The sequence below is a fragment of the Amia ocellicauda genome, chromosome 6, assembly GCF_036373705.1.
Source record: "Amia ocellicauda isolate fAmiCal2 chromosome 6, fAmiCal2.hap1, whole genome shotgun sequence".
NCBI classification, from domain to species: Eukaryota; Metazoa; Chordata; class Actinopteri; order Amiiformes; family Amiidae; genus Amia; species Amia ocellicauda.
The window spans coordinates 32356995-32429083 of NC_089855.1; the positions used below are offsets into that span (position 1 = coordinate 32356995).

The 72089-nt window shown below is 37.7% G+C and overlaps 2 protein-coding genes across 2 annotated transcripts; both read left to right on the top strand.

Annotated features, from left to right (window-relative positions):
• The first annotated feature begins 21699 nt into the window (after positions 1 to 21699).
• On the top strand, positions 21700 to 24056 carry olig2 (oligodendrocyte lineage transcription factor 2). Its single transcript, XM_066706956.1, has 2 exons — positions 21700 to 21787; positions 22077 to 24056. The coding sequence occupies exon 2, from the start codon at positions 22105 to 22107 to the stop codon at positions 22903 to 22905; it is 801 nt and encodes a 266-aa protein (XP_066563053.1). The 5' UTR covers positions 21700 to 21787; positions 22077 to 22104; the 3' UTR covers positions 22906 to 24056.
• Positions 24057 to 40931: 16875 nt separating this feature from the next.
• Positions 40932 to 43863, top strand: olig1 (oligodendrocyte transcription factor 1). The gene has a single exon (XM_066706957.1). The coding sequence runs from the start codon at positions 41340 to 41342 to the stop codon at positions 41964 to 41966; it is 627 nt and encodes a 208-aa protein (XP_066563054.1). The 5' UTR covers positions 40932 to 41339; the 3' UTR covers positions 41967 to 43863.
• The last annotated feature ends 28226 nt before the right edge of the window (positions 43864 to 72089 follow it).

The following is a 72089-nucleotide window of genomic DNA, read 5'->3' on the forward strand; positions in this document are numbered from 1 at the left end:
TTTTCTTTTTTTTTTTAGCTTTTAAGTAATTAAAATGTCTCCACTGTTTTGCTGTAGGAATGTGTTGTTGGGCCCCATATCCATTTCTATCACATCTATAAAATGTTATTTGCTCTCTCAGCACTGGCACAAGTAGCTGATGGCAGTTTCCCCCCTCTCTCTCTCTCTCTCTCTCAAGGCAACGGCCACAATGCTCTGAGCCAAAGAAAGCAGATGGGCGAGACATAGAGAGAGGCAAGGAAGGGGGCACAAAACATCTTCAGGTGTAAAATCAGGCTTCACCTAGGTGAGTTAGGAAGTCGAGTTTAGATGTTTTGCTACCATTCTTTGTTTGTATTGTCACATGCTTTAGGAGATATTGGTGGGTTCTTTTTCTGTTTCTCTTTTTCTGTGCTTTGTTTATGGCAGGCCTTTTTACCTACCCTGGCCGAGAACAGAGAAGCTTTCAGATGCAATGGAGATTGGAGAGTAAAGACTAAGGTAAAATGAAGCAAATTCATAGTATAAACGTGGGGGAAAAAGAATCAATAGTTATAAACATTATAAATAGTTATAGTCCCCCACGTTATAAAGGCTATGCAGAACTATCCAGTTATTTATAACTTTGTCCTTCTTGCAAATTGCACATTACAAACCTGTAGCCAACTGTGGTGTGATTTATTGTCAGAAGCCTGTTTCAACTACATTACTAGAAATACCATAGGATTCAAGTTGGTCACTTGTGCTTTGTGGGTAAGGCAAATCAATTTGAATTTGGGCAAGGCCCTTGTGGGAATACATTCATATGTAAAATGGCCATATAAATGTGCAGGGAAAGTGATGACTTGTCTTTTCCTTTAGGTTAGAACAGAAAACGTGATGGTACACCTGCAAAGATGTTTCGCTTGAATAGAAGGGAAAAATCATGCAGCACCAGAGATAGACATAGACAGATGGAGTGAGAGGTACTTTTTTCTGTCAAAGTAAAAACCTATAGAACACTCCAACATGAGTGGTTGCGAAAGGTACCCTCAGGGGAATTTGCTGTACTTCAGCTCCTAAAAGACACAATCCAAGTATTAACCAGCGAAAAGACAGGAACTGAAGACAACTGCTGTGTTTTATTACAAGGTTCGAAAACAGCCCCTTTAGCCTCACAATAGATAACACTTGCTGCCTTTGTTTGACAATGGCACTTCCCTGACAGACAACATTCTTGTACATGTGTCTTAGGGATGGGGGGTCCTTGAAAGGTGCTCATCAGGCCGGAGATATCTTTCTCCTCCATCTCTGAAACACAGGCCGCGTCCTCTCGCACAAAGAGGCGCGGCTATTAACGTGGCAACCGGCTGAGAAATGGTGATGTGATTGCTTTGCAGTCAGCAGGCAGTAAATTATAGCCATTTAGATTTAAGACACCCAAACCTTTTTTTTTTTCTGGGTGGTGGGCGGTTTGGGTTCAGGGAGAAGGACACCTAGGTGGCCAACCATGACCCCTGCTGACCCCTAATGTCCAGTCTCTTTCTCGGGCTTCAGGGGCTCATCGTGTCAGAGGAAACGCAAGGCCTCCCTGGTAATTAGGGGGGGAGCACAGAGGTTTCCCCCGCCGCAGTAAATAACCCTAGTCTCGCCTGGAAACAAGAGCTGTTCACCTCCAGGGTTTTTTGTTTTTTTTCCCTGTTTCTTTTAATGGTACCCTCTTGTTTTGTCTGCCAGTCACCATCCATCAATCTTCCATATAACCTCCGTGTTAGGGGAAACTCCAGGCAACTCCCTCTCGCCCCACCCCACCCCAGCGCCTGCCCTCCCTCTGCGCAAAAGACTTGCATTTTCTTTCTTTCTACTACCCCTTTCACACCCCCCTTCCCTCTGTCCGTTCTCTTCCTCCTCCTCCCCCGTTTCTTTTCCCCCCTGAAAAGAAAAGCTGAAGAAAATGAGAGTATGTGCAGGATACAGAGGTAAGAAATTCTGGGTGGTATAGAGCTCTCCTCACACAATGCCGGCACTGTTCCTGCAGCCCCACAGCCTCTTGTTTTACAACAGGGGAGGGGAGACGATGAATAGGCTGATGATGTGAAACACTCTTCCCTGATTCACGCTTACAAATGCTTCTTCTGTCCCTCCAGCTCGGACAATAAAGGAGAACAGGGAAGGAGCGGGGATAAAACAAAATGAGTTAATCTGAAGGGTGGAAAAAAAAGAAGTTGCCTTGTTCAATCCCCCTGCAAATCCATGCCCCCCACCCCCCCCCCACCCCCCTACTCCTCCTCCCCTCCATCACCAACACAACCGCTGCCACCCTACTGTTCTGCTTCCCAGAGATCAAGATGCCCTGTAAAATAACTTGAGTCGGTATCACTTTAATTAAATTAGGGTATTGTTTTCTTTTTCTTTAGATGGTTAAATGCAGCAAGCATATCAACATACAAAGGACTTACTTAAACAGATATCACCACCTAATTGACAAATGTTTTCTTGATTTATTCCGAGATATATAGTTGACAATATTAAAACCTTTTCAGTGATTCACTTAGTTGAATTAATATTGTTAATTAAACTCTACACATTTATCATGTATATCATGAGTTTGCTGAACACCGCTTCAGCCTACAGAAATCTGATCTATAAAGATCCCAGATGCCCACACTGGGTTATGACAAAGACATCCACAGATTTCAGCTCTTGGAAAGCTAGCATCAGTTGATTAAAATAGGGTTTCTGTTGTGTACTCAACATTGGGCAATATAAATAAATAAATAAATATGCAGTAGTAGTAGTAGTAGTAGTAGTAGTAGTAGTAGTAGTAGTAGTAGTTAAGATGTATGTTATGACATACACTATTATGAGTATTTTAATCTATGTTCAATTATTCATCTATGTTATGTTATTTAAAATAAAGTCACAGGATAAAGATTTTGTAGTGTGAACTGGAATTGCATTCCAAACTATAATAATAATAATAATAATAATAATAATAATAATAATAATTATTATTATTATTATTATTATTATTGTTTGTAATGCAATTCCAGTAATTATTATTATTATTATTATTATTATTATTATTATTATTATTATTAGTAGTAGTAGTAGTATTATTAGTATTATTATAATAATTACTGGAATTGCATTACAAACAATAATAATAATAATAATAATAATTATTATTATTATTATTATTATTATTATTATTATTATTATTATTATATAATTGGATTACAATACACAATATAGAGTGACATGCTAAATATGATCCTGGTAACTTTTAAACCTTGTGGATACATTATTGTTGCATTCCAAACTAGCATGTTGGGTCGAATGGCCTCCTCTCGTTTGTAAACTTTCTTATGTTCTTATGTTCTTATTAACTCATGTCTGAGGGCCACAGGCATAGTGGTGGTGGGACTAATCTAATGGGGGCACATACTGGTTTGGACTAAACTACTATGAAGAGACATGACATTAATCCCCAGCTACAGTGAAATGCCATCATAAAATGTGACACCTGATTTGGTCAAAATAAATTGTTGAAATCAATAGAATCAGTTGAAAATGCAGATTATATAATTTAATGTAAATGGTACCAACCCATCTAAGTGACAAGAAAAGCACTCTTTGAAAAAGAATCACAATTATCACAGGAACCTTATGTAACTTTGCTATTAATTAATTTTGAACCTGAATAGGGTTTGGAACTAAATCATTATGGAAATAGGGAGATCTCTCCTGTTGTAAAAATGCAAAATGCCTCTGCATGTTTTTCTCTTCCAGATTTGTGTGAGCTAATTGGCAGCCTAAGTGATCCCATAACATCTGTCATTACTTGTTCTTTTTCATAATATGATTTGGATATATTACTGGGTCTTGTCAGTCTTGTGCGTGTGTGAAGTGAAATTAAATAGGTAGCTGTGCTGTGCTTTGTGCATGTTGTAATAGAAGGAAACATTTGGTAAGATGGCATTGTGGGCTCAATTGAGGCACAAAAGTAACATTTGCAGCTGTAAATTAAAAAACATTTTAATTGTGACTTTTTTGTGTGACAAGAGTCCTACACTAACTGAAATTGAGTGAATAGGCAGTAAAGTAACTATGACTTCAATAATTGGAAAATGGGCAAATTCATCTTCATTTATCAGTGTACTATGGAAGTTTACGAATCTATGTTCTTTAATTTACTTCAACAGACCAATGATGTGAAACCATTTTCAATGAGGGTAGATGATGCTAGAGGACTTGAGAAAATACTTGTTTCTTGGAGAGCATCAGCTGGTATAAGTCACATATGGCAATAGTCACTTCTGAGTGATGGTAGCCTTCAAGTATAAATCTCAACGGTCAGTAGAGAAATGGAAAAGAAACAATGGCAGCCACAACCAATAAAAGTGTAGAAGAATGAAGGTGCCAAGCATCTCTGAGCCAGCAGTGTCAGGCTAAAGTGAGTGGCAGTATTGCTGTGAGTAGTGTGACAAAGCTGCTCCACTCCAAAGCCTGTGAAGAGGGTATTATAGCCAGAGAAAATATTTGTGTTGGGAAGATGACACTCTCCAATCCTTAAACAGCTCTCATCTGTCAGTGATCACTGCAGCCAAACACACTCCTGCCCATTGTGTCCCACAGAAAGTAGCAGTGGATGAGGCAAGGCGGGACTGGGGGGGATTGGGGGGGGTGGGGGGGAGTGCGACAGAGAGGGCTCTTTTGGTAAGCCAAGAGTTAAACAATTGCATTGTGTTCACCTACTTCAGAAACGGAGCGGGGAAGGTGACGGTGGGGGCAGTCGACATTGCAAATCACTTTAAAACAAAAGCGACCTGCTGCGGAGGGCTGATAAATTGGGCTTCATCCTCCTTTCCCGGCCCCCTCATTAGGTAAGTCATCACCCAGAAAGGGAGAAGTGAGAGTGAAGGAATTTCAAACACACACACACACATCGCTCCTGTCCCCCAATTACTTTCAAGCTCAAACAAATCAAGCTGTGCAATGAATGCTGATTGTTATATATTATTTGACACTCTGTGAGCTGTGAGCTTCTGCACTGTTTTTTGGGGGGGCATTGCCTGGATAAACCTGGGGGAAGTAAAAGCATTTTCCTCACAACTGGGACCTGTGTTTCCTCTGTGGGAAGTAGTTAGTAGTGTTAATTGTCTGTTCACTTCTTTATTCATTCATATACTTTGCTTCATCATTTGAAGATCTTGGTATGAAACTGTTCAGTAAAGCCAGGTGTGAAATTCCATAGAGGGTTTGCATAATGAACTTCAGTTATACAGTGACAACTCCCCTAAGTTTTTGCATTGCCTTGATCAGACTTGTTACTGACTTGCTATTCAGATAAAGTAACAGACTGACTGACAGATCTAGACCCGCCGAAAGTCTACTTTTTCAAATAATTATTCATATAATTTTGTATCACCATAAACTATTTTGAATGTGAATTGATCTTTTATCTAGTTATCTAAACCATGTCTGGTGAACTTGCATTTAGTATGTTAATTTCCCTTTCAGGTAGACACATTCACTGTTCCTGCAAATAATTGAATCTATTATAAATAAAGACAATGGCTATGGCTTTCACAAAACATAAATACTGCTGCTGTCTGAGTATTGGAATTGGTGATGATATCGGAAGCAGGGAAAATATTGGTTTCCCCACGTTCTGTAGACCTAGATGCCTTTCTCATACAGTAGTAAAAAATGTCCAAGGATTCGTACAGATATCTATGGTTCTGTGGAAGCTGTTGGAAAATGCCAAAATGACAGAATCATCAGTTAAGGCCAGCCACTGTGGATGGTGTGTTGCTGTGTCTTTACATTTCCAAATTGTATAAAGGTGTTTAAAAGCAACAAGACTTAAATGTGATATGTTAATAAAAAATGTGGTGTGTTATCATGTTTCAGGATATAAGTAAAATTATACAGGGTACATTAAATCAATACATTATTTGATTGTATGAATGTTTTTGTTTTCTTATTTATTTACCAATATGTGTCAAGATAGGAAGTCAGTAAACTAGTATTTAATAGTTTTGGACTTTAATACAATTATTGTTAGAGTATTCTTTATGTACTTTTTGCAATATCATATTTTTTTTAATTTCTTGACATAGTTTAGCCTAGAAAAAGGAGTGGGAGATTTACTATCTTCAATCAGAGGCTAGTCAAATACTAACCTTTTCTGTCAGAGCAGTTGCCGAGGACCAAATTACAAATTCAGTTTCATTTTTCCCCTATTTACCAGTAATCATACGGTTAGTAGGAGAACAAGGCTTTGGCATTGGTCAAAATAAAATAAATAAATGAATTGATGAATAATTTAATAAATACCTCTCTCCTTTTGGGTCTCCTAGGATTACTGGCATTGTTCAGATGTCCGCATGACCTTTCGGGATCAGAGAACAGGTTGTTGAAACATTTGTAACATTTGGCAAAGACAATCTCGCCAGCCATTGAAAAGATAAAAATCCAATCTCCCCCCTTCTCAATTTACACACACACACACACACACACACACACACACACACACCCATCCTATAACCTGCACTCCCCCTTCCCACCTCCCCAACCCTCCACCAAATCTCCTTTATCTTTTACCAACCAGATGGGTTCCAGGAATAATAGATAAACCGCAATGGGTCCCCATTCAATTTGTCTTGCCTGCTCTGAAGGGGCTTGTAAGCCTTCCCTTTGCAGTTGTGTTATAGTAGCTAGGGGAGCTATTCTGTGTCAGGACATAATTACCTCCTAATAGCTGTTGTAGGGATAAAGCCCTGGATCTTTTTTTTTTTGTCAGCAAAAAGGGAGAAGTCTATTTCTTGGGGGTATTGAAGGGCTAATCTGACACTGAATAGTCAACATTACATGTGGTAAAACAGCCACTATATTTACCTGCTGTTGTGCATGAGTACAATCTCTCCTACGTTTTTCCCCTTTATCTTTATCTCAGACAAACATTTTTTTAAGTCATTGCGCAAGCTTGTTAGCTTTTGAAATATACAATGTTACTTACACTTTGAGAGGGAGTCAAAAAGAAAATAGCCCATTTTTATTTTTTTATTTTTAAGGAAGATTAGTCGGATTAATGATGGCTCACATATGCTCCAGCTCACTATTGGTATTCAAGACACCACAGACCCCTACTGCCACCCAGGCTGATAAAACTCAGAGCACTGGAGGGAGAAAGGGAGAAGGGGAGAAAGAGAGAGAGAGAGAGAGAGAGAGAGAGAGAGAGATAACATTTCCACAAACTAAGGGGCACAATTAATATCCATGCCTCTGCAAGATATACCTATGTCAGCAAAGAACTGTGGTCTGTGGTTTCTGTAGATATCTGTAAATGCTCTGTGTATTCCTGCATTATCCTCTGGCATGTAACACAAGTTAACACTGCTCCCCCTACATCTTTTGGCAAAACTTGTGTAACCTTGTCCTGCCATTAAAGGTATTTTCAGAGAGAGTTAAGACAGACAGAGACAGAGACCGATAGTTTGAAGAGTTGAAAGAAAACCAGAACGTTCATTCACAATTCCTGACATTCCAGTTAAGTGTATGGGAGGCCAAAGTTCCAGTAGACAAGGTCTTGACTGAAGTTCATCAGAAAACAAACTAATCATACTGGGTAACCATTGATCACAGCATGCTGGAGTAGTTTGTCAGCAGTCACGAATGACAATTAGACTCAGTATGCCGCATAAAACACAATATTTCACAAAATGATCAAGTTAAGTTTACAAAAAGGGATAAAGGGTTGGCATGCAAACCAGCTGATTATATATTTTAACCACAGATTTTGCCTACATATTCTGGTATGGACCTTTCAAATGCATTTGAAAAAATCCCAAAATAAAGAAAAAAATATGGCATATAAACTATAGCAGAAACACTACTTGAGTCTCAGAGGATTCCAGCAGTCGAGTCTACAGTACCTACCTACAGTAATCTCTCACTACACCTCAGCAGAAAAGCTAAACATACAAATAAAAACCCAGAAATGCTAAAATCTGTATGGAAATGAATTAAGCATTCCACACAATATTTAAAGTCATTCTTTCTGTCATTAACAGACAGATATGGACGTTTAGTTATCCCTGCCTTATGTTTGTATGAATTTAATAATTACTCAAAACACACATCTTAAAATGACTAAATCTAAAACATCATGAGAAATATCAAAATATATATCAATATATTTTTCGATGTAAACATATTATATTAGGTGCTTCTTTGTTAAGAGACACAATGTTTTGACAAAAGTCACTGCAATATTGAATTCAAGTCCGTCATTTTCTCAGGATGGCTGTCCTCGCTTGTTTTTCCTTTTTTTGTAGGAATAATTAGCTTTTGAAGTTTTCAGCGGATCAACACAGATGGCTTCCTCGAGATTTGCTGTAAAGAGCAGAGGCTGAAATCCACAGGGGATAAAATGCTGTATTTTATTTTGTGGTGGGAACAGCAAACTGAATTACACAGACCTAAGCTGATTGAAGATGGAATCTTAATTAAATTATTTTTCTTTTTAGTTACTCATTTATTTATTTATTTATAAATTGTGTATTTTTTAGAAATGTTCACAGATAGTATTGCTTTTAATGCAGAGTGAATTACAGAATGAAGTCAACAAATGAGAATTGTCTAACAAACTGTAAAACAACTGTTCCCCTCTTAACCAGCTTTCCCCTGGACTACCGAGCGATTGACAGATGTTGCTTCTGTTTAGATGATTGACTGTGCCAACTTGCTCTACCAGTGGAAATATTTTCTATAACCAAATGTGGGTTTGCAGGGGGAGTGAATTAGTGTTGTGTTACACTGAAGAATTCTGGTGGCGCAGTAGGTGCAACATTGATATTCTTCCCCCTAGCGTTTTATCTTTTTAAATTATGGGACATGTTTTCAAAAGGATTCTGCAGAAGGTGGTATTTGTATTCCCCTACAGTTCTGCCTATCTGGTGTAGTGGCCTTGATCTCTGGTTGACTGAGGGCAGTCAGACTAACAGACAAGGCACTGACCCTGTCTATCAATCCGACTTGAGTGTCTTATTTCACTGCACATCTTGCTGTATGTTTTTGGTGGTACTTAACTTGCCCCTACCATTTGCATGATAATTCAGAGGATTGTGTATTTGTGTAATCTGGGACCTGCTCACAGCTCAGCTCAGCCACTGTACCGCTGAGATTGAAAAATAATTATTTTGCTTTGAACTTTGATTGCTTCTGTAATTTGCTGCAACAGTTTACCATTATCATTTGGTTTACATTTACATAGTTTCTGTTCACGGTTTGCTATGACCAATATAGCAATGCCACATCTCCTGTAAATGCTGGTACCTCATCTAGACCAGAAGTGTCTCCCCTTTATCTTTCTGGCTTCAATCTCAAAGAGAGATTAAGACAGTGATCTAAACTGGAGCCATACATTGCTCAGTTTTCATTTGGTTATAAAAGGCTTTCTCTAATGGCTGCCTGATAAATAACCCCTTAAGAAGATCACTCTTTTAATCAAAGGTTCACTTAATAAAATGATGGGAAATACATCAACTGTGTTCTTGATCTCAGGATGAAATGGGATTGCATTGGTGTAACCTATGGGGCAGGGGGGAAGACATTAGATATTGTACAAAAAAGATAATATAAGAATATAGCCTTGGTATGCTATGACCATTAACTTGTACTTGAACAATTAATTAATATGAAGTACCACACTCAGGGGATTGTCACATTTTAAACCTTTTAAATTATTGAAATGTTTATTAACTGACAGATATCACTTGATGGAGGCAATGCCTCAAAAAAGCAGTGAATTGAATTGATTTCCCAATATCAGTAATTTCGCTTTTAATTAAATCATTGTGGACCTTAAAATGAAAGGGGATGTGATGCATCTTTTTGTCAATTGTATCAGATATCTGTTTTGGTTGTTTTTAAGGAATAAGAGGTGATGATCCCCTAAATGCATGCCTTCTTATCAATGACGGCACACACCCCGGAATATAGTCCGAGTTTGGCCCCTTACCTATCTACTCACAATGTCCCTGTTCTATGTTTGTCATAGAATTTGGAACATTCCTACAGTACCTTGTCAAGCTATCTCTGGTTACCTGTCCAGACTGAAATAGTGGTTCGAATCTGCATGTTGCCAGTCAAACCACCATATAGTGGCTTGGGTTATATTTTCATATAATCAAATTTTGATGTTGGCCCATTGGTCATTCCTGCGGTGGCAAGGGGCCTTAAGTGCACTAAAGGATGTCAGGAAGGCCTCAAGCATCTCCTCTTTTAAATTGTAAACTAAAAAGATTATTGTCTTGTTCATACTGTAACACACTGCATTTCTCTACAAAGTAGGGACTGTTTGCTTTTTCTTGAAAAGCATTTTCCTTGGTTGGTGTGACAAGTGACTTAAGGATTTAATGCAAAACTGTTGTAGCTGTCCCATTGAAATACACTACATATTTATCTGCATTCATCACCTTAATACAACAAGAATATTGCCTGTTTATTTTTCAATCCAAATGTGCAGTTTGTGATTCAAATTATCATATATGTGATACATTTTAATATTATATAAGGCAAATTGACTTGTTATTTCACTCAGGTGCAGCAGGTTCAAAGAATAGACTTCATGTTACTTTGCCTCTGTAAAATCTATTTTATATAAAATTAAGGTATATAAAGTATACACACATAGTCTGGGCAGCAGTGAAGTGAACTGCACAGTGCAATTCTGAAATCGTCCGGTTAAAATGCATTTCTTAAAAGCATACATATTACAGAATACATTATGAACACAGACCATGTTATTGAAACTTAGCCAATTGTTAACCCTTGGACCAGATCCATTCTGGTTGTTACCATGATACAAGTTAAAACAAGTAACTGCAGTTTTTAGAACAACTTGGACTGGGTACCAGAGGACTTCAAAACCTGCTCTACATTTTCCCAGCATGCTGTACAAAGGTTATCCACCCGAAAAGAATTCAATGACATACAGTGAACAGGGTTGTTTTGAAGCGCAGTTTAAGAGCATTGAACTATTATGCATTAGGGTTTTATGCTTACTATTTGTAGCCGCCCCCCACCCTAGCTACCAATTGAATGTATGCTTATGTTAAATTGGAGGCGGACAACCTCTATTCTTAGATTTCCATGTACAGTGAGGGAAAAAAGTATTTGATCCCCTGCTGATTTTGTACGTTTGCCTACTGACAAATAAATGACCAGTCTATAATTTTAATGGTAGGTGTATTTTAACATTGAGAGACAGAATAACAACAAAAAATCCAGAAAAACGCATTTAAAAAAAGTTATAAATTGATTTGCATGTTAATGAGGGAAATAAGTATTTGATCCCCTATCAATCAGCAAGATTTCTGGCTCCTAGGTGTCTTTTATACAGGTAACGAGCTGAGATTAGGAGCACTCTCTTAAAGGCAGTGCTCCTAATCTCAGCTCGTTACCTGTATAAAAGACACCTGTCCACAGAAGCAATCAATCAATAAAATTCCAAACTCTCCACCATGGCCAAGACCAAAGAGCTGTCCAAGGATGTCAGGGACAAGATTGTAGACCTACACAAGGCTGGAAAGGGCTACAAGCAGCTTGGTGAGAAGGTGACAACAGTTGGTGCGATTATTCGCAAATGGAAGAAACACAAAATAACTGTCAGTCTCCCTCGGTCTGGGGCTCCATGCAAGATCTCACCTCGTGGAGTTTCAATGATCATGAGAACGGTGAGGAATCAGCCCAGAACTACACAACAGGATCTTGTTAATGATCTTGTTAAGGCAGCTGGGACCACAGTCACCAAGAAAACAATTGGTAACACACTACGCCATGAAGGACTGAAATCCTGCAGCGCCCGTAAGGTCCCCCTGCTCAAGAAAGCACATGTACAGGCCCGTCTGAAGTTTTCCAATGAACATCTGAATGATTCAGAGGAGAACTGGGTGAAAGTATTGTGGTCAGATGAGACCAAAATCGAGCTCTTTGGCATCAACTCGCCGTGTTTGGAGGAGGAGGAATGACCCCAAGAACACCATCCCCACCGTCAAACATGGAGGTGGAAACATTATGCTTTGGGGGTGTTTTTCTGCTAAGGGGACAGGACAACTGCACTGCATCAAAGGGACGATGGACGGGGCCATGTACCGTCAAATCTTCGGTGAGAACCTCCTTCCCTCAGCCAGGGCATTGAAAATGGGTCGTGGAAGGGTATTCCAGCATGACAATGACCCAAAACACACAGCCAAGGCAACAAAGGAGTGGCTCAAGAAGAAGCACATTAAGGTCCTTAAAGTTGTGACAATGTTGTGAAATGACACTGAGACAATAGGAATGGGCAAATAACATGTAAAATAATAATAATTGGTTATAATACAGCTATTTATATAACATGTTTTTCCATTAATATACATGCGTAAAAATAATTTTAAAAAGTATAAATACAACATGTGCTAAACATCCTCTACTAGTAGCTTTTTAAAAATATATGAACAACTGAAGTTTCTGTAATATTGCTACAACATTATGTCTGACATAATCAAATCTCCAGCATTTTATACATTTTGCAACAATGGTATTTCTTCTGTAGCAGAGTCACAACCTTATGGAAAAGTTCTGAAATGTTTGGACAAAGTTGTGTGCTAGGTTCATGGGAATGCTTCCAATTGGCCAAACTCTTCCAGAATTAGGTGGGGTTTGAGTTTGATAGGGTTTCCTTAGCTTGTCTCACAGCAGTGACTCTTGTAGCTTATCAGATGCCTCTGAGCTCTCCACTGTTGTCAGTGAGTGTTACATGAATTCTCCCCATGATGAAATTAGTATGCAGTTTGCAAGTGGACCTGCAGAGTGAAAAAAAAGTGGATGGCTCTGAAATATATGTTTCTGAGAAAGTGTTAACTGCCTATATCCCACCAGCTTTATATTAGTATTTTTTTTTTGTTTAGTTTGTTGAGAATGTGCGATTACAAAATGGGGAGAGAACAACATTAATTGAATTCTCTAAGTTGTTTTAGTCTTTATCTCTACATGACATTCATTTTATTACATTACTTTTAATACCAGAAACTTCCAGAGCTCGTGTATATTCAGCAAAACAGTTTGGTTTTAGCTCATTTGACTTCTATATAGAAAAACTATAATTATTTATATTTGGACATACGGGTTGGACATGGGGCTAGACATAATAACATTTGAACATGGCTTCTACACTCACCTAAAGGATTATTAGGAACACCTGTTCAATTTCTCATTAATGCAATTATCTAACCAACCAATCACATGGCAGTTGCTTCAATGCATTTAGGGGTGTGGTCCTGGTCAAGACAATCTCCTGAACTCCAAACTGAATGTCTGAATGGGAAAGAAAGGTGATTTAAGCAATTTTGAGCGTGGCATGGTTGTTGGTGCCAGACGGGCCGGTCTGAGTATTTCACAATCTGCTCAGTTACTGGGATTTTCACGCACAACCATTTCTAGGGTTTACAAAGAATGGTGTGAAAAGGGAAAAACATCCAGTATGCGGCAGTCCTGTGGGGGCGAAAATGCCTTGTTGATGCTAGAGGTCAGAGGAGAATGGGCCGACTGATTCAAGCTGATAGAATAGCAACTTTGACTGAAATAACCACTCGTTACAACCAAGGTATGCAGCAAAGCATTTGTGAAGCCACAACACGTACAACCTTGAGGCGGATGGGCTACAACAGCAGAAGACCCCACCGGGAACCACTCATCTCCACTACAAATAGGAAAAAGAAGCTACAATTTGCACAAGCTCACCAAAATTGGACAGTTTAAGACTGGAAAAATGTTGCCTGGTCTGATGAGTCTCGATTTCTGTTGAGACATTCAGATGGTAGAGTCAGAATTTGGCGTAAACAGAATGAGAACATGGATCCATCATGCCTTGTTACCACTGTGCAGGCTGGTGGTGGTGGTGTAATGGTGTGGGGGATGTTTTCTTGGCACACTTTAGGCCCCTTAGTGCCAATTGGGCATCGTTTAAATGCCACGGCCTACCTGAGCATTGTTTCTGACCATGTCCATCCCTTTATGACCACCATGTACCCATCCTCTGATGGCTACTTCCAGCAGGATAATGCACCATGTCACAAAGGTCGAATCATTTCAATTTGGTTTCTTGAACATGACAATGAGTTCACTGTACTAAACTGGCCCCCACAGTCACCAGATCTCAACCCAATAGAGCATCTTTGGGATGTGGTGGAACGGGAGCTTCGTGCCCTGGATGTGCATCCCACAAATCTCCATCAACTGCAAGATGCTATCCTATCAATATGGGCCAACATTTCTAAAGAATGCTTTCAGCACCTTGTTGAATCAATGCCACGTAGAATTAAGGCAGTTCTGAAGGCGAAAGGGGGTTAAACACAGTATTAGTATGGTTTTCCTAATAATCCTTTAGGTGAGTGTATAACAATAAATTAAGTTGCAATAGAGTGCAGATGTGTATTCTGCAATTTGCGGATAGGTCAAATTTTGATTTGATCTAGCCCTTATTGAGGGGAGTTTACCCAAGTTAGTTTCAAAAAGCTATATTCTCAGATTAGGTTATGTGCTACACTTAGTTATAATGCTGAGATTTACTTATTTTCCCCTTAAATACCCATATACTGGTTGTTCTTGTCTCCTTCTGGCAGCTTCATAAAAAAAAAAAAAAACATTTCTATGGCATTGATGAGACCAAAACAAAGGTTAGAAAACAACTGTGAAATATTCTGACATATTTGTGTAAATTAAATGAGTTGCCAGTTATTTGTTTGTTGGTAAACAAATGGTAAAAGCTTTATAATCAGGGAATACTACTAAAATGATTATAAAACAGCTTTTATTTTACAGAATCCAAATGCTAATGTACAGTTAGTTCCATAAATATTTGGACAGTGAGACAACTGTCATTATTTTGGCTCTGTACACCTCCACAATGGATTTGAAAAGAAACTGCCTGAAGTCTGGAACCCATAGACATGCTGAGTTTCTTCCCTGGTGATGCTCTGCCAGCCCTGCACTGCAGCTGTCTTTAGTTCCTGCCTGTTCTTGGGGCGTTTTGCCTTCAGTTTTGCCTTCAGCAAGTGAAATGCTGCTCAATTGGATTCAGGTCAGGTGATTGACCTGGCCATTACAGAACATTTCACTTCTTTGCCTTAAAAAAGTCTTGGGTTGCTACCGTGTCCATCTGCAGTGTGAAGCGCTGTCCAGTGAGTTTTGAAGCTTTTGTCTGAATCTGAGCAGATAATATAGCCCTAAACATTTCAGAATTGTGAATTCTGCTTTTGTCCACAGTCACATCATCAATTTAGGGGCTGTTTTTGTGGCTTACCAATGGTTTTGTGGTAAACCCTCTATATTTACTATATCTTCTCTGATGTCTTCTCTGATCGTTGACTTTGACACCGATACACCTACCTCCTGAAGGGTGTCCTTGATCTGGCCAACTGTTGTGAAGGGGTTTTTCTTCACCAGGAAAATAATTCTTCTGTCATCCACCACAGTTGTTTTCCGTGGTCTTCCAGGCCTGTTGGTGTTCCTGAGCTCACCAGTGTGTTCTTTCTTTTAAGAATGTACCAATTCTACCAGTTGATTTGGCCACACCCAATGTTTTTGCTTTCTCTCTGATTGGTTTATTTTGATTTCTCAGCCTAATGATGGCTTGCTTCACTTGCTTACTCTTTGGACTTCATATTGAGGGTTAACAGCAACAGATTGCAGATGCAAATGCCACATTTGAAATCAAATCTAGACATTTTATCTGCTTACCTGTAATTGAACTAATGAGGGAATAACACACACCTGGCCATGGAACAGCTGAGATGGCAGGGCAGTCAATTGTCCAATTACTTTTGAGCCCATAAAATTGGCGGGACCACATATATTCATTGACGTAATTCCTACACTGTTCACACAATTTGGATGTAACTACCCTCAAATTAAAGATGAAAGTCTATACTTATCATTTCCTTTCAAATCCATTGTGGTGTCGTACAAAGCCAAAATGATTGCACATTCAGACATAAAACAAGCACATTGAATTGTAGGTTCAAGAAACCATTGCCAAGATTCATTAATATAGATTTAATTCTGCATGCAGCAACACAAAAATATCTGTGTACAAACAAAGCCTTATTAAATAATTGGTCACACTTTAAAGTAAGGTACCATGATTCTTCCTGAATTAATATATGAATACCACAGGATTAACACATCAATATGTCAGTCACTTATTCAGAGTTCTTATGTTAATCACATGTATAACAGAGTTAGGGTTAGGGTTATGGTAAGTGCAGGTTCATGTGCTCAACATGAGAACTCAGATGATGTTTATGATGTATTGATGTTTAAATCCTATGGTATTCATATACATGAGGAATCTCAGTACCTTATTATAAAGTGTTACCAAATAAGGCTTATTAAAGCACAACTGATCAATAAAGGCTTAGTATAAGACATAATCACTAATATTATAGCAGTTTTATGCTAGGGTATTCATTTTATAGTAATATTACCAATACCCAGCTTTTGAACAATGTTTTCATTTGCTTCTGCATTACATGTCTGTAAGAGTGTTTCTCCCATCTTATTCAAGCCTAAGACACAGTACAATTTAGGCTGTTGTATGCTAACACCTCCTGCCTGCCCAACCCACCAACTTTTCAACAAAAACAGACTGAGACTCGAGCTTGTTTAATTATTTATTTATTACATCTTTAATGAGGAGGTCTTCCTCAAACAAGGAGCTATATCAATCTTAAAATATATATTATCAGCAAACACCCCATATAGATACTCATGTGTGCTTGCTTTACATTTATATGAATCTAGATATCATCTGATACACCAAACTGCCCATATGAACTGAGCAATATACCTAAATAAGCCACCAACTGAGAAATTAATTAGCCATGTACTTCCAAAAATGACAGACATTCTTCTGCCTGGCTTCCAAATGTATGCTGGCATGCACATAGTTAAGTAGACTACAGTAGTGTGCTCACCGACAAAAACTGACACCCAAACTCTTATAATTACTAACGGAGTTCTAATCAACAGCACATATCTTTAAAAGGGAGACATTTCTGTGATATCAGATTCTCTTTTCTTCGTGTGACATTTCACATAAATAATAAAATGCAAGGATTTGCGAGCATTTCCATAACTCCTTTAATGTCCCAAGGCCTCGATTTTAATCCAAACTCGTTCTGCATTTATTACCATTTGTTACACTAACAAGTGAGATTATGAGAATCCCTAATGAAGGCTCGCAGTGAACTGAACTTGCTGATTAAAATGCCACTTTTAACAGCCGCGCACATTTATCCATCTGATTTGCATAATCTTATTTAGTATGAGTAAACAAGCAAACAGACGGCCAAAAAAAAAACAGGGGGGGGGGGAGTAACTAAAAGAAAACGACAAAACAAAAAAATGGGGAGTTTGGAAGCAAAATCTGGGCAGGCCCGTCTCTGCCACGGCCTCCGAGCATCACGGCTCTGGTTCACTCTGCTGGTCGGGTTGCCGGCGTCTGTTGCTTCACTGTCCGATCCCTCCCTTCCTCCAGCGCATGCGTGCGTCTCTAGTCTACAGCGCTCCCTGCTTTTATAGGCAGAGCAATAGGGTCAGGGTGCAGGTGATGGTAATCAAGGAGGTGATGCGGGGACGTCCATGTGGCAATGGTTGGCTGTTAACTTAAATAACACAAGTGAAGCAATAAACCAATTCAAAAACAATTGAGGAAAAAAACAATAAAGGAAACCAAAAACAAGGATATGAATATGTGGAAATAACAAAGAGAACCCATCACATAAGATCATTTAGTGCACTCAATAATAATTAGTGAAGAAGGGACAATATTGAAATAATAAGTGATTAAGGCCAGTCACGCCGCGCTCGTGACACTATTTCCTTAACTTTGTATTTTCTTCAAAAAGAAAGTGTGCAAGTGGGTGTGCAGCTGCAGAGTTCAGGGGTGGGAGAGGTGGGAGTCTGAGGTAAACCCAATGTGCAATGCCGTCTCCTGTCGCTAAAGTCCAGTGCCATCTTTGAACAGCGTGCAAGGCTATCAATGGGACGCCACACGTCCTGCAACGGCCACGGGAACTATCAATGCAGAGATTCAACTGTCCTCTATTGGGATTTAAAGGAAATATGCACACAATGTTTCATATGACACAATTTTGACATGTTATTATTATTATTATTATTATTATTATTATTATTATTATTATGACAGTATCTGTGCGTTTATGTATACCTCAACAAATTATTAAGTGTGCTCAGTAGGCTACTATATGTTCTGCACAGACGTGATTCCTTTGTACACAAAGGGCAATGCACTCAAGGCTGTTATCAGTATCTGCTTTGGTAACTCAAATTTAACATATGTACCTGTCTCACATTCTTCCATTTTACAGAACTAAATCATACTTGCATGAATGCATTGCATGCAGATGTTCATACTTTTCGGAGCTGCGAGTGTTTGATATTGCTACTGCAATAAGCCATTTGTCCAATCCAATAACAGGGGTTTGGAGTCGGTGCAAAAGGTACTGGCAGTGGGCACACTAACAGTGCCCAATGAAATACGGTGTCTGGAGATTGTGCATTTAATGACCCCTCAGGTGAACATCATTACAAAAAATATATAAATATGTATGTGGTGCTTGTTAAGCCATTATTTATGTTGCTCACACTAGCGGTTATTTGTGTCCAATGTTGATGCGTAAAAGGACCCATTTGCACAATTTCACTTTTGATGTTTGAAGTTCTGTTTAAACCTGACATAAAGTGTAGAGGCTATACAATACAGTGCTAAGCAAACTTGCAGACTGCTGCTAACTATTCCCTAACTGGTTGCTCTTGACTGGCCCCTCCCATATCTAACAATTATCTACAAGTTGCAGATTCTATATACATAAATAGATAAACAAGGATCAATATTTTTGTAGTCATATATTGTATAATTATATAATTTAAATCACATTCCACCAACATACCTGTTTTTTCATTTTTCAGATTGTCAATGCGCCACAAAGAATGTAGTTCTATGCTGCAACGAGTACCAAGTTTTTAAGATATGTATTGTAAAATACATGTTGTGTTTTTAGTTTTTAGACAGAATTTCGTGTCGTTATTTCAATCTGAAATAATTGAAAATGCTGTTTTTAATCGATAAAGATGATTAAATGATACGTGATTAATACAGACTCGTATCAAAGCAATCAATTAATAAAATCGAAAACCCAATATTTTAAAGGATGTGTAGTATAATTGTATAGCTTTTTTCAGAATGCTTAATCAGCACAAAGTGGTACGTTTAAACACAAGGCTACAATTTTCTGATAACATAATTTCGTTATACAGTCGTTATACATTTCTAAAACTAACAAACATCCTGTTCCCATCATTAACAATCCGTAAATGAACAAGAACAAGAAGCAAGAAAGACAAGAGAAACAACAATGTAGCATATACTAGTGAATTTGAGAAGAATCATTATATATATATATATATATAGTATTATTATTATTATTAATAATAATAATAATAATAATAATAATAATAATAATAATAATGATACTTAATAATAATAATATTAAGCTGACAACTTTATAAAATGCATTATTATTATTATTATTATTATTATTATTATAAATTATTCTACTGTAAATCTGTCTAATTGTTTGATACTTTGATTGATCGGTTGTTTTCGTTTCAGTCTTTGCAGGAGTGTTATATAAAATGTGTTAATCACCTGATTTCTTTCCCCAAGGCAACAAAAAACATTGGCTAAGAATTTGATTACACAAGCATAGTCTGAAAATTGGTCAATAAACGATATAATCAATCTTGCCACAATAGCTTACATATACATTCAACGTTTGAATACTGGACTTCAATTTAATGATAAAAAAGTGTGAATTTAAGAATTTAAGCAAACATTCTGAGTATTGCTAATGAATTAATTGAATAAATACTGTCCCTCAGTTTAGTGTCACAATCTTGTTACCACACCCCAAACTATTGGTGTAAAATAGAGGCAACAAAATACATAAAATGCATTGGCAACAGTGAAGTTACTCTTCATTATATCCATCACACACATAACATGCCAAACATAGTGTGGATAGAAGATCCCAAATGTAAAGTCAGAGATGAGAGCAAGTTTGTATCACTGCTTATTGAATAATACACTTTTCTGCACACTGGGTGCTTTAGCTGACTGCATACAGTGTGTAATGTGAAGAAACGCATGGGATAGGCCATATAATTTGAATAAACACATGAACATAATTTTCATATAGCATAAGTATAACAAAACAAGATTTGGAAACGACTTTCAATGTGTTCCGTGACATTGACATCCGTTACTGACTCCCTGCAGGGGCAGTAATGAACTAAATCGTTTAATGAGTTTCCCCGTCACTTCATCAAAAATAAAGGTCATATAAAACTGTTTGCAAGGCATCAATAACTCATTTGCGTATTGTGGACCACTAGAATCGTTGGTACCCTTGTCTTAAATATGCGTCTCTCGGCATCCTATAAAACCCGTTCATTTCTCTCCCCACTTCTTCTCTGTTTTCTTTCTTTTTTTTTTTTTGTATCACTGCCCCGAGTCGCTTTATCACTGACAGCCTGCAACACCGCTGTGATGGCAGCTTTTCCTAATTGAAATGTTACGGATCATAACCGTTAGAAAACCATTTTACACGCTTCGTTTATTAAGCTTTTAAACACACTTTAACGGCTGATTTCAGAGCTTAAGCTGTCAGTTGCTTAATGGGAGGGAGGGCTTTGGGTTAAAACAATAAGAGGCATATTAAGCAAACTCCAATCAGCACTGTCCGCACCACTGAGCAGGAAAAAAGAACAACAATGTAGCCAACAGGCAAATAAAAATGATCCATAGGTTTATGCCAGTCTTTTTTATTACAATCAAAACTTTGATATTGTAAAAGGAGAAGTAACAGCCTATACACATTCGCCTATTCCTATAATGTGATGTATTGTTCTTCAGTATATAACGTGTCCTGACCCACAAAGTTTGTGGAACATTTGACAAAAATAAAATCGATTTTAATCAGAACATTTGTTTGACATAAAATACTGCTTACAACTATTTAACTATTTACTTACAAGTAAATAAATAAATGGGAAAAGCAATCGCCCACTATCACAAACAGGTGTTTTGTAGCTCAGCGGGCTTAATATCATGACAGATCCTGTAAAGTTAATGTTATACCCCACATACATCCTGCCCTCCCAGTCTTGCCAGTATACTTTGTTGCATATATATATATATATATATATATATATATATATATATATATATATATATATATATATATATATATATTACCCTTTGAACTACTGATTTTGATGGGAAGTAATGTCTGAGCATCTTTTTGTCAGGTGTTACGAGAAAACAAAATCTACAGATGTAAACGTTTCTGTTGTTATTATTATGATTATTAGTTGCGTGTTTGTGTTTTACTCCACAGAGCTGTCTCCTCCAAGCCAGTACCATAGGCGGAGTGTGTCCTATTCAATTCATTGAGCTTTAGTTCTTTGTAATGACATCAGATTTGAAGACTCCCCCCTCTCTTCTCCAGTTAGCAGTAGCTTATTGGTCCATCAGCCCCTTTATTAGAGACAATAACATTGTCCCCAGACTTGCCCTCATTGTCGAGTTGCCTATAAAAAGCAGCTGCGATGGCCAAGGTGGTTAATAGGCTGTCAGCACTGAGTGGAGATAACAAGGGGGCTTTGACACTTTCTCTGTGCAGCAGCATAGCTCTCGGTAAGTGCGGGGTTTCTCAACACTAACCAAAGTTTGATGTGTTATTTAAATGACGCTGAAAAGTTGACAAGTGATATATAAATCTATACCTCAGAGCCAATGTGCAATGGTTAACTAATTGATTTGAAATGCCACCTGCAATATTTATATAAAGGGGTTGAGGGTTATGATAATATGACTATACCGTTTACTAGTGTACCGTTATTGTAACCTTCCATTAAAAAAATAATTCTAAAAAGTGTTCTTGTAATGAGAATGATGCATCAACTCTGGCTCTTGATTTCCTCAGGACACTCTGTGCCACGACATTAACGAGAATGGATTCCGATGCCAGTCTAGTGTCCAGCAGGCCATCGTCTCCCGAAGTGGATGACATTTTCCTGTCCAGCGTAAGAAAGACCGCCGGCTTTTCGGGCACCGTATCGTCCACCCAGAGCGACTCTCCTCCGGGCTTAAGCGCCGACGCCCTGTCCGCCGCCAGCCCCAGCGACGACGACTGCCCGCTGAAAATGCTGTCCAAGAAGGACCGCAAACTGCTCTCGGAGTCGGAGCTGCAGCAGATGCGGCTGAAGATCAACAGCCGGGAGAGGAAGCGGATGCACGACCTGAACATCGCCATGGACGGCTTGCGGGAGGTGATGCCCTACGCGCACGGTCCCTCGGTCAGGAAGCTCTCCAAGATCGCCACGCTGCTCCTGGCCCGCAACTACATCCTGATGCTGAGCAACTCGCTGGAGGAGATGAAGCGGCTCGTCAGTGAGATCTACGGGGGTCACCACGGCGGCTTTCACCCTTCGGCTTGCGGGACGATGGCGCATACGGGACCTTTGCCGGGCCATCCGGGTTCTCACTCCTCGCACCCGGTTCACCACCCGATCATACCGCCCGCCGTGTCGAGCGCATCGCTGTCTGGACCAGGTATCTCGGCGGTGACTTCAGTCAGACCCCACCACGGACTCCTGAAATCTCCTCCCGCCGGCGCAGGTCCCCTCGGCGGCAGCTTTCAGCACTGGGGCGCGGGGATGCCCTGCCCGTGTAGTATGTGCCAAGTGCCCCCTCCGCACGTTTCCAGCATGACTTCTGTGAGCATGCCAAGGCTAACTACTGACTCGAAATGACTGGACATGTGCAAAATAAAATAAAGAAAAAGTAAAGAGAAGAGAAGGAACTCTGGGGTAGTTGATAATAGATACACAGACTATCCAAGTGCGTCTCTGTTTCCCATCAAGACAAAACAATACTCTTAATACCAGTTATTATAACAATAATACAACATTCATCTGGTCTCGGACTGTTAAAGAAATGCAAAGCTACTGTAAACTCCACCGAGGAAGACTGAGTGTTGATTGAAGATGTCTAATTTCCTTTTTTTTTTTTTTTTTTTTCCTTTTTCCGATATCAAACTTTTTTGTTTTATTAATTGAAATAGTCTTAACGTTGGGGGAAGAACTAAACCAATAAACCGAAAACAATGTCAATGACGTGCATATTTTAGTTGAAGATTACAGTTTATTTTTGATGGCTTTTGTTCTAAAATACAAACGCATGTAACTTTTTTTAAATAGGAAAACAGGCGACTCGTTTTCCGAAAACGAAAAAAGAAACATGGTACCTTATTTGTATGACTACTGTGCAATTATTGTTTATTTGTTAGTTTTTAATTTTACTTTAGTATGTTAAAAAAAATCACAAGCTTTTGATAAACATTTGTAAAAGAATCCTCTAACTTTAGATAGCATTTATTTCATCTTTATTTCCCCCAAAACTGTTTTTTTTTTTTTAATAGCTTCACTTCCCTTCCTTTCCTGATAGGAAAAAAAATGGTTGCAGTAGAAAAACAAAATGTTTGAATGTGTAAATATATAGAATCATGACTTGGAAAAATAAATATGGGATATAACAGTTTTATATTTGAAACCGTTTACTATTCAGTTGATGCATTAGATATTTGTATGGGGTATTCTTCATAAATGTGCTTATCATTCTGCTTTGTTAACGTTGGTATCAATGTAATAGTGTGACATCGCCTTATTTCCCCTTTCAAATGTCATTATTCGGATCTAACCAATTCAAGTTCACTGCCTGACTGATGTCAATACAGTATTTGACCTGTTAGTGTTTATAAAGCATGTCATCGCCACTGCCCGTCACAAAGATTTATCATCTCTTTATTTTTTATAAAAATTGCTAAATAATATTTATTTACTTATTTCGCTGGGAGCTTAAATGAGTGAAGTGTTGGAATTTTAAATAAAAAAATAAAATCAAACATGTTTGATATTTTGCTGTTCTTTTTCTATGTAGTAGGTATACAGGTGCCAAATGACAGTTATTGTGCATAATGAGTTTTAGCAAGATTTAGACGAGAATATACAAAATGACTGGACATATTTACTTTGCTTTTAATTTAAATCTAACTACATACACAAAATTACACATCATTATTAATAGCCTAACTTATAATTGCACCATATAATTCTTATCACCAAAATGATGCAAACAGCTCGCACTTTTGGCTGCATACAATTTGAAATGGACAAAAACATACTATACACAATTTATTTAAGATCAATTAAGGGAATACGAAACCATTTTTAAATTGGGCTATAACTAACAAATCCCAAACTGTAGGTGAAAAATAAGTTGCGTTTTCTCAAATCCTTTGGTTTTTTGGTTCTTATATGCAGTAGAAAGACTCGATTTCTTAAATATATCTTCATTGTGTTTGTTTTGTTTGCACATAACACGAATTTAACCGAATGTGACTGTTTAAATTACTTACACATAAGTGCTTGACTTAATTCGTATGTTCTATATGATGATGATGATAATGATGATTATTACTTGAATACACCGTTATTAATTACTTATGTTAATTTATAATTTTTGATATCGGCTTCTTGGTATCTAGCCTTGATATTTATATGTACTGTAATGTACACTTTTCATACATACAATGTGTATCAACACAGATACAACAAATCATATGAACACTAGATCAGTCCTTACACAGAAACGTGTGTCTTTAATAACGAATCCTTCACTTATAAAAACAAAGTGTAAACAAATTGGATTTGAGTACAATCATGTATAACAAACACGCATGCATAAATGTTAATTTATACGTTTGATTTATTCGTTTGTATTTTAAACTAAATGTTACACGCAGAGTATTGCTTCATTATTTGTTATAATAAACCTTGTTTAATTTGACTTAACTGACATTATTACACTGATTTGTAAAGATACAGATGTATCCGGTCTGAAAATAAATGTATAATTGCGAATTATAGCCTATAACAATTATGCGCAAATAAATCTAGCGCTGAGCTAATATTGGCATTACAGCTAAAACTGAATTATGACATTCAAAAAAAGTATTCGCTTAACAGTAGCCTATTTCATAGGCTAATAACGGTGCAGAATTGCGCTAGACTATCAATACACATTTACTACTACTACTACTACAAATAATAATAATAATAATAATAATAATAATAATAATAATAATCAAAATCAAAATCAAAATCAAAATCAAAATAATATATTCACACGTGTATTACCAAAACGGTACATGTATTGTGATGTGATGTACACACGTGTTAACACCGTAATTGCACTCTGGACCGACTCCATTACCTCCAGAGATAAAACTGAGAGATAAACGCTAATCGGATGTAGTGAAAGTCACAGGCACGAACATTGCATTTTATTGAGGTGATGTAATATTTAAATCGACAGTCCCTTCAATGACAAATACTGTTTTCAAATTATAAATTAAATTTAACTAAATTAAAATCTCTATAGATGTTGACGTTTTTGAAACGTTGCACTGTACATTATTTGCATTATATACCGTTTCTGATCGATGCATATTTCAAACGTTATTGACAAAATCTCGCAATAACTAATTAAATTCTGTGTGTTCTTTTTTCTTGTCTTTAACAATTTACATGTGGGCTATATACATTATATTATTTGAAAACCAAAAACACACACACACACATATAGGCCTATATAATACTTCTATTCAGTAGCTGGTATAGCGGACCTAAATCTTTTGTAACTATACAAATGTTGTGTTTTTGTAAATATATTCTGCAGGACAATCGTACATTATTTTTTCTTCTTCTTCAGAATATGAATAATGTAGCCTATTATTATTATTATTATTATTATTATTATTATTATTATTATTATTATTATTATAACAAATTGGAATTTGTAAATTGCATTATGCTTTGAACTGTACTGTATTTTTGCACTTTGTATTGCTCTTAAGTTTTTTAAGTAGCCCTGGATAAGGGCGTCTGCAAATAAATAAATAAATAAATAAATAAATAAATAAAAAAATAAAAAAATAAAAATAATAATAATAATAATAATAATAATAATAATAATTATTATTATTATTATTATTATAATTATTAAATACAAGAATTTAGGAATTACTAGCAAAATATATTGACAAAAACACAAAATTACTATGTAGTTATAAAACCTGTAGGTCAACTATAGCAGCTGCTGAATAAATTCACCCTAATGCGCTAAATGTACTTTGCATAAATAAAACAATAATTAATACAATATGGAATAATCTCTAATATGGAGATATATACGAATTCCACTAGGTCTAAGAATCATTATATAATCATATAATCGGACACTTGTATTATTATTATTATTATTATTATTAGTAGTAGTAGTAGTAGTAGTAGTAGTAGTAGTAGTAGTAGTAGTAGTAGTAGTATATTAAATACTTGTAAAATCTAATGTAACAAACATTCATGGGTTTTCTTTCATTCTCCTGTACTCTATATATTAGCCTGATTCAAGTAGGCACCAGTAGCCTCACAATCAAAAACATTCAAACTGACTGACGTGTCTTCGCCAAAGAAAAACTACTTTTGTGTATCTCTGCCTCAAACTATTACTCCCACCAACTTTACTTCCACATCTTCTCAATCGGCAAGACAAACATTTGTTTCCGGGAAAGCTGTAGCCTATAGTTCATGGCTTATCAATTAAGTTTGATCAGATAATTTATGGCTGGCTCACTAGCAATTTGTAGCGTCGATTTCTAAAAATAATTTGTTTTCTAGTTGGATTTCTGCCAAATATAGCCTAAGCGTGGTATTATTTTATCTACACATGATTGAATAAATTACTTAAATAAAATGGCGCAGAAATAACAAGTGCTACAAGCTGCAGGGCGAGATAGAGGCGAAGGTTGTCGTATAGGCCACAAATCGATTTAAGCGCTGAGATGTCTCACCGCATCCCCCACCATACCACCCGGTTTACTGTTTTCTCTGTGTATGTTGCCAACCCTTAAAACCATATTAATAAGTCCTCCAGAGTTAGTTAAACATGGTTTAAACAACCTAAAGATAGTATATTTTCATTTTTTAATAGGAAAGGAAGACAAGGTTATCTAAAAAGGAAGTGGGGAAAAATATGCACACAACCAGATCACTTTTGTAACTACTACTACTACCACTACTACTTCTACTACTACTACTACTACTACTAATAATAATAATAATAATAATAATAATCATAATCATAATTAGAAGAAGAATCACCATCATCACCATATTGTATTTCTACTTGAATCAAGTTTGCCAGTGGATTAGGTGATCTTTTTTTATTTATGTATGTATTTATTTATTTATTGATAGCATTGAATTGAAATCATAATAAACAATGAGAGAAAAGGAAAAGGGAAAGGTATGATCAAAAGAAACCCTCACCTCTGTTACAATTCCCACTAATAATGGCCAAACACAAGCCTCTCTCCTGCAAGCCTGCTAATGCCAGTATTATCTCAGCAGGGGGTCTCTATGGCGCTGGTGAGTGGAGTGCACAGCGCCCTCACTGTTACCGGGCATGTAGCTGCCCTTTCTGCCCATCTGGGGTGGAAGCAAAACAGTAACTGCAGTCCTGCTTTTAACCAATTAGCTGGACAAAACAAGCCGGGGAGGGCAGGATGGACACAGGGAGTGGTGGTCATTAGGAAATGTTCTTTAGTTGCTATTAGAGGCTGTAATTAGCACCTTGACAGCTGGAGTAGATCAAACTTGGAGACGTAGAGGGAGATAAAAGGGGGGGGCGCCTCAGGCTATATGGCTGCTGTCTCAGTGAAACCACTGCAAACCCCCCCTTCCCTTGGGGACTTAAATTCACACACATTAACAGGTGGGAGTGGGAGGGGCTGGTAGGCGGAGAGAGCAAGCAGTAATCCTATTGTACTAATAGGATGATGAGCAGGTAGCAGGGGCTGTTGCTGCCACCCTCCGTGGTTTGGCTTTTGTTTCCCGATCGAGATGGGGATGGAGGTGACAACCAGCTTGTGTGCACTGATTCTGTCATACTAGATTGAAACTAAAGCAAATAAACACATACATAAATAATTGTGACTCCTTTTGGGGGGGATATGAATCTGGGTCTGCATTCTCAGCTGTTCACAATCAATTATTTGATATAACTTCTTGAAAATGTGTTTTCCATATACATTATTTACATGTATTTATTTGCATGTATTTATATTTTTCTATTGAGGGATAATAGCTAAGGACCAGTGATTTAGAGTGTGTGTTCTGTTTCTACTAAACATATAGTGGTTTAAAGGTGGAAATCTATAAAATAACATTACGCATATGGGAAAGTAGAATTTCATATATATATATATATATATATATTATTTAAACAAAAATGCTTCCTGTGTATTTAATTAAGTCAACTTACTACTGGTAAATAATCCGTACTGTGAAATAAATAGGCACACAGACAAAATATTTGGCCCACATTAATGCAACTGTTACTTCATGTTAAATTTACCAACCCTTGAAGATGAAAAGCACCTCAAACAGGTGTGAAAAACATATTTTTTTAAATGTTAATTGATAATATGGTCCTTAGAATCCTAACAGAGAAACCATGAACAATCTTACAGTCTTATCTACTGCGAATCACAGTCTTATAAAATGCAGTTATGAACATATTCAAAAGAAGAAATGCTCATTCTTGTACTACTTCTCAGTTCGAACTAAATATTAATCACAAAATCTCACCAGGAATCTCACAAGCTGCTTAGAAAACCATCCCTTTCCATGTATACCCATCTGCTTCACAATTACATTTCTTTTATTTTTTATCATGAAGCCATTTGTTGTCTAGGATAATAAGTCCTCAAAGGGTTAAAGATGATTCACAAGGTATTACATTTCAGAATTAATTAGACCCCACCACACACACTCTTCCTAATTTAGTCATATCTTTAATGAGCAGACACCAGGCTTATTATATCACAAACAATTACCTACAAATGTCTCTTACCATGACATTTACACCATGGTTATACATTTATTGTTGCTAGCCACACCTGTATCCATTAATTGTGTTGTTTTGGGGTTATTTAAATTTAATGTGAAGTGACTTCACAGTTTAATAAGGAATTATTCATTATTCAGGCATTTCTTTGTGTTTATGAATTTGTCACATATAATCTCTCATCTGTATTTCTAACACCAGCCAGTTCAATGGTGAATGCAGACTGTTGTTGCTGCTTATATGTCAAAAACAATAACAACAACAAAAGACATTGCCTTTTGAAAATAGCATGTTACTATAATCAGAAATGGGAAGCCAAAGATGACAAACTCCTCTATCCTGGGGGCTGCTCAGATGCTTGATGGGATGGGAGCTGAATATTTATAAGTATCTGGGGACATCGTTTCACACTAACTTACAGAAGACAAAGTCCCCAGAACACAGCACAGATGTACCTCCTTTCAAGTAAGCACAACATATTTTGTTAGCTAAAGGGATTAGGTTTAAAGAGCTGAGGGGGAAAATCATCATAGTTGGTGGTACAAGAAAAAAGAAAAAGTGATTGTTTGTAACAGCTTCACACAAAGAAAAGGTTGTTGATTTTGAAAGCTTCAGAGGACCTAATGCCCAATGAATGTATGAACATGTCTTTGTCCACTTTTACTATTCATTTTATTTGGCACTTTGGCATTATTTTTCTTTGCACAAGGGTAATGTGCAACCTGTCAAAACCATCCTCGAAGTAAACAAGGTAAAATATTGAAATCCCAATATAGGATGGATCATCATACTACTACTACTACTACTATTACCACCAATAATAATGTTAATATGAGACAAATGTTTCTTAGAACTAGTCTAGAACTAACGTAACATTTTACGTTGCTTACGCCAAGGAGCATAAAATGTGAGTCATGCTTTCATCTGCACTGTATTATGTAAATTGGAATTTGTAATGTTTTATGCCTTGAACTACACTGTATTGTTGCACTTTGTATTGCACTTATATATATTTTGTAAGTCGCCCTAGATAAGTGCGTCTGCTAAGAAATACATAATAATAAACTTTGGCTCTTACCCGTGTGAGCGACTGACAGCAAAAGCTTGGCCTACCCATCTATTCAAGGGAGTCAGCAGTGGTGGTTGTAGGGCTGACAGCAGGCAACTGAATTGATAAAGGACATGAAAATAAGCCTAAGCAACCCATGGGAACTGGAGGATTGCAGTGAAACAAGATGGTGTATCATTGTTTTTTTCTGACACAGGACAAGGCTAGCACAGAGATATGAACACAATGCTCTCATGTCATTGGATTTCTCAGTTAGATCTTTTTTTGAACGGCTCTCTGCACTCAGGTCTTGATTTTTGAAATACCCTGCCATACGTGACCATACGTTCAGGAAAATAATGGGGCATTATACAGCATGAAGCACTCCTATAGTTATCATTACTTAAGATACCCAGCACTTGATACAGGGTCAATGCTAATTTGTAACCCTGTGCAGTTTTTTAAGAGCTGTAATTGGTAGGGAATGAAAAGGTCCTATCAAACAAAATAGTTCAGTTAAAGGGATCATTGAGTCTAAAGCCTGGGACCAGGTCAATGGTTCACCCCAATTGCAAATGAATGACACCACATTTGACGGCAGGTTCACATTAGGTAGAAGTGAAATCATTTGCCAAGCAACAGGCACCATGAAGTATTGGAACTGAAGCTGAGTAAGTTGGGAAGCTGGAAATTAAAACTGAAAGAGACCCGTATTGTATCATTTTCTAATGGTATATATATGAGAAAGAGGTGCTGACTTTACCTGGAATATGAATGCCCTGAACTTTATAAGCTTTAATTCTGTAACACCCAGCAAAATAAGTGGGTGAATTAATTAATGTGGTCTAGCCTTATGTCCACTACTGGGGGCCCAGCTCTGAGTTGTATAGGGAATTGAATGGAAAGTGGCTGTCCAGCAGCTGGGCCAGTGTACATTCAGGACCTCAAGGAGATAAACTCAGAGATATAGAACTGATCAGTGTGTTTTCGAGGGACAGAGAGAGAAAGAGAGAGAGCAAAGGATCTCCTTTTGAGTGTTTTGCAAAACCCCACTAAAGCTGTTTTCAAAGGAGGCTAATCCCATAAAGTAAGCGGACCTTTGGATATTCATGGTAGGGAGCTAAGGGCCAATGAAAGACTATGTGGTGAAGATGGGATTTAACTTCAAAGTAAGTCTGGGGGTATATCAAATGGATATTAATCACGTTGTAGAATAGGATGGGCTTGTTGTGCGAAAGACTTTGTTCGATAAATCTGTGGAAAATAAAGTGTATTCACCATTCTTGAGGTAGCTGATATTGTCCCCTTTTGCAGAGAATGCCAGTCATTCTTGTGAGAAGATGGGGAATATTCTCCTCCTATTTACAGGATGAGGCAATGGGCTTGACTAAAAGGAGACATTTTCCTACTAAAATATGGACTCCCAAAGACAGTGGATTGTAATACAAAACCCACGGCAACACACATTTGAAATATTTAAAAAAAAAATTCAGTCAGGCGAATTGCAAAACACTACTGTTTTAAAGTAAAGTAAATCATTGAAAGGAATCAAAACAATATGCACAATGAAGCTTTAAAAAACAAGGATGTATCATAAATGGTCTGATATTATGTAATGTTCCTGATAGTAATATTGAGACCTGTCAACTAATGTTACACACTACACAAGAACTTAAATACTATATACTTCTATGAAAAGATATTTGCTACAATGTATGTGGAAAACCAACATAATTTAGATGAACAAAAGATTTTCAAAAGGGGCAACATAAGACATTGGTTGCAAAGTAAGTTATTTCTAATACTTCACTGGGGTAATTTAAACCAACCCACTTTCTTAATTTTATATATATATATATATATATATATATATATATATATATATATATATATATATATATATATAAACTGAATTATTGGGTTAATTAAAAGCAGCCTTCAAATATCACTTTGTGCCAAATATCATACCTTGCCCATTCCATTAAAATACTCCTAAAAGAAATAGTTACTGATTGTGTTTCTTTGACATCTTTACAAAATATATTGCTAAATCCAGTAAGTACAGGTTAACCCCACTTGCATCCTAAACTAAAGACAGGCTTCAGTTTCCCAAGTATCCTGCTGCCAGCTGTCAAGTTAGCTTGCCGGCCTGCAACATTACCTCTCTATACCTTTCAATTTACTTCCAAATGCAATTAGCTGTAGCTCTCAGTCCGGTCCTCCCTCCTGTTCAGCTGACTCAAGACCCTCTACACACAACAACTTAGATTTTCCCATATGGCCCACACCAGGACGTGAGGTCTCTGTTGAGTTCTGATTCAATTTTTTGGCACTATGATACATATTTAGAGGCTATCAGATTGCAAGGGTGGATCAGATGGGATTGCCCCATATGGTTTGCCAGTGTTGTCGCTCATATCTGTCACTTTTCTCCTGTGTGCCAATAAACATCACCGAAACATTTCATTGGAGACCAACAATAAAGGGCCCGGCTACTCCTTAGAAGGGTTTAACAGGGCTCCTTGGCAGCTTTCAGGAAAGATGACTTGAAGTGCAATTCTGATTCCCCATGAGTTTTACAAGGGTAATTCACTATTTAGTGGTCGTCTGAGAAGGCTGCTACAAAAGAAAATTAAGACATTAAATATTTAAATAAGTATTGCTAGGTGGAAGAAACAAAAACAAAACAAATGAAATAAGAAAGAACTGATGACAGAGAATGTTTAAAATTAGCTTTGAAATACCATTATGTCCTCTAAAAGTGTACCACAGTTCAGATTAAACAGCTCACCCAAGAGCACAGTAACCCAGCGACTTCTCTTTCTTCTGACAAACCTTGCATTTGGAATTGCTTTTTAATTGTGATACTAAGAAAATAGAGTGTTATTAACCAGGTAATTCCTGACAGCCACTGATGTTTAACTTTGTGTAATTAACTAACCATATGTTCCCTCTTTACACAACCGTGCCAATAGCTTTGCTTTTCAATCATTTATGAAGTAACATTTGTAGTGGCCTAAATGGAAGTGGTACCAACTTTTGTTTAGACTTTTCAACAATCAACCCGAGGACATACACAACATATCTCTGTCTTATTTACTGTTGCTTTGGGAGGATTACACTTTTCTTTCTTGCAAAAGACATGAAATACCATTTAAAAAATAAGAAGAAGCTATTACTGACCCATCCTAAAACTCTTGCCACTTGGAATGAAAAGGGTCAGGGATTATCTTTTGAAAGTGCCAGTAAGGGGATGCATATGCTCAGTGAACAAGCTTAAAGAGTATAATCTGATGGAAAGGATTCTTGGAGGTGAGAAGGGCATCCTCCCTGATTTTTATTTTTGATCAGGAATATCGTGGGAATGCATGCAGAGTGGAGGGATAGAAGGCTCCTGGCTGTAGCTGAAATAATTGAATCAACATTACTGAACTGAATTCTCTCCCAACTTGACCATCACTGCAGATAGACTGAATGGGATATACGCTGTTTCCTTGGCCAACACCTCCCCGACAGGCTTCTTCCAAGCTGTTGAGTGCATTGGACCCGAGTCATACTGTAAGGACTCGTTTCTCCAGGAAGAGGAAGAGGAAATGGAAGAGGTCACCAGAATATTGGTATTTTGTGGATTCAATTTTGCCTGGCCCAGTCATTGTGCTATATCTCATATTCAGTCAAGAAAAAAATGTGTATATGTGTGTAGAGCATATTTCCTGCTGAGGCTCAGATTTTCAGGAATAAATGTACTGGTAATTTATATTCCAAATATTATTAGCAAAATAATGAAATGCAATTTTAATACATACTACTACTACTACTACTACTACTACTACTAACAATAATAATAATAATAGTTTTATTGTCATTAGCTTATTGAAAAGTATGTCCAGAGGATAGCAATTTAAATTTCCATTGTCAATTCTACATTCACAAAAATCAATTACTTAGTATTTTTATTTTACATTAACAGTGAAACCATTTACTTTGCATATTACTACAAATTATTATTTACTTTTCATTACTGCAAATTTACTTGGATTTACTTGTTATATCAGGACTACTTAAACCAAGTAACTGGATTACTTGAATTTGAGTACATTTATTATTCATTTAACCATATTGTTTTCAGTTTTTTTGTACATCAGTAGCTGTGGTAATGCTTTTGAAAGTGACTTGTCAAGCAAAGTTATTCAGTTGTACATTTGATATCACTTTGACTAGGCAACAAGGCATTAACCTTATCACTGAATACGTGACATTAACTTGTAAATCATAAAATCAGCTGCCTAAACTCTCGCAAACACACAGGTGCTTTGAAGTGTTCTGCACCTCCTACAGAAGGAAAGACCTAACATCACTGCAGTAATCAGTCACAATGTTGTATTTATTAGTTTACTTTATTTGTTTACAGGTTGACAATAATAGGTTATAGTGAATAATACTAAGTTAGAAGAGAATATCAGAATGTTCTGTAGGTGTCAAACAAAGACAGTTTGATGCTTTTTAGATATTTGTGTTTGTTTTGTTTTGATGAATACGTTTAGCTTTAAAATGCTTTGGAAAACAATATCATTAAAATGCTGTGAATAAATTGGACTGCTGTGTTGAACAATCAACATTAGCAACATAACTGCATAACCTATTGACATGAGTGACTGGTGGAATGTATTGTAAATGGAAGGACTTAACAAAAAGATAGCATGGCTTTACAATTAATTGTTTGCATTCCTATTTGAGTGGTATTTCTACATTTGTTTACAAGCTGTTACTTTGCCCTACAGTTTGCCCATGCTGTACATGTCAAGTGTGCAGGGCACTTTGGTCAAGTCACATAACTGAAATAGAAACTGCTGCCTATAGCCCTAGAGAAACAGGGGTGTGACTGCCTAGCAGTTTAAAATCCTTGTAAATAAACACTGCCACCAATTGAGTACTTTTGACGTCAAACAAACATTTCCACTAACAGCTCAGAAAGAGGGAAGTTATACAGCTGAGCTCTAGCCTCAGGGTTAGAAGAAGGTGACTAATGAAGCTGGAGGGATGAACAGCTTAAGCGAAACAGGAAGGAAATAGCACTAATTAAGGTCCTCTACCATTCAGCAGGTGTAGACAGAAGATATTCCGTCTCACAGGGGACAGGAGGGAGAGGAACGTGGAAGACACTGAGAACTAACACACAGTAACAGGAGTTCATTGGAAGACATGCCTCTGGGCTTGCAAATGTATGTGTTTTGCCATGCCGCCGTAGAACAAATGAATGTTTTTGAGGGTGGTGAAACTGTAGTCACACATCATGCATGGGTATGATTACTTTAGAAAATGAATGACAAAAACAATTGACCTCATGATTCAAGAAGACATTTCTGTGGAAATATATTACAAAGTCTGGGATTTTTCAATGGAGTTTGTGATGTTTTCCTCTCTAAGGAACATTTATGTAAAGTTCCCACTTGACCCCATCATTTTCCCAACTTACATATTTATCCAATTTGGTAGTGAGGGGTAGAAAACCATTCCTGTTGACTGATGTGCAGACAGACACATTTATACATACAGTAATATCATATCTGCACAGCTAGATGGACACCACACAGTGGAGGGAGTGTCAAGTCTAGCCAGAGCTCAGTGAAGATGGATGAGTAGGTGATAGCTGCTTCCTTCCCTTTCATGGCCATTCTTCTGCTTATCTGTGGTAGCTTTGTTGCGCAATTTATCTTCACTTGTTGGAGATGTCTTGACAAACTCCGGAGAATCATTTCCACATCAGCCAGGAGACCAGCCTCCTGTTCTGAATGGTATGGGTTGGTGAACATGAACTCCCCCCCTCCCCTGACCACCCCTCACCCAACTCCAATGTCCCCCCGTCCATGGGCCACCCTGCTCCATTGTTCCGGTGTAAGCCCCATCTAAGCCAAGGGATCCCTGTGTATGGTAAAAAGGGGGCTCCCCCCATCTTTTTCCAAGACCCAGCCAAAGGCACCTCTCCCTTTCTCCCTCTGACACAGCCCGTCTGATTTCCAATCCTTTGGGAGATCATCAATCATCTCTCGATTCCTTCACCTTCCCTGCCCTGTGCCGCCTCTCTGCAAAAACATGGTACAAAAGGCTCAAGCCCATTGCAAGATTTAAAAGGTCCCAGACGTGTGTCCCTATTCTATTTCTGAACATTCTCTGGAGCTGATCCTATTAGGAGGGAGTCGATCCATCACTGTCATGTGGGAGAGCAGCAAGTGGAATCCTGAAAGGGCCTGGTTATCCTGGTTAGCAAAAGCCCTGGCTAGATCAGGCAAGCCTATAAAGAACATGTCCAGCAGCTTCTGATCCTCCAGACTACCTTTGTCTTGTGTGTTGTTTTTTCCCCTCAGCCTCATTCTTAATTGCCTAGACATTGATCAATTATCTTTAGTTTTCCTTGGTTTCATGAGCAAAGAATTCTGTTCAGTCTATCCTCAAATTCTTTAATAAACTCTTGCTATCCTAATCAACTTTTTAATAGGTTACCAGTTAATGATGCATCAAGGTGGTTATTATACTGTATCAGTCACTTCCCATAACCAGAATTGTTCATTCTGTGTGGGCTCAACTAGTTAAATCCCAGACAACAACTGGCCCCTGAAACAGCTCACCTACAAGGGAGTCTTGAAACCCGGCACGTGAAGCAGTGTTAATGCTACATCCTAATACCAGATCTTACTAGAGCTGGGATTATTTTTTAAAAACATACTTTCAAGCAAATAATTCAATCACAATGTTTGATTAGAAGTGGTGCAGTGGTGGTGCCTGGCATTTGTTGCTAGGGGGTACAAGAGAGGGGCAGTTTCACGAGGCGGGTGGGGCAAACACTTGGTAAAACTTGTGTTTGAAATGTCCCAAAATAAATGTAGGCCACGTGTGTTTATTCACAGCAGGGGTTAAACTGACCACTAGCACAGTGAAAGTATCATACAACTGTATGTTTTCATTTCATACATGTTTTAGACAACTCACCATGAAAGTTTTTACATGTGTTTTCCACGGGGGTGGAGACAAACCCCCTGTGGTGGTCCCACTGTCTAAGTGATCAAGAGGAAAAACTGTAGACCCCAAGGACCAGGTTTAAGAAACACATGCTATAGACCCAAGCTGCTAATAAAGTAAATGGAACCTGTGTAAATGAAAAAAAACTATGCTTTTGGAACAATTTACGTTAAATTACTGACAAGAGAATAACATCAATTGTATGGATTAAAATTAAAATGCACAATTCAAAGTAGAAGCGAAAATATCTCAAGACCTCACATGTATGGTCTGGTAGGGGGAAATAAATATTTTGCGTTGTCTGCTTTCCATCCTACCATATTCTCTATCTCTGGTTTTACTTGTTGTGCATTCATTTTAAATGGTATATGAATGCACTGATGTCTACAGCATCCTTCATGGCATTGCATATAGTTTGTCTGTTGATACAGAAAAAAGATCAGATCATTTTTTCAGTATGGTATTTAATAACTTACAATAAATAATTAACTCCTTTAAATAGTGACTTAATTTTCTGATGTCTTTAGAATGCCACTTGGATTAGTTACTCATTACTTCTGCAGAATTTCCGTATGGATTGTGTTACATTTGAAAACATAACTGTTATTGTATAGCATTTGAATTCAGTGTCTTTACACATTTTATTGGTTAAATTATTTTAAACTATTGTGCGAGGTAGTTTTTTTCCACACAGATGCAGTCTGTGAAGTTCAGTTGTAATTATGAAGTAGTGGCTGATAGCTGGTGAAAGATTGTCAAACTCTTGCAATGTCAAATTCAGTACAATCCCAGGAATGTCAAAGGATCTAAAGATGGCCTGATAGGTGCTTGCTGATCTCCTGCAAAACACATTTATTTTTTCCTTTATTTTTTTCAATCTCAGAACATTAAAGGGGATCAGTAGGATATCAACCAACTGCTGTGTAAAGACTTGATCTCCTTTAATACAAATAAGCGTGACAGGCTGAGTTTCACAAAGCACAGGGAAAACGGGCTTTCCCTTTTACAAAAGGGCTTACAAGACAGCCACAGATCCTGCGCAAATGTTCTCTCTCCCAAGGAACTGTCAGCCCAGGCTGCAGGGGGGAACAATAGTAGGCCTTCATCAATTGGTTCCACCTTATTAACAGCTTGTAATCTTCTCATCTGTTTCCTGGGACTGACACGGCCCTTATCGGTTAGAATTAGGATGTAGGGACAGAAAGTAAGGGTTAATTTTTGCCTTCTAATTAACTCTTGCTTTTCCAGATTGCTGGCTATTTTTCTTTAATTGTCATTTTGCACCTGTTTCCTGGAGAAAAGGAATATAGTCATTTGTATCTGCTAATTTCTCTTTCTTTTTGGCCTACATATTCTGAGCAGAACACACCCGTAGGTCTTAAGACAATGCTGATAAGCAGTTTGTTTGATATATTTACTTAGATAATTAAATCAATCTGTTTCAATTTGGAGGCACAGAAAATATGATACACCCCCTGACTTAACTCAGTTAATTCATCTGGATTCTTTCCACCTTTCCGGTGTTCAACAAGCACGGAAAATATATGATTTATAAATAAGTACAGTTAAAGTAACAGTATTAATTAAACTAAATTAATCATTTAATAGCATTGTTTCAAATGAAGAATGTGAATACTTTTGAATACATCTGTATACTTATTTATGACAGAAGCTTAAATGTTACAATTAAACACAGTTCATTTGTTACACTGTTACTTTGCAAAAAGTCCCTTTGACTACCTACGCATCAAACATATGTTTATTCATTAAACTTCTTAAAAATATACTGTCACATAGGTATAATGATTAGATAGGTGGCTGTCTGTTTCTGTCAGGTCAGGTCAAAACTAAACTGATTATGTTGATCCACTTAATCCTCTCCCAGTCCATTATTGTCCAGTGGCTAAATCTCCTTTGTCTTTGTCTCTGCTTCTCCCAGGTGTGTGGGCTTTTCCCAGAAAGCATGTGGAGTTTGTGTGTGTCCAAGAATAATAAGAAAGATGACAATGAATGTAGGATTTTAAACAACTGCAAGCCCCATCCATGTTGAATTTTTTCAAATTGTCTTTGTCTGTTATGCAAAAAAAAAAAAAAAAAAAAAAAAAAGAACCAACTATATATATTATAAGAATAATGACTCTGGGATAAATAACTTTGCAGCAGTATATATCATATTCAGTACCATCTGTATTCAGGAGACAGAAAGTGAAACATGAATAGGATATTCATCAAATTTTAAAATGATCCTATATTTGGATAGAAATCAGCACAGTGCAGCTCTTTTAAACTCCACTCTCCATTTAAACCAGGCAAGCCTTTGAAGCAATGGCACTCACATTAAAGGAACTGCTTCCCTGCTAAAGATCCTGGTTAAGCCTTTGCTGTCTCTCTCAGATCTGTTCGCAAGGCTCACAAAGACTCTTTTTTCCTGCTAGGTGACAGTGTTGCTTGTGTTTTTACAAGCCCACAAAAGGGTTGAAAACACAGCTTTTGTGCGGATCTTGAACTTCTTTATTTATAACCCCTCGGCTTGCCATCCTCTTTTCCTTAGCCATTTTTGACTTTGACTTTGTAGACTGCCCCCTCTATCCCATTGCTTCAAGTCCCTCTTTTCACCCGAACTCTGTTTTTCTCTCTGTGTATTGGTGCAGGTGTTCAGAGTCTGTCACAGAAGCAAAGTGAAAGAGAGTGAGTGAGAGAGAGAGAGAGTAAAAACAGTGCTACTGTGCTTTTTTACATTACCCTTGGTCTCTCTAATCCATCACTCAGGCCCCTTTCAGAAGGCGACAGGAGCTGGAAGTTTAGACACACATCCTGGGCTCAAGGCTGCCCGCTTTCTCCAGCTGCTAGGCTGCCAGGCTCTTTTCATCCCCTCTACTTCCTGTCTGTCTTCATTTGGCCTATTCAGACTGTGCAAAAACACCAGCCGGATGACACTGCCTTCTGGCAGGGAAGTGTGCTCCAGAGAGATCTTTGTTTCTATCTTGCTTTCTTTTTTACTAAAATAAAGGTTTCTTCTCCTGCTTCTCCAGAAACACTTTTCTTCTATCCCCTCACCCCCTTGTCTTTTCAAAGGCCTGAAGAAGATTAAAACGCGCAGCACACACACAAACACACACATGCACACACACGTTTTCCTCAGATTTTCATAAATGTTTGCACAGATATGTATCTTACAGCAATAACAATTTAACAATATAAGCATTTTTAAAACAAACAGTTTCTAAATACCTATAACTGTAGTAAAAAAAAGGTCTCTAGATCTATGGAACATGGATATAGTATGTGCTGCAAACACTATAACATTAGGTAGACAGTGATGCCTTGAATGGGAACTGATGGAGATACTTTTAATGCTCATCAGTCTCATTTGAAGCTGGCATATTTGTTTTGAATAACTTTCAGAGTGGAAATAACAAAAGTATTAAATCTGGCACAAATGAAAGATTTGAGGGAACATTCTATATAAGATTGGCTTGGCTCCTTGGTGGGCCAGGGGTTAACCATCTGAAGCTAAACAATACTTTTATTTGTTTATGATTGCCAGTGCTTGGCTAGGACTGTCAGCCAATAAGATAGGTCAGCTGATGCTGCAGGAGGGCTAATTGGCTGCCACTTCATCACAGCTTTCTTAAATTTCTTCAGATTTGAAAGAGCGCCACCCCTTTTACCCTCCCTCCCAGCCCCCACTCCACCCGCCTCCCCCTCCCTCACCAACCATCACCACCAAAAACACACCATCCCCTGATAAACTTCTTGCTATCTCATTTCAGGGTATAAGAATGTCTATCATTCTTAGAAATCTGACAGAAGACAATGGAGTATACCTTCCAGGCGCTCTCTGCAAAATTCGCTAGAGGGGCAAAGGAGAAACTGGTGAATTCTCTCTGTTCACTTCAGGTTTCCCTCTCTTCCTGATCTTTTCCCACTTCACTTGGAAGGTGGTGGATGAATGACCACGGACATTGAACACAAGGGGAAAAAAGAAAAACAAGAGCTAGACCTGGAATCACGTGAAGGATCCTGCTCTAATCCCGCGAACTACCGAAGAGGGCTGGGAATTTCCCAGTGTGTCTGCAAAAGTGCGCTGACCTTCCTGGAAGCGGGACTGGTCAGGTGAAGAAACACACAGCAGTGGAGATCCACACCGTTACCATGAGCAGCCCGGCCAAACCAAGCTGTGGGGATGCACATGTCATCTCTTCCTTTTGCAGCCAACTACCTAACCAGGATTTGAGAGGGACCTATGTGTGCGGGAACCAGGGTAACAGGGACCATCTCCAGGCTAACGCCAAAGCCACCAAGGAGCTGAGCCCTGAAGACCAGCAGGAGCTGAGGAAGAAGATCAACAACAGGGAGAGGAAGAGGATGCAGGACCTGAATGTGGCCATGGATGCCCTGCGTGAAGTGATGGTCCCTTATTCGGCGGCCCACCAGCACGGAGCCCCAGGAAGAAAACTCTCTAAGATCTCCACGCTCCTCCTGGCCAGGAACTACATCCTCCTGCTGAGCTCCTCTCTTCAGGAAATGAGGAGGCTGCTGGGGGAGATCAGTGGGCCCGCACCAAGGCTTCTGTTGGCAGGGTGGCCCCTGTTCACCACCCCTGGGTCCCTGTTCCTTACCCCCGACTCCATCATGGCCAGCAAGTGCACTCTGCTGTCCCCAGAGGAACACCCTTACCCCCAGCTGCAGTGGTCGAGCGGAGGACAAATCTGCTCTTGCGGTATCTGCAGACTACCCCGATTCATCCAAACCAGTCCCAACCCCAGGTTTCCGAAATAAGTTCTAATTTCTTCAAAATCTGTCACATTCCTAGCAGTGCTCTTAACTGACTTTCTGTGAATGTGGCAGCTGGAGCTGACCTCAGTGGTGTAGGGGAATAGAAGCACACTTTTGAGAAGAAGACCGCTGGGAAAAAGTCTGAACCTTTGCTACATATCCTGTTCACCTAAGTATTAGCGATGCCAGAGACTAAAGGAACCACAAGCTTTTGGGTGTTTAGACATTTCAGACATTTCAGACATTCCAACACAGGCCTTAATGCAAGGATATATGACTTATTGTTTATTACTGTCTTAGGGAATTACTGGCTTTGCTATTAACATAAAACTTCTAAAGGACATCACTTTGGTTGTTGTTGTTGCACAAATAAATAGTATGGTGACAAAACTCTGAAAATTAGTCATCCTCATTGGAAACGGGGATGGTGCGCATCTAGTACAGATTGTATTTTGTTTTAAGGGTTAGAGTGCTTGAAGATTAAGTAGTGAAAAAAGCAACTGAAGGTTGCCATGAAAAATATTAACCTAAACCAAGTTAGATTTCATTACAAAATACAGTGTGTACAATTAACCTGGTACAATTCAGATTAATTTGTTTTATTATTTTTTATATTAAGTCAGGATGTATAATATTATACACTATTTACGGAATGATAAAAACAAATGGTTTAAATTCTTTTGTAAAAATTGAAACCCAAAATGACTTAAATTCTAATCTAATTCCGGCTACTGCACACTTATGTGGATTGTTCTTGCTGGTACCATGCCATTTCAAGAGTAAAAAATGTTTTCTTGTATGGATATATTTGCAGAAACTCTGAGTTTAACAATCCTGAAATGCTAATCAAAATGGATAACTGAATGTGTGTATATTCAATTTATAGGCAAATATTTAATCTGAGTAGAAATAGGGAGTTAACATTGTATTTACCAACCTGTAGTAATGAAAAGAAAAAAAAACTAAATGGAACTTTCTGTGTTGTGGAAGATTTGATAACAACATTATTACAAAGTTGTTAATTTATCATTGACATATAACAATTTAAGTAGTATGAAGGAATTCAAGGGCTTCTACCTCCTTATTGAAATGGTACTGGGGAATTGCAGTATTACTCGGACAGCGTGTACAGAAATTTGGTTTCAATTTCAATCCCTAACTGAAGGCTAAAATGTAAAGTTTATTACTTGATATGTACAAGGGGTAGCATTATTGCCTTGGACTTTCCAATGCAAGCCTAATCTATTACATGTGTGAATATCAATATCCATGTTTGCTAGTGTTTTAGAAATCCATTTATTGATTTTTCATGCCTAAAGAGATAATGAAAATGCATAACTAATCATATTGCAGAATACAGAATATTATTTTCTTAATCTCTAAAAACAGAGCAAGTACTAAACTGAGTTAGCAAAGACAGATATTACATGAAAAGCTATTCTAAATGAAAACACTTATGAATGATATGCGTGGTTTATTTTGAATTAACATCTGTGTCTAATTCGTTCATAACCAATAATAGTTTCTGAAGCAAAAAAAAAGGATGACTCCATGTTTAGAAACTATATACTGTGCTTAAGACTGTATATGAATGTAGAACACATGGTTAAAAATTCATATGGTCTTTATGTAGCTCTTGAAACAGCTTTATTGATTGTAAACACTGATATGTGGGAAAGAGAATAACATGTCTGTGGTGACTTCAAGAACATACATTGTAACCTTGGAAAAAATATATATTCTTTTAAAGTAAACAGAATTGTAATTTGTGTATTTATTTTTTTATAATAGTATTTGCTGAAACAGTTTTCAATGAACTGTTGCTGATGTTTTCATGCAGAATATAACCACAGTGGAATTGCAACATTATTATTATTATTATTATTATTATTATTATTATTATTATTATTATTATTATTATTATTATTATTAGTGATGAAGTGCACAAATGTCTCATAGGTAAATAATGCGTGTGTTCTACTTAAGTTCTGCATAGGTAGAAAGGCTTTTAAAAATAATTCCTTTATATATCTTATATTTTAATTGTAAATGTGTAATTTTGTAAAATGAGCCTTAAAGTTTTCCTGATTAAGTGATTTGTGTTTGTATATAATGTATAATAGAATATTTAACTGAAAAAATATTGTGTACATGCATATATCATATAGTATTTGTTCTCGGAAAAAATAATATACCATGCTGGTTTTTGAATACATATTTATAAACAGTGTTTATATTTTAGTACTAATAACTACCACCAGCAAAGCATAACGTTTTAATTATATATACAGCTCTGGAAAAAAGTAAGAGACCACTTAACATTGATTTCTGAACTTGGAGTGGTCTCTTAATTATTTCCAGGGCTGTATATATATATATATATATATATATATATATATATATATATACAGAGAGAGAGAGAGAATGTATAATCTCATCTTCCACATAAATAATGATTTTAGAAGCATTTAAACATTATGTTAACTTTTCCTCCTGGCATAAAACCTGCAGATTGAGTAATGTTGTATACAGTTTAGTTTAATCATTTAGGTATCGTTGGCTGTCCTCAGGGAACCAGTTGTTGGGCACAAGACAAAGGAGCACTGTGTCTAAGGTTCTGGGCAGCTGTACACCTGAAACTCTGTAAAGCCATGGCAGCCCAAGGAACAATGGGAGTGTATAAAGAACTTCTATCAAAAGCACCTCATAGTCTGCAAATAACATATTAAAAATGTCATACAGTCTCTAAACATAGTATATAAAATATGCATCATTCCAATGTACAGCTTTAATAATTACAAACACCATGTTCATTTGTATTTGTGTGTGTAAGGTATTTACCCTGATTGTGTTCCTGGGATGAAATTATTAATTGGTTATTAATTATTCCAGGCAATTTACAAAGTTTACAACATTAAATTATATAACCCATGCACTTATGGCAGGATACAAAGAAAAAAAATGGGATTGCAATGAATAAAGTGCAATGCAAAACTATTTAAGGCATGAATGACAGCAGTCTCAGTTAGGAAGAGTGACTCAGTGGGTTTACAGGGTAATCCTGCAAGCATACTAAACAGGTATTTTAAGCAGTGCATGTATACAGGCAGTAAGAGGCATAGGAGACTGTTTGCAGGGACGTAATTCCAACACATGCGTGCAGAAAGGTGAGAGATGCGGAAGAGTTGTTCCACAGTGGCCCCTGCTCTCTGTTCAAAATAGTGCAATCTGTTGTGATGGCATCAGTGAAAGACCACCTGGAACTCCAGGTAGAGCCAAGGGGAATGTTTCTTTACTTGCATTTTTTTGGGTGTCCTGGCAAATGTTAATTGTATTATTGGATTCTGTGATTACACATGGTCACTGCTTCCCTCTCTCATAAATCACACTGTACTCAATCTCTGATGGAAATCATCTTAAGTGTAAAGAATGTGGGATACCCTCAACTGATATGAATCATTACTTTAATGATTCTAACATTTTATGTTGCCAGAATTGTTTACATCATTATATGCTGCCCAGAAAAGGGTGACTGAGTGGCTACCCAGTAGAGGATCCTATTGTATAATGTTTCATTTTTGAAGTGATGTTAAATCCCAAATATGCTATTGCAGTTTTATCAGACTGATCCAAGTGCCACTTATGTCACATGGGCAGAAGTTCACAAGTCCAAACTACATCAAACCCTCAGATTTATGTTATGTATGGACTGTGGGCATATTGTGCCTGCAGAATGACTAAAATAGTGGATAATCATCTCATCCCTCTCGTTGGAACAGGGAGGTCAGAGCGGCGATCAAAGTTCAGTATTTGTCACTCCCAAAATGGAGTTAAAAAGATGGGAAAAAAGGATAACAAAATTAGAGCATTGGCTAAAGATATTAGGCAGAAATCTGTGGCGTGGCCCACAACAGTACAGCTCATGATGGGCAGAGAACAACACTGTGTAACTGAGTGCGTTGAAGAGAACCATCACCCTTACTGTGCTCTCCACCAGCTTTGTTCGCCTCACGCATGTTTTTGTGGATGGTGGCAATTACTAATATGCTCTTGATCCATAAGGACGAGGCTGAGAACAGTCTTTGCAAAATGTGTAACAGTCTTCTTCCCCCCCACCCTCCCTCTCTTTAGTGTCACAACAACAAGATCAAAACCCGGTGTATAATTACCCCCTACCAAAAGGTTTTCCTTCTTTCTTTTTGAAATCAAATTTTTGATGTTACCCTATGAGGTTAGGTGCTTTGGGGATCCCATTAAAACCACTTCACAATACGCTCAAACACCCAGAAAATGCGTCCCGCTGAATAGAGTTCACGCCACCACACCCCAGCAAAAAAAATTCAGATCGTCTCAAATGGCCGGTGGGTGGGAGAATAGGGGGCAATCACGCACTTCTGAGAATGACATGAATAATAATAATAATAAAATACTCAGCGCGCTGAAATAATTGCCACCCTGGAAAGAAGGATTATGGCCTAAGTGTGAATGCCAGACGCTGGGTGGACGGCACAGAATATGTTGCCTATGGGAGAACACAAAAGGAGAGGTACATGCTATTAAGTGAGATTAAGCCTAATAGGCCTTGATTTTCTTACAAAAAAAAGAGAGAATTAAACTAAGATTGGAAGATCAAAGTGAATACTGAAACTCAAACCCCACCGATTGCATTTACATATAGCTGCTTTATGTTCACTTACATCTCAATGGGATTACCTTTTCTCCTTTTTTTCCAGGCTACCTTTTTCTCCCCCCTTTTCTCTGCGTTATTGCCTTTCACTTTCTTGCAATTTGTTGCCGTATTGTTTTGGAGTCGTGGGGGTCGAGGCAGTTTTGAAGTAGCTGGACTCTCCTTTGTGTTCTGCTTTAACTCATCTCTCCTTCATCTCCAGAGTTCAATGGGAAGGGAAGATTGGATAATTTGGACAATAGAAAACCAAAAAAAAAAGAAAGAAAGAAAGAATTCAATATGTTGATTCCCCGAAATGGCCATGAATAAACCTTGGAAATTGACACAAACTCCCTGAAATGGATCTAAGGGTTTAGTTCTGAAAGAAAGGGAGAAGGTGTGAAAAACTCTCCAAGACTCATCTGCGTAAGCTCTTGGGAAAATGTTGCTGTCTTCAGTCACTGCAACCTTGAGAGAAGGTGTCAGAATATTTTCTGTCAGAAGGTATTTTGACACTGTCAGAATTCTTTCTGGCACAATGAGAAGGTAAAATGACAGTTTTTGTTACATCTAACTGTATATGAAACCAAGTAATGGTCAAATGATATACAGATTAATGTGTTAAACAAAATTAAAACAATAATATTTTATCCATGATTTAAAGGGTTCATATAAACGTATCAATATAACAAAATATTTGCTTACATAAATCATAGTCCACAAAGAAAATAATAATATTAGAACATTTTCCAATCATTTGCATTATGGATAAAGTTACCAGATATTTTCTTCTAATTTGGAAACAGTAACATACTTAAATTATCCCAGTTTTTCTGTAAAACACTATAAGGAAGGTACAATCTGTCCTAAAATTAAAATGACCCATATTCCAGTCAGACCTTTACAAACCACTTTACTTGAAATTACCATAGAACAGGGCAGCAACCTTTTCTCTGTAAACTTGACCTATCACTTTTTCATAAATATACACTGTTAAAAATAATATCCACACACATTTTATTCCAGTAAGACTGATATTTTGCTTATAACATTGGAGTTATTATAATTGGAGATCTATGCAGCCATATAAACACCTTTAACCAATACATTAAGTGTTTCTAATTATAAACAGTAACTTCAACATTGCTATGGCATTGATAGATTGTATATAAAAATATAATTTTTTAAATGAATTGTTACTCTTGGAATCTGGTACCTAATTCTGGAATGCAGTTTTAACTGATTTATAAATGTAAGCATGTGACTGTCATTTCAGAGGCTAGTGAAACTTACTCTTGAAAGTTTAGAAAGTGTCATAAAATGGGACAGGGTTGCCAACCATAAATGTGTGGTTTTACTGACATGACTGACTAAGTTGGATTATTTTTCACTGACACCCCTATTTTGGTCTTAAAAAGTGTGAAAATAAAAGATATATACTTACCCTATGGTACAGAGCTCCCCTGTTGGCTTTTGTGGTCATACATGGTAATATTTGCAGCATTTATCATCTCTTTGGTAGGTCAGAAGCTTTTGCTATCTTTCAATGTTGTTTTCACAGTCAATATCCCATTCAGCATTTCTGTTGATAGCTGATGTCTGTCTTTATCAAGTTCATCTGTAAAAAAAATACATTCCACCTCTGCTGTGCTGTGTTGTAAAGCAAGAATGCTCATAGAGAGCCTTGAGAGAGTGGGAAAGCGTGTCTCTCCATTAAATGAGGGGACAAGGGATACTAAGTGCCAGTACTGATCAATGGCCACATCTTGGTTGATACTAGTCAAGTCTGTGATTTGGTACTCTAGGAATTCCCTTTCCAGTAGATCAAGTTCACTTTTCATTCCCTATCTGTGGTAAAAAGCATGCAAGTTCTCAATATCACTTGAGCTTGCTGAAACCCTGAGTTTTGGTTGAAGGGCTCTTGCTAGCTTCAGCACTTCTTTGTTGATTGGCATGCGTTTTTTCACACTGGTCAATGAATTGACATTCTGTATTACAATGTCCATAAACTTATCAGCTGCTTGTTTGTCCTCAACCTCCAATAGTACGCTTCTAGTTTGTGTTCCAATGAAAATGCACTGCTTTTCATTCTAGGTTCTATAAGGTCAATAAGGTCTTCAACAGTTAGATGTGCTAATGTAGAGGATTTAATTAAATATGAGATACGCTTTTTCAACAATGTAACACACTCATCATATAATTCAGTGACGGTACAGGAGTTCTGCTGGCAAAGCTTGTTGAAGTTAACAAACACAGGTAACACTGTCACAAAAAAAGTAAACAAAATTACCCATTTTCAGTTGCCTCGATTACCTGTTGCTTCAAACTGTTGTTCTTCTTAGGAGCCTCTTTTACGAGGAAATTAGCTGTTCCTGACTGCTGTGTCCTAGCTTTTTTTCTGAGGATTTTCGTTCACCTTGTCAGACTCCATCTTTAGCTATCATGTGTGCATTAAAGCTTAACACTTTTGATTGTCAAGCACATTGACCTATCTATGCTCTTAATCAAACTTTAGTTAAAAAAATGTTCATAACTAGGAGGAATGTTTGATGGCAGTCAGAAATTTAGCAATGAAAGAAGTAGTAGTAATGGGACATTTTTGCAGACAGTCTAACTTTTTTACAGATTTACGGACAAGGGGAAATTAAGATATTTTTACAGACGGTCCGTAAATGTACGAATGGTTGGTAACCATGCTTGTAGTCCAGATGTAAACCCTTATAATGAAACAGACCTTTAAAATATACATTTTCTATTATTATTATTATTGTTGTTGTTGTTGTTGTTGTTGTTGTTGTTGTTACTGGTATTGAAGTTGAAGGAAATTTGAAAACAATATATTCTAATATAAACTTTTGTTGTGTCAGTGTTAGAGGTTACTCATAATGTCCTACACTGCTTTTGATACTTTTAAGAAAAGCAGGTTTTGTTACTTTCTGAAATAACTAGGGCCTTGTTTATATTATGAATAATTTATAATTGCACGCCAAAATTCACATTTTGGGAAAAACATCCAACCATATTCAATCAATCAGGATCCTGGACAAATATATTTCATATTATAGGCTAAGTTTAAATTAACCCTTCCAGCATAGAAAGCTGCTACATTGAGTTCCCAATGTCTCATTGTGGCCTCTACTTATGGTGTACATGAGGATACATGAGGGTAACTGGTAATCGGTTTCTTTTCGTAAAACCATAATATGTTAAATTAATTCCTTTACTTTTTATCAAGCCAGGTTGCCATTTATGTATTTTAATGCAAGGAATCAAACAGTAGACCTTTAATTACTTACCCTGTGGCATAGAAAAATTGAGGATAGCCTGCTGAGCCCTTATACAAGTGTACTGTGGTATTCTGTGGTAAACTTTCTGGAATGTGTAGGAAAGCAAATTAACATCCCGATAAAGTACTTGAAGGTACAAACCCTTGATACAAAATAAGCAAATGAACCAAAACATATTAGAGATGTACAGTGAGGGAAAAAAGTAATGATCCCCTGCTGATTTTGTACGTTTGCCCACTGACAAAGAAATGATCAGTCTATAATTTTAATGGTAGGTGTATTTTAACAGTGAGAGACAGAATAACAACAAAAAAATCCAGAAAAACGCATTTCAAAAAAGTTATACATTGATTTGCATGTTAATGAGGGAAATAAGTATTTGACCCCTTCGACTTAGTACTTGGTGGCAAAACCCTTGTTGGCAATCACTGAGGTCAGACGTTTCTTGTAGTTGGCCACCAGGTTTGCACACATCTCAGGAGGGATTTTGTCCCACTCCTCTGCAGATCCTATCCAAGTCATTAAGGTTTCGAGGGTGACGTTTGGCAACTCGAACCTTCAGCTCCCTCCACAGATTTTCTATGAGATTAAGGTCTGGGACTGGCTAGGCCACTCTAGGACCTTAATGTGCTTCTTCTTGAGCCACTCCTTTGTTGCCTTGGCTGTGTGTTTTGGGTTATTGTCATGATGGAATACCCATCCACGACCCATTTTCAATGCCCTGGCTGAGGGAAGGAGGTTCTCATCCAGGATTTGACAGTACATGGCCCCGTCCATTGTCCCTTTGATGCGGTGCAGTTGTCCTGTCCCCTTAGCAGAAAAACACCCCCAAAGCATAATGTTTCCACCTCCATGTTTGACGGTGGGGATGGTGTTCTTGGGGTCATTCTTCCTCCTCCAAACACGGCGAGTTGAGTTGATGCCAAAGAGCTCGATTTTGGTCTCATCTGACCACAACACTTTCACCCAGTTCTCCTCTGAATCATTCAGATGTTCATTGGCAAACTTCAGACGGGCCTGTAAATGTGCTTTCTTGAGCAGGGGGACCTTACGGGCGCTGCAGGATTACAGTCTTTCACGGCGTAGTGTGTTACCAATTGTTTTCTTGGTGACTATGGTCCCAGCTGCCTTGAGATCATTAACAAGATCCTCCCGTGTAGTTCTGGGCTGATTCCTCACCGTTCTCATGATCATTGAAACTCCACGAGGTGAGATCTTGCATGAAGCCCCAGACCGAGGGAGACTGACAGTTATTTTGTGTTTCTTCCATTTGCGAATAATCGCACCAACTGTTGTCACCTTCTCACCAAGCTGCTTGGCGATGGTCTTGTAGCCCATTCCAGCCTTGTGTAGGTCTACAATCTTGTCCCTGACATCATTGGACAGCTCTTTGGTCTTGGCCATGGTGGCTAGTTTTGAATCTGATTGATTGATTGCTTCTGTGGACAGGTGTCTTTTATACAGGTAACGAGCTGAGATTAGGAGCTCTCCCTTTAAGAGAGTGCTCCTAATCTCAGCTCGTTACCTGTATAAAAGACACCTGGGAGCCAGAAATCTTGCTGATTGATAGGGGATCAAATACTTATTTCACTCATTAACATGCAAATCAATTTATAACTTTTTTGAAATGTGTTTTTCTGGATTTTTTTGTTGTTATTCTGTCTCTCACTGTTAAAATACACCTACCATTAAAATTATAGACTGATCATTTCTTTGGGCAAACGTACAAAATCAGCAGGGGATCAAATACTTTTTTCCCTCACTGTAGTATAAACAAAGAGAAACTCTCCAATAACCCTTCAAATTTGCAGTGGTAGACTTGCTAAAGGGGACCCCAGCCAGCCCTGGCAGAGCACGGTCAATTCTTCCATATTAGCATTAGGCTTGTTAAGGACTTCTTAGGAAACTACACCCCAGTGATGCCTCACACGCTCACATCTCTGTATCACAGTTGGCTTGTGGTGTAAACTGGCTGCTGCAGGATTTTAACAGAGCAGACACTTTTAAAAACTGCACTATACCTATCTTTCACAGTTTGCTGCAGCTCATTACATATTTCAAGTTTCAGTTAACTGAATTAAAAACTTAAGAAGTATACTTTTAACATACTTTATATATATGTCAGTTTGGAGTTGGAATCCTACTTACCAAAAAAAAAAATAAGCTGCATCCTTATCACTGCAACAATACTGAAGCATTAGCACTGAAGGAATGATAGTCAATTTAACAAGGGTGTATTGTTTAATTTACAAACTAATTTATTTTAGTTTAAGCACAGCTTTAAAATCCTGTCCTGTTTTTAAGGGCCTATGGAGCCATGTTGATCATCATCATATTGCATTAGTACTATTGATTCAGAAACTAAAAAAAATTGCTAACTGGCTTTTTAATCCCTTTTCTTTTTCTCCAGAGGCTCTCTGTTTCATTACGGGTATTTCTGTCTGGCTCCTATTCACTAGTACAGGAAGTTAAATTGCCCTCAATTAAAGACTAATTGAGGACAATCTATCCTCCCCTTATCAGTGAATGGGGCAGGGAGAAATGCAAAAAGGCACTGTTCTTCCTTTCATTTCACACCGTTCAGAGATTTATTTCCCCCAACCACCCCCCCCTCCCCTTTTCAAATAAGAGAGAATCAACACATTTTGCCCTTCGGGTTTTCTATTGCTGTTTGGGGCGGGTGGTAGTGGTGGTGGTGGGGTTGGATATGGGGTGTGGGGGTGGCGGAGAACCTTGAGGCGAGCCACTCACCCGGCGTGCTAATCAAAAAACAAACTCGGAGGATCTATTGGACTCCCACACACAGTCATGGTGAATGTGTGGCCTTGCTTTGACCCCCCACCCCCTTTGCTCTCCCCCTTCTTCTCTACTCTGTTCCCTGCTGTACACATAAGCTCAAATCTTGCACCTTCAGCTCCCAAGACTTTCTCCAGATTTCTGGAGTTATGCACCTTCCCCAGTTACACACCCATCTGCATGAGAAGAAGAAAGGAAAAAAAAACTCTCCCACTCTCTCACTGTCTCTCTGTGCTTGGCACTCACAATTCAACGTGGGGAGTCTAGAGTAGGAAGTACTAGGCCATAAATTTCACCTTTTGAATACGAGAGGCCGGTCAAACCTCCCTTTCTTTTTTCCCACCCTGTTATTTATCTCCAACAACATTAGCCTTCCTGTACTTTCCTCCTGCCCTTTTTCTATGCAGTAAAAAAAAAGGTTCTTGCTTTATGTCATATGTTGCAAAGAATGTTTGGCCCTTTGAGTACAGTTGATGGATTTGAGCCATAGGTTACATACAGAGACAAGTAACACACCAATGAAAAGGGTTAAGACCAGTTGGGATTAGTTTTGTATCTTAAGTTAGAAAATTTCAAGCCTAATGTTGGTAATGGAATAATTCTCTGTGATAGCTTAACTATGATGGCATTGGTTAGGGATGAACAGAGAAAATATGCTACCTGCATATTCAGTAGTTTACAACCCCAATCTAACCTTTAGTGTGAATTATTGGTCATGTGAAGCTTTTGGCTTTACTCACTTGACTGAGGGGAATGACAGACTGGCGGAATGGGCTGGACCACCACAAATAAATTAGCAGACTTCCGTACCGCCAAGGCAGAATCTAAGCACATGATTCGAATGTGCTTGTTTTAAGTCACTGTATTTCTGTATTTGAAATTAGAAGTTAGTGATTGTTTTTGGTTGGCCAGGATATGTTTAGAGTGCATTGGTAATAGGATATGGTAAGGTAGGTGAGGTGCTTTTACAGCTGTGGATGAAGACCGTATTTTGTTTCTAAGTGAGATCCCCTAAAGAAGTAGCGAGACATTGTGAGAAAGCCTGCATAGCACCGCCAGGGTAAGGTGGAGGGTGAAGGGTAGAGAGGAGGCAGAAGGGGCCAGCACTGTGGGGCGTGTGGAGTATCCACGAGAGAAGGGGAGGGGATATGGATGCCCGCTACCAGGGCTTTGGGGCTGTGTCGATGTGCCTGGTGCAGCCAAGATCTGGGAAAGGAAACCGGGGCAGAAGTCAGGGCACGGCCTGTACCAAGTAGCAAACTGGTTGGCAGAGCAGGCAGAGAGTGGAGGAAAGAGAGGGGAGAAAGGAAAGTAATGGACACAGACAATGTACTGTCAATGTACTGGCTCCAAAGGTGTGGTGGGAGGGATGATGGAAGAAATGCCAGAGGGGTAGAATAGTTGGAGCGGAGTGAAGTGAAGCCCTGGGTCTTAGCACCAATCAGAGATGGGGAGGGAGAGACATCATCAGAGGGAGCCCACTAAGAGATTACAGGAGACTGATTGTCAGCCTCCCAGGGTACCTGTAAAGGAGGAATTGTTCATAAGAATTAGCCTACATGTCATATGCTAGACTAAGTGTAGGTACGTGTCAGTCCAAATCATGATGTTTACAACCAAGCTTAGAAGCAGCCAGGATGTAAGGGGGAAGGAGGGCCATGTATTGGGTGAGAGAAGCAGGGATTTTTAGGGAGTCATGAACTAGGATGCATTCTGGCACAGAAAGTTGGAGGATATGCAGCTGGATGAGTCAGTGGTCTGAGAAAACTACTGGAAAAGTCAATAGTTGGTCAGTGGGGCTGGTAACTTTGGGAAGATCCATCATTGCAGGAAGGAGCACATTGGGCTGCTATGATGAAGGAAGTGAGTGCAGGTAGGGAAGCCTGGACCTGTAGCTTCGATTGGTCTTCCAGGAATAGTTCATCTTCTGGGTTGGATGAACTTTACATGGTTACAGCTGGAACTGTGGCCTTCGGGGCGTGATGGCGCTGAAGGTGTGATACACGGAAGAGAGCTGTAGTTACTGTTGTAAGGGAACTGTAACAAGCTAGGGGGCATAAACTCTAGGCCAATGGGAAATGACGAATGGGTAGAGGTGCGCGTTAGAAGCCAGTATTTATAGATTGTCGAGCAGGAGTGGATAGGTCGGGGTTGTTTGCTCCCGAAATTCATTTACAAATTCCACAAACTGAATCCACAGGCTTTGAAAACGAACTAAGATATATATTTTTGCACTGGACACATTTTGGAAATGTTCATGTAATATCATGCAATGTGACAAAGAAAACCATTAGCGATGTGTATACTTAGTGGTATAGACTAATTGGGACTGAACTTATCTATCTATTCTATGTAAAACAGAAAATAAACCTATCCCCAGTGTACGGTGCTGACTATACATGGTGACCAAGTCCCTATCTGCCTCTTGACCACTAAATGGTTTCCCAGTCAATAAAAAGTGTGTACATTGTCATGATTCAGAAGTGGAGGTCGTAGTCGTGATTATTCTGATATAGTGGCCATCACATATCATACCACATACTGTGTCAGAACACTACCTTTCAGCAATTTGGGTATGTTAACCATGTTTTTTCCCCTCCTGCATCAACTTAAAAATGAAGTCAGTGAAGTTTAATAATAGGCAGAAAGAATAACATTTCTTGGTGACCACTGCATTTTTACAGACCCAGTCAGAACCCGTGAACACAATTCAGATCAGGGCTTTTGCATTGCAATAACCTTCCCAGATAACTCCATCAATTCACTCTATAAATACCACTGTTGACCTGACTGTGTAATGCATGAAATGACATGAAATTATGTCAGAAAATCCAAAAGCCGCAACAATTGATAGTAGTCCTGCCTCTAGCTGACTTTTAGAACTTTTTAATGACATTTTCAGATATTAAGCTCCATGCTTCAGTAGGGTAGAGAAGTTTGTCTCATTGTGGGCCTCTTTTTTTAATCTTTCATCCTTGTTTTTGAAACACTTTTCAATGTTGACTCATTAGAGTACACAAAGTTGGGTCGACATCGGCATATGGTTGGTATGGTTTGACAGCAGTTATAATCCGGGAGGTGGAGGATGACCGGCATTTCATTGGCATTGGTTGGACAACAGCCACGATGGATCATATCCAACTAAATGCTTACAGCTGCGGTATCTGTGCAAGTTGTTTTAATAAATTGCCCTATACAACTTTAAAATAACATACGTATACGTATAACTGATATTGTCAAAAAGGGTCCCAGCTTCATTATTTGAAAGCGCTCAAGCTCTCTTCAGTGAGATCTATTGAGAAAAGGCGTCTCCTCAGATTACCTCAGACCTCAAACCCCACTTGTAAATAAGTTCTCTTTCATAACTTGTATTTAAAAAAAAAAAGACTTTTTTTTTAATTGACAAATTTTACTTTTAGCTTTACATTTTTACTTATTTTAAGGTATTTAATTGTCTGAAGTACCTAGGTTGTATGTAGTATGACACATTAACTGTGGTTAACAAACAAAAAAAAATATCAATGATAGACTTTTTATTTTCTGTATCGTGGAATGGTTAAAAGTTAATTTAAATGACAATATAATATATAGATAATTGATTAATTATACATTATGTAGCAAATGCATTTAAATTTATAACTAATTTTGTCAGATGTGAAAAACATTGTTCACATATTGTATTTTGCTTCAGTGAACCAGTTTCATTTTTAAGTATAGGCCTAGTGTGTGAAGATGCGACAGAAACCTTTTTTGTTTTAAGAGGACACTTAATTAGCCGCAAATTAATCTTTATGGAAACAGGACAGAAGTAATTTTCTCATAACTATTGAAAAAGGGGTCAATACTGACAATTAAGATTACAGTTGTAAGAATAAATATTTACTGCTGTGTTTTGGTCTGGGTATGCATATTTTCCAAGTGGGGTGATCTATGCGCTACTGTTTCATATTTAAGTTTAAATGCAACATTTATAAATACATTGGAATTGAATTAGGCTTGGTTCTGTTGAGCATGTATAAGACATCACCTTTTTAAATAACTGAGTATTGGAAAATACTAATTTCAGAAATACAGCTTCCCACATTCCCACCTCAAAGGGAATAGCTAAAATGAAGCAATAGAATTGAAGTGTGATTGTTTTAAGGTAGTGCTCTTCCGCAATATATTTCTACAAGATCACAAATGGGTTCTAAAAACACTGAATGTTACAGCACGAGGACACCGAAGGAATGAGCAATACTGGATACAGGATAAGAGCACATTTAAAAAAAGAAAAATAATCTACCGTCTTTGTTTTGATCATTGACCCAACGTGGGCATGATTAGCCAAATTAAGACAGCCTGATGACATCTTTCAACTTTGATGCGACCATTCATGATCAGTTGGGGCAATGTTGGCCCAACCCTGCAGTGCTATCTGGGTAGGGTGATCAAACTATTTCTGCTATCCAGGAAATTATGACACAACACATCCTTAAACCCTGAAAGAGCAGACATGCTGGCTATTGACATCTGACATTATTTAGTACATTTTAAATAAAATAGAATTAAAAGTTGCTCAAATGATAGACTCAAACTGGAAAAGTGCTTTACATCTTACTTGTACACTACCACAACACATAAAGTTGCATTAAACCATCATTTTAGGAATTGTGCATGTTCCCTTTTAACAAAGGATCATGCAACAGCAGCAGCTTGTCCCATAAGCCTTTGATTATATAGTTAGGAAGCTACATTGCTCCCCAGCTCCGTCACTGCTGCTGAAAGCTGGAGTCGCCCTCCACTCATGTGAGCTGGACTGACCTTTCCTAGGTGACAGAGTGACAACGCACCAGTAGGCCTTCAACTGCCCTTTGAACACTCCCGCCCCTGTCGAGGAATTCAGGTTAACATTGCAGCCTTTTTCCAATTTTTTTTTCCAACCATTCACTTCTGTTGTGGCACAACTGACAGAAACTGACCCTTTTCCCTCGTTTTGCTTAATTAAGTTGTTCAGAGGCAGGCTGGTCAAACAGTTGCCTCTACGTGGGGAGTCTGGGGGCCAGGAGAAAAGCAGGGGGCGTTTCCAACACAGAAAGAGAGATTCTCCTATTGTGCTGCCGTAGACGGGTTAGTTTTTCAAAGTTAGTGTTGCTTGACTGGACACTGCATTGCGAGTCTTCGAGAGAAAGACATGCGATCTAAATAGTCTAAAATATAACAGAATTATATTTAATTGTCACAGGTTAACAACATATTTTCGCTAATACTTTATAGATATGTTTCTATAGCAAACAAATCAAACTGACTTATAATTTGAATAAACAATTCACAGTTTAAGTACATTTTGTGTATGAAGTAAGAAACTGATCTGGATTAACTGGCAAAAAATAAGTAAAAAAACAACAACATTTTTTATCTTATATAAATATTTAATTGCATTCTTAATTATTGCATAGATGTCTTGAACTACATATACAATTATGGAGAAAGTATCTGGTTTCACTTGATAAAAGAATATTGCCACAAAAACATTAGTTAACTTTTTTTTTGTTTACCCCTGTCTCTAACTCACTTGCTCCCCTACTCTGCACATACTACTGCTTCTATTGAGAAGGTACTCAGTTCAAAGTACTTTGCAAATACCATAAATAACCATTAAGCTAAAGTGCAAGACTTGCAGAAGGACTAGGCAAACAAGACCAGCAGTTCTTGTAAAAATGAAAAATCAATCAAGGTAGTGAGAAGAAAGGAGACCTCTAAATGAAATGAACATCTACCAGTGCATATAGGTTTTCTCTTAAGATAAATATTTATATACAGCATATAGTACTTAAGATTTTATGAATAATAAGTTAAAGGAAGAATAAACAAAAAATAGATAATTAATTTAATTAATTTAATTTACTTATATGATTATTTCCTCCCAGCGACCCTCACCAGGATAAGCGGTTTCAAAAATGAATGGATGGATGGATGATTTTTTTTCCCAGCAGTTTCTAACTGTCAGAGAACAACTAGAAAGGGACTAAAATTAAATAAAATCTTAACATAGTCTTTCACACTTGCAGTGCTTACATTCTACCTTAAAAAAGTATTTTATTGTATCTTCACATACACCATCTCAATATTGTGATATTCCTGACATATCAATCAAATGAGATTTAGAATATTTCCACTCAAGGAGGGAAAAGTGAGTTTGTAGAAGGAACAGTTAAAAGAAGTCTACAATAGGTACAAACACACTGGAATTTATTCCAACCCAGCTGTCGGCTATTTAATAGTATGGTTACATAACTGATTGAATGCAATAATTTCTTCTCTCCAGGCTCTAAAACATTCTGTGGGTAGAAAAAATTGAGTTGAGAGCACAGTCTTAATCATTTAGCTGTTACAACTAGCAAATAAACCAACAATAAAGCAAAAATCCTAAACAGGCCAGAGTGAGAAAATCCTTCTGTTGATTTGGAAGTTGATCACCAACACACTGCAGCCCTGTCTGTGACTCCTGTGTCAAAGTTTGTCTATAATGTGCATAATAAATAATAAGCAGAAGTGTGATTTGACCCTGTCAGACAATGTTGTGGCAACATGGTAGAAAAATATGAGATTTGAATACGTGTTTTTAATTTACATTAAATTATGTTTTATACATGTTATATGAATGGTAGTATTTTACATCTACACATGTTTTTTATTTTTGTTTTTTTAAAGAAACATCTAATCGATACCTGTCTGTTATAGTCATGATATAATCAATCCTTACTGTTTTCCACATTATTTAACAACATTTAGACATTGGTCTAATTACCTACGTGTTGGAAATGTCATTTCACAAAATCGACCCAACTTTTTAGTGTCAGTAAAACTGTTCTGACGTTACTTAGGGTTTCTATGAAGGTATGTTGTCCGAACATAATTTGACATTGGCAAAATGTTATGAAAATAAACTTGATATTATTAACTGGGAGGGCACTGAATCAACTCACAAACAAACACACAGAAACATTCCTTCCATACCCGTTCACTAGTGTTGGGGTCATTACTGAAAAAAGTAATATATTAGTAGTTTGTTTGTTGAGAAAAAAAGTAATGATATTAGTAGGCTATTACATATTAGATTACTCATTATATTACCCACTGTATTCCTTAATTTTGACTTGCAAAACAATGTGACTAATCTCCATACTCTGGTAATGCATTTTTAAAATGTATGCCAAATCAATGTATGCAAAACTGTAACTGCCGTGGGTTACCTTAGTTCTCATGTCAAAGTAATTGCTTTAAAAGACTGTATTACAATTAAAACAGTAAATACAAATAAAGTGGAAGCTTTAAGGATTGTTCCACACTCGACAACATCCCATGCACAGAATTCACTGCTACGGAGATACAAAATAAATCAATCAACACTATAAAATCAAACTAAATATTGCAATTTGCTAGCTTTATTATAACAGTTCACCCAACTAACAGCACTTAATAATTTACTTTAATTGAGATAACCTTTCAATATGAATGCAGAAATTAAAATCGTGACATCTCTAAATCAACCATATCAGGAAACAAAAACATTTGAAAAGCAGAAATCTTGGCAAAGACTTAGTCACCATTGTCTGTATTAACCTACATGACCCTTGAACGAATACCCTTTTTGTATCCCCTTAAAGTTTTTGGTACAACATTATTGACTGTTACTCCAATTACCAAATGCAAGGCCTTTTAATCCTGTGTGGGCGTGTGTGGGCGTAGCTTGCCCGGAGAAGGAATGTGTTTCATAATAACGCCTACATTACAGTTAAGCTTTGTGTGTATGACAACAGTAGCACGTATACAAGCACCTGTGCACCATTTAGATGAAAAACATGTAGATAATATAGCGTGAAAAAACTTGTTACATTTTTACGGAAAGTAAGTATTATATTAATACTCAAATTAAAACTCTAACGTGTTATTAATATTAACTCATTATTAAGACATGTAATATTATTACAATGGTGTGCTACGTTAATAACGCATTACCCCCAACTCTGCTGTTCGCATATATCTCTTTTGTTTAATGGCAGGGAGTATTATAAACTAACTAATATTTATTTGACCTGTTCGACTATACAACTGCGTTCCACCCACTGAGCAGTAACAGTTCGCCACCCCACACTTAAAGTCCAATTCTCATGTAACACTGTACACATATTCGAATTTCCTGGTCCAGATCCCAGATATGTGTGTCTGTTTTCTCGAAGGTTGAGCCACACTACCTGTGCTGCTGCACGCCTCTCATTCCTGGAGCTTCAGCGTGATGAAGGGCAAAGGAAGGGGGGAAGGCTGGACAAGGTCTGGAATAGAGCCACCTCCCCCGTCCTTCAGGGGAGTCAAAGCTGCTGACAAGGTGCAGACCTGGCACTCTCCTAGCCTCCTCCAGCCCACCCCCCTCCACCACCACACTGCCTGATGTCCCTGCATTGTGCTGACCATCAGGAACCAGGTGCCACAGGGCAGGGGACCTTCAAGCACAGAATGAGAACCAGCAGACAGGGTCAAATAAGAGAAGACTGCTACAGCAGGGGGACAAGGCAGGGGAAAGAGCAATTTACTACGTATAGCCCATACAGAAAAGCAATGTAAAGGTGCATATCTTTAAAGTATATCTGACACACACACACATATGTATAGATATACACAATATAGATAGATATTCAAATTGGTCAGAAAAATGTATAGAAATATAGAAATAGTTTTTCAAAATGTATTGAAATAGGCTTAAAATAGGTATAATAAAATATTATATAATACTAAATATGATATTTCTGCCTTTTTATACATACACATTCAATATATTTTTTCTGTATGAGATCCATATGGGGTAAATCACTTGCGACTTGATAACACTTGGTATTGTTATTGATATTGATTATTGATATTGGTTGTGGTAGGTGCAGTAAGGGATGCAATAGGAACATACAATGCATTAGAAAAGACAAACACGTATGACACTGATCAAATCTATTAAAGGTACCTCGGTGAAAGTAGCTCAGGTGTAGTGTTGGAAACCGTTCTTTAAATTACTTTTCATGATACTATGGGAAAATATAAAAGTTGTGCTTTTATTGAGAAGCTCAGTTCAGTGTCATAGACTGTGTCAACACAGAAAGCCTAGCACCCAATGTCAGCTCTCCAGTGGATCGATGTCAGAAATCTCTGGCAAACATACTTTTTTGCGATTGTTTTTTGGATGGAAATATCTATCTATTCCAGTTCATTGTCTGACCGATAATACGTCTCATTTCATTAATGCCATCAGGAAGAGGCAGATAATTTAATCTTTCGGATAACAAGTGATTGACACTGTCGTCTCTGTTTTAAGTGATATGAGATGGCTTCAAATGTGTTTAAAGAGAGAATATTGAAAATCCCTTTAGTACCTCCCCTGCCAAAGTCTACTAGCCACTAACAGTGATCAATCCAATAAATGGTGGGTAAACTGTAGCCTACCGATTAAAATATACTATGTATGACTAACTATATGGTCCTGAAGACTATATTAACTTGAAGAATCAGTTATATGAGTAACTGGTCATTCTACTAGATCTTATTTTTTCCATCCAGTGAAATGTTAAACGTGCTTTAGGTAAATGGCTGAGGGAAGTTAGAGACAAGACGTGTATGTAATATATGTATATATGAACTGGGGAAGCCAAAGGATTAAAGGCTGAGTAATCACAAATAAAGAAAACCAGGTTTCAGGTTTTAAATAAATTTCACTTTTTTTTTTTTCCAAGAGAAAAAACATACAATTTCATTTTTTTAAGGGGGAGCATGTTTACATTTTCTTTTTATTAAACAACACTATATTATATTTAATTTATGTATCTGGATGACATTTTCCAATTTCAGGTCCCCACCTTACATCACTTGCAGAGTAAATAATTCTACTCCGCGAAACAGGGCCTCTGACAATGAAACAGGAAAGAAAGCACAAAAAGATACAAAAACATAGAAGAAAAACAACACGAAAGGAAAAAGGAGATTGAAATGGCAGTAGTGTTGGTAGTGAAAGAGGGAGGGAGGGGGAGTGTGTGTGGGGGAGTGTTGGGGATAAGGGAATGTTACAGCCTAAATACAGAGGGGACACTGTTCGAAGGGCATGGTCACTTTCTGCAGGTGCTGCGGCTGGACCCTCTTTTGCATATATTTGCATGCTGTCAAATGGCCCGGCTGACAGCTTTCCAGAGAAGGTCTGGACCAGACCCAAGGACTGTCGGTGGTGTCCTGCCCTGTCAAGGATGGACTTGGGGAACAGACAAAAAAAATAAAAAAGGAAAAGAAAAAGAAAACAGAAAAGGAAAAAGAAATGTTGGAGAACGCAAAGGAGCCAAGAGGAACTGCACAGCTATCCCTTTCAGAGCCGACAGAGCAGGTGGAGAGTAACTGGGTGCCTGTATTAGTGGGAGAGTGCCGAGGCCCGGAGTTTCTCACTGTTGTTTTCCCATTCCAGCTGGGCGCACATTAAAACTTGTTTTTCTTCCGCCACTCGCAGGGAAGCATGTCGAACAACAAATTGCACAGCGTGTACTTCATTCTCGGTGAATTCGGCCCATGGTTTACATTACCTGGCTTTGCTTTTTTTGGAATCAAATGGAATAAAATAGCAGTGAGACACAATTAACCTCCAAGTCTAACCACAGCCAGTCGGCAGGCTAAAACGGGGGATCAGTATGCTAAACATTTTGTGAAGCATTTAACATGAAAATGGTATATAAAGGGTAACCCTAGCACTGTTTAAATGCATTACATAATTACTTTTATTAAATGTTGGTGCACCTAACAAGACTGTTAAGCTTTGTAAACACTTTGTAGGCCACCGGAGTGGGCTGCAGACAAAATAACTTATTTCATTCAGTGTAAGGTAGAGATGTCACAAATGCTATAGGAGAATAACATGACTGACATGGCTAGTGCACTGCATAAGGTACCACAGGGGACCTGATAGACTTCCCTACTACATGCAGAGAGAATATGAAGGAAGTGTAATTATTCTGGCTGTAAATGATTCAGAAATATTTCCAGGTCTTCACATCACCTTTCTTTGTACCAAACACACACACAAATATTATTATTATTATTAGTAGTAGTTGTGGTAGTAATTATTATTTGTATTATTACTATTACAAGAGTAGTCAACTTTAGTTACACAATCCAAATAAATGTATTAAAAATAAGAATTCTAAGAAATAAATAGAAAAAAATAAGTAAGAAATGATGTGTATTTTGTCATTTAAAAACAACAGTCAAAATCTATTAACACTGGTTTATATTTATTTTGGCATCACCCACTATTATTATTATTATTATTATTATTATTATTATTATTATTATTATTAGTAGTAGTAGTAGTAGTAGCACTATTATTATTATTATTATTATTATTATTATTATTATTATTATTATTATTGGGAGAAAATATGGCATTCACAAAAATGCAAATAATAATCAAAATACTGGTAAATAATGTTGTGTGTGTGTATTAAAACATATTTTTAAACATTTCCACACATTCATGGATATTTAGACATAAATAAAATTAACTAATTAATGTATTATTATTATTATTATTATTATTATTATTATTATTATTGTTATTATTATTAAAGCCAATTGAAAAATATATAATGTTTAAGTGTATTAAGCAGAAACATAACTTATAAAACATTATTATATCTAAAGAAAATGTGATCCGCAGCTGAATTAAATACATTTATTCGTGCATAATTTTGCAGGCTAATATTTTGATGTACAATAAGTACAATACACATTTGCCTGTGAGGATTGTTGTTGACTATTTTATTTTATTCATGTGTTGTTTTCAGGGCTGACATTTTGAATTGAAAGACACAGAGTTTGAATATCTCATTATAAAGAATTAATGATGTTCAAGCATCTGACTAGTTCTCATCATATATGACACAGTTGGCATTTATCATAATTTACAAAAAATAATGTATTACATGAAAGAATGTGATTTCAGTTCCTGGAGAGAATTATTGACTTTCAAATACCTTTAATATGGTTGGTATCTTATTTGAAATCATTATAAGCTTTATGTCAGCTTTCTGAGCTATTTTATTACTATTAGTTATTGGTTGAAATAATAACAACAACAACAACAACAACAACAACAATAATAATAATAATGTTATAAAATAAAATAAACAATATCACAATATTACATTGATTAATAATGATAATAAGAACAATAATAATAATTGATGTATCAAATGCATACATTTACCCCTCTTCATGGACAACGGCAGTTAAGCTTATAGTACAAAATACCGTGCAAGGATAACTCCCAGGCTTCGATGATAAAGGATCTCTTTAATGTTTTTTAAAACAAAGGGGCTATTACAGCAAATAGTCCTGGACTAATTATTCTTCCCTAGGCAGTCTGACACAAGACACATCTTGATGTTCTTGTTGTTTTTTATTTTTCAAGCTGATGTTCAAAGCCTTACGTCGATAAGTAACAGAGGTGCCAAACCTTAGCTATGTGCATGTGAGAGTGACAGATTTATAGATACTACAGTGTAATGGAGAAATGGACAATTCTCCCTGTTTACTCTACAACAATGTGAGGTCTGTTTCTTCACAGGCTACAAGTGGCCAAGCCATCTGCCTCATCTCTCCACAGTGAAAACATTGTCCCCAGACACATCCAAACCATTACATCGTACCCAGCAAGGCATCATGAGCCACACAATAAAAAGGCACCTCTTCTGAAGGCAGTGATATCATAAAGCAAAGCTCAAATCAACCCCCCCCCCTTCCACAACACACACCTCCCCACTCCATTTCGATATGGGAGAGAAAGTGTGTTGGTTGGTAGGGAAGGGAGGGGGGCACAAACAAGCACAATGAGATCTGGTCACCATACAGCACTACTGACATAAGACTATTGAATCGCTATTGGGGGGGAGAGGAGACTTTTTGTCCTGCAGGGAGGGAGTGAGGGGGGACTAGTTGGGCGGCTGGCAGTAGAGTAGTTTCAGACCTGATTCACACAATAGTGGAAACATCTTTCTGTTCGCTTTTGGGTAGAAACAGTGCAGTTGTGTTCTCTATTGGCAAGACTCTCAGACTACTACAGTTGCAAACTTGTTTCAGGCCCCTGCAGGATCCAGGAAGCCAGTCTGTCTCATTATGAAATGCCATTGGAAGAGGTTTTAAACTGGCTACAGCACCTGCAGGCCTCTATCCCCCCCTTCTCTGCTGCAATAGAGGGTTTCAGTCACACAGTACCACCTGCAATCCGTTTCTCTGACAGATCCTCTCTCATGATGGACGATCCCACAAAAACAGGTCTGTGCTCGTGGGAACATGGCTAGGACTGCAGTGTTTCTGCCTGCATTTTAAAAAGCTGCTCCACGGCCTTGTCAAGTTTCGGTGTTTGCATTGCATCCATTCACTTCTTTAATGCTAATTTTGTTTTGCGCTCGCTTCTGTCTGTCTACAAATTCTACTGCCTGTCTGCTCCTGCGGACATTACATTACATGACCTGTTCTTCTCCGTCTTTTTCTCTTGCTTACGAACAGGTAACACTTTGCACTCATAAAGGAATAGACTAATAAAAATGTTGTTTAATATGAGTTTTAAAAAGAAAATGTCATAGTTCAGAGGCATTTAAAAATGGCATTTGCACATATTTGTTAAAATCATGCAAAGCTTGAAACTGGAGAATGCCAGACTAATGAGTTTTTGAACGCAAGAACACTACTGGTTACACATTGCCGGAACATGCTAACTCATGAGAACACCCTGTTGTTTTAGCAGTTTTTACATGTTGTGCACATCACCAACTACATAAAGAGAATATCTTGGAAGGTTTCATGAATGCTAATTTCACTGTTGACCATAATATTGCATGCATGCTGTTAATTTGAAATTGGTAAAAAGGTAAAATCTGTTGCAACTGTTTAAATGATTCAGACAGTTTAGAAGATGGTATTTGGTCAAAATAATGGTGTAATTGTATGGAATGTACAGTATTTTAATAAATTGTACTTTTTCATCTACTCAACGACTAAGCTAAACTAAGTTTGCAGTAGTGCATTGACTGCAAGTGGTCTCTTCTAACATAATTAACATTGCTTTTTCAAATAACTGCAGTACTCAGTACTGTTTTGTGGTATTAGACTGCGGGAGGGGGTGTATGCGTGAAGAAGGTCAGAAAGATATGAAGGGGGAAGGCCATGAAGGGCCCTGTAGGTGAGAAGTAAAATATTTTAGATAATACGGAATTTGACTGAGAGCCAATGAAGGTCATACAAATTGAAAGTGATACGCACCCAAGGTTTGGTGAGTGAGGACCCTGGCAGCAGAGTTCTGGGCATACTGGAGCCTACCCAGGGCCTTTTCAGAGACCCCGTAAAGGACTCCATTGCAGTAGTCCAGGCGTGATGTCACAAAAACACGTAAAATGGTCCCTGCTCCCAGATTCGTAAGGCATGGTCAATATTGGAAGATGTTATAGAGGTGTTTTGGTGGGAGAGTGGGGTCCAAGATGAGCCCCACATTTCTGACCTTGGATGATGGGCAGATGGAACAGCCATTGATGGACAACACAAGGTTAGACACTTTTTTGAGAAGAGCCTTGGGTGCCACCAACATCACCTCAGTTTAATTGCTATAAAGTTTAATTTTATTTGATGTCATCCAGCTTTCATGTCTTGGAGACAGTTAAGCAGAGATGGGAGAGGAAGGTGAGAGGTGGGTTTGGTGTGTATGTAAATCTGGGTGTCATCTGCATAAAAGTTGAAGTTGAGACCATAGCGCCAGAAGAGCTGTACCAGGGGAGGCATGTAGATGATAAACAACAGGGGTCCAAGTACAGAACCCTGAGGCACCCCATGGTTGACAGAGACCGGAGGAGATTAGAAGTTTCAATGGGACACATACTGCTCCCGATCAGCCAAGTAAGACCAGAACCAATTGAGTGGCATTCTGGTAATGCTCAGGAATGTTTCCGTGTGGTCGAGGAGGATGCTATGACAAACAGTATCAAGAGCAGCAGAGAAGTCGAGTAGGTTTAGAATATTGAAATTGAAAGAATCAGCGACAATTAGAAGGTCATTGGTAACTTTTACTAATGCAGCCTCGGTGACACTGTAATTGAATGGCAACTGCTCTCTTCAGGAATTTGACTAGAAACGGTTGTAAATAGGCCAGTCATTGTTAAAATGATCTGGATCCAGTCCTTGTTTCTTTAAGATGAGAAAAACGGCAGCCATTATAAGTGCAGGAGGAACAATGCCAGTCAAATCACAATGTCCACCATGAGAGGGCACAGAGAAGGTATACAAGCCTTTATCAGAGATGTAGGCATTGGAGCTAGTGGACAGGTGGAGGCTTGGATCTGGTGACTAACTCAGTGATGTGGTCTGCATCTGAGAGGGTAGTGTTAGTCAGAACATGATCAGGGATTAGGGTAGGGGTTAACTAAAGCTGCTGATAGATGGTTTCAATTGTGGAGTGAAAAAATGTATTACAAAGCTCAATACATCCAGGAAGGTGGGATGAAATAGTCTAGAGTAATCTGTTAATGGTCGAGAAAAGAGTTTTAGGATTATTTTGGCTGTTATTAATGAGGTGTGGAATAATAGGATGATTTAGCTTGAGAAAGAGCATCTTTATTGTCCTTAAAATGCTCATAATAGGCCTCTAAGTGAACTGTTAGACTGTTCTTTTTTAATTAAAAGTCTCCAGTTGTCTGAAAGTGGATTCAAACTCAGGGATTAACCAGGGTGTGGATAAAGAAAAGGAGACCTTCCTAGTTTTCAAAGTCAAGGCTGGAAGAAACAATTGTGTCATAAAGACTCACAAGCTCTGCACAGTGATTTATATTGAGTAACAAGATCCTAACTGTCCATATACATCCAATATAGTGTTAGTGGATTGTAGCGCATGTATATGTAGGCCTTGACCAAATCAAAACTCTTATCAATCTTGAAAATGCGAAAAGCAAATATGTATTGCTTATTCCTAATTTTGCAAGTTCAAATTCAGTCAACCATATAACAAATTAAATATTCAGAAAACAAATTACTATTGTTTTACAGAGTGCGACATTGCAGCTGTTTGGCACTTTACATACTACTGTACTCTAAACTTGCACTTGTGCCTGATTGAGCTAGAAGGGAAAAATGCAAAGACAGCATAATTATATTGTAGAGTCTGGGTTGTGAAGATTGTGAATTTGTCCATTTCAAATGAACATGACAGATAATTGAGATTCTTTTTGGGATATTACCTATTAATTTTTGACATATTGTGTGTTTCTACTGCCAAATATAACAATGCAAGTAAATGAGTCTAGTTCATGAATGTACACTGAGGGAAAAAAGTATTTGATCCCCTGCTGATTTTGTACGTTTGCCCACAGACAAAGAAATGATCAGTCTATAATTTTAATGGTAGGTGTATTTTAACAGTGAGAGACAGAATAACAACAAAAAAATCCAGAAAAACACATTTCAAAAAAGTTATAAATTGATTTGCATGTTAATGAGTGAAATAAGTATTTGATCCCCTATCAATCAGCAAGATTTCTGGCTCCCAGGTGTCTTTTATACAGGTAACGAGCTGAGATTAGGAGCACTCTCTTAAAGGGAGTGCTCCTAATCTCACCTCGTTACCTGTATAAAAGACACCTGTCCACAGAAGCAATCAATCAATCAGATTCCAATCTAGCCACCATGGCCAAGACCAAAGAGCTGTCCAATGATGTCAGGGACAAGATTGTAGACCTACACAAGACTGGAATGGGCTACAAGACCATCGCCAAGCAGCTTGGTGAGAAGGTGACAACAGTTGGTGCGATTATTCGCAAATGGAAGAAACACAAAATAACTGTCAGTCTCCCTCAGTCTGGGGCTCCATGCAAGATCTCACCTCGTGGAGTTTCAATGATCATGAGAACGGTGAGGAATCAGTCCAGAACTACACGGGAGGATCTTGTTAATGATCTCAAGGCAGCTGGGACCACAATCACCAAGAAAACACACTACGCCGTGAAGGACTGAAATCCTGCAACACCCGTAAGGTCCCCCTGCTCAAGAAAGCACATGTACCGGCCCGTCTGAAGTTTGCCAACGAACATCTGAATGATTCAGAGGAGAACTGGGTGAAAGTGTTGTGGTCAGATGAGACCAAAATCGAGCTCTTTGGCATCAACTCAACTCGCCATGTTTGGAGGAGGAGGAATGACCCCAAGAACACCATCCCCACCGTCAAACATGGAGGTGGAAACATTATGCTTTGGTGGTGTTTTTCTGCTAAGGGGACATGACAACTGCACTGCATCAAAGGGACGATGGATGGGGCCATGTACTGTCAAATCTTGGGTGAGAACCTCCTTCCCTCAGCCAGGGCATTGAAAATGGGTCGTGGATGGGTATTCCAGCATGACAATGACCCAAAACACACAGCCAAGGCAACAAAGGAGTGGCTCAAGAAGAAGCACATTAAGGTCCTGGAGTGGCCTAGCCAGTCTCCAGACCTTAATCCCATAGAAAATCTGTGGAGGGAGCTGAAGGTTCGAGTTGCCAAACGTCAGCCTCGAAACCTTAATGACTTGGAGAGGATCTGCAAAGAGGAGTGGGACAAAATCCCTCCTGAGATGTGTGCAAACCTGGTGGCCAACTACAAGAAATGTCTAACCTCTGTGATGGCCAACAAGGGTTTTGCCACCAAGTACTAAGTCAAAGAGGTCAAATACTTATTTCCCTCATTAACATGCAAATCAATTTAAAACTTTTTTGAAATGCGTTTTTCTGGATTTTTTTGTTGTTATTCTGTCTCTCACTGTTAAAATACACCTACCATTAAAATTATAGACTGATCATTTCTTTGTCAGTGGGCAAACGTACAAAATCAGCAGGGGATCAAATACTTTTTTCCCTCACTGTATATATATATGCAAGTGTGTATAGAATGTGGGGCTGATATGAAACATACAACAGGGGCATATACTGATTTTTGCTAGTGTTCATGTAATTGGTTTGCTTTGCATAAGGACATTGTATAAACATAGACTACTACCAGTAGCCTGCTATAGGCTTTCATGGTGATTTATTTAAGCAATATTTTTCACAGGACCAAATCAGAAAAAAAAGACCTGAGAAATATAGTGGAAGCAAATCAAACCCATTTTCATACAGTTTCACAGGTTCCCTTGTAACAAATTTAACTTACTTCAGCAGTAAATCAGTTGGAAACCGCTTTTTATAGGATAGACAATTTGAAAGTGTTCAGAATCCTTTACAATTGAGAGGGTATAATCTAAAGCTTAACAAAAACATTTGTTAATTTAAACAAATCAAATACTGTCAATGTGATTCAAAGCATTAATAATCATCAGTACAAAAATGTTATAATTAATAATAATAATAATAATAATAATTATTATTATTATTATTATTATTATTATTATTATTAGTAGTAGTAGTAGTAGTAGTACAAAAACTGTACCATTCATATACTTTTGTAGCTGTAATATATAGGCCTACATGATAATGATAGATACAACATACTATTTGTAACTTTGCATTATAAAATGATGTTATGCTGAGCAGATACATTATCATCAGACTGTGGCAACATGGTCAACACAATAAAAGCCTAAATGTATCATAGTGTTTCCTTTGACTGTAGCCGAGGTCTTTGACTCAATGCACACCTCTTTATGTGCACAGAGTTTGTGCCGTTATAAAATTATTATTATTATTATTATTATTATTATTATTATTATTATTATTATTATTATTATTATTATGTTTAACATGCTATTGCTTGCTATGTATGGTGTTTTCAGATAAGTTATTCTTAATGCCTCACAGGGATTTATGAGTAGCTTCTTTGTCGCTTAGAAATTGTTTTGCTTAATTTTGCTTTTTGATACATAACACTGTGAAATAATATTAGTGCAACAGTTGTATCATCTAACCTGTTATGACTGAAACTGTAGCATGCTGCTCTCCAGGGTCCTGAAGAATTAAAAAGCATTGGCAGTGTTGCCTCTCAATTCGTATTTTTATTTATTTGACAGATCACTGTATCACTGTTTAGATTGTGTGATATGTTAATGTGTGAATGTGTAAAATTTTGTTGAACACTTATTCAGCATAGAGAAATCTGTATGTATGTATTTAAGTATGTATTACTTTAATTTCATGTATTTTCTGTAGTAGTCCTAAAAACGTATCTTTCTCTTTGGTGAATAATAATAATATACAGAAATCTAAAAGCAATTTTTTTTTTTAAATGGGTTCACAATTTAGAAATGTTTTGGGGGAATAAGAGTTATTTCAGTGAAGTTCAAATGTGTAATACTTTATTAAAGTACA

Coding starts and splice junctions, on each gene's coding strand:
- olig2 (XM_066706956.1), top strand. CDS start 22,105: ATGGATTCCGATGCCAGTCTAGTGTCCAGCAGGCCATCGTCTCCCGAA.
- olig1 (XM_066706957.1), top strand. CDS start 41,340: ATGAGCAGCCCGGCCAAACCAAGCTGTGGGGATGCACATGTCATCTCT.